Below are 72,089 nucleotides of genomic sequence, written 5' to 3'. Positions count from 1 at the left end.
AAGAGATATCAATTGGATCTTTCTCAAAATTATTATAAAAATCATAAAATTTGTTCATCTAAAAAAAGTTTCCTTCATTAGCAATAGTTGAATTTATCTTCTCTATCTTAGGCTTCCAAGGTTTCTAAGCTTTTCTTGCTGACTTCTTAGAAGTAGTTACCTTGTCTACATATTTTCCCTCTTTTTCTTGTTCTTCTTCTTCTTTACTAGACTCAACAATTGTCAACAATGTCTTTTCTCTCTTTCCTAGTCATGTGGCTTTTTGTTCGACCCTTTAGTTTTTGTATTCACAGCTTCCCCTAATCTTTTTGATTTCTTCTTTGGTTCACTTGGTTGAATATCTAACACTATTTCATAAGTGATGTTATGTTGCGAAGATGTCTTTGTAATAGACACTGATAAAGGTTGCACATTTAATATACCTTGTTTCATAGTCTACTTGACTACTTGTGACTCACTCTCAGTCATGCTGGCTTTTGATAAGGATTTCTTCATTATTGTTTCTATCTTCTTGTGAGATGCCTTCTCTTAGGATGCCTAATGAGCTGAATGGGTAATCTCATCATAAGTTCCAAATATGTATTTAGCTTGGTCCTTTTCTAATTTCAATAATGAATCAATGCATCCAACTATTGTTTCATCACTCAATTTATAACCTAAGGGATCAACAAAATGTTTCCCAAGGTTCTATTGCTGAAATATAAGTAAAATCTATATCAACCATAACACAAATATCTTCTTTAAATCTGTGTACAATTTCAGGTGCAATTCTAAATGTTTTCATAATCAAATTCCTACTATCCAATATTATATCTGTTGGATGTCTTCTACATACATATGTGATCTTCTCCATTTTACACCTCTTACTACTCATAATCTCTATGACTAAAAAATATGGAAATCTCTTAAGCACATTAAAAAAAAAATGATTGGTTAGTGACTGAAATCTAAACACACCATTCTTAGTCCTCTTGATCTTTTATAGGTTCTTAAGAAGTTGCATTCTTAGTATTTCACTAAGGATAACTTTTTCCTTCTCAACACATATCTTATAAGCTACATAGATGAATCTAGCTAACAATTCATCAAATTTTCAACTTGCACATATAGGGTAGACAATGATTCTACTCATGAATCTTACATCATCTTGTTTAATGGTGCTGATCACCATGGCCTTTCCATTATACACTACTTTTTGTAGCTCTAAACTTTCTTCTTAACCATTTTCTCACCTATAGGTACACTACCTTGTTTACAAAGACTAATTACCTCATGAATAAGGTCAAATGAAATATCAACTACATTTTCTACCATCCATAGTTTTCCATCATGTATTCTACTTAGTATGATATGTGTCCACTCATCTGTGTCCAATTCTTAGTAGAAATGATATTTGAATAGGTCTATTTCCTTCAAGTGTTCAAATCTATGTTTCATAGTCATATCAATTAAAGACTAGTTCCATATCCTTGTTCATATTTTTCACTCCCAATAGATTCAAAATTAGTGGTAAAATAAATTCCTACATCTTCTAAATGAACTACATTATTCAGAGTAATGGATAATGCTAAATTAGGGTTTCCTTCTACGGGTTTCATAGAAAAAACCTTCAATTTTAGTCTCTCCTCATTCTCAACATTATGAACTACTGACATATCCATACTTCTATCAAATATAAACCTTTTATCAAAATAAACTATGTGGAAAATGATTAAATTACTCTTTTTGAAAATAGGGTTTGCTTAAAAATTGCCTTGTCAAGTCACTTCTAAATGCTCTATGCTTCTAATGTAATCACAATGAAGTGGTAATCAATTCTATACTCCATTTTATTCCTTTAGCTTGAACTTGTATTAATTATATACATTGCAAACACAAAAAAAACTATTAATTACATTCGAAATCAAATATCTACTCAAGATCTTCTATCTAATCTTTAGATCCTACCTAAAGTTTACCATAGCTTCCTTTCATCATGACAATGCTCCACAAGACTTCACTCCATGAAATTTTTTGCAAAAACATAGTTTTCATCTTCTGCTACAAAATTAGTTTTCTCTGTAATAATAGTAACTCTTAGTCCTTCTTAACTAGTTTAGATAAGCTCCAAATTACAAGCAAGCTTTGATACAATCTAAACCTATCTGATACACCTTTTCCCAACTTTGCTACCTCTAATTCAATCTCTAGATAAAATTTCAGATTTTGGTGTTGTGAAAAAGCTTGATTCAATTTAATTGAATCAAACTCGATAACTAACTTCAATCTTCCTATCTCATCATCTTCTAACTTTTTTTTGAGATGTCTAATCCTTTTACAAATGCCTCATTGAGTTCTTCTCAAAGCTCATTGACTACATTTCTTTGTTCCTCATTCTCTTTATTAGTTTTGGAGTTCTTCTCATGGTTCCTTCTATCATTTCTGATGTTTCTTCCATCATTTCTTTTGTTTTCAAAGTTTCTTCCATTGTTCCTTCTATCTCTAAAGTTTTTATCCATTCTACAATTTTAGAACACCACCATAATGTCTAACACTAAGAATCTTTATTTATGAGGTTTCCTATGAGCATGTACATCATGTGTTGCCATAAATGGAAACAATTGCATATCTCTATTAGCCAATTGTCAAAAATCTCCTCCTTTGGCATTGATGGCAACAAAAGAGGGGCTAAGTGACAAAAACTCAACACAACAAAAATAAACAACACATTACATTACATCTATTACAATTTGTCCAACTTTACATATGCTTCCCCTTACAATATGTTTGACATTGTGTACTTACAATATTTTCCCTTTTGACAATTCAAAAGAACTTGAAGAAATAGGGATTATTGAGAGGGGGGGTAGGAGGGGTGAAAAAGTAATCTACAAACTTTACTCGCCAACTCAATATTATTTCTTACTTTAAACTATGCATAAAAAAGAAATAAAGTAATGTCAAATAGTAACAATAAAAATGCACAAAGATAACTCATAACACCATATTTTTTTAACTAGGGAAACCTTGGCCAAGGGAAAACCCTGATGGGGATGATACCCACTAGATAATATACCGATATATAAGTTCCTTGTTAGAGTATGGACCCTATTAGGAGTCAATGAGAAAATTCAGTATAAGGAGTCGCTATTAGGAGACTTTGAATCCCTATTAGGAGATTCCAATCCTGTTAGGAGTTGTGGTACAGTAAATGCAAGATTAGCCCACTACCCAAATATGTACTTCTAATTGCAAGAAGAGCTCACTGCCCAAACAAGTAATCAAACTTCTGGGATATATGTACTATATCTTCTTCCTTGGTTGATCTCTAATATTTAGCTCAATCTTGGATCACAAAATAGCTTGTACAAAACTTCACATATATCACTTTCACAAAATTCCGCATATAATTGCTCAAAATAACAATTACATGATAGCACTTACAACCACACTTCTCATATCAAGATGTCCTTTTCATAAATACCATGCCTTTACAAAAATTGTTTCTGGATTTGTGAAGACCACAATCCACTTTTCCAACTTAGAGTAAACATCTAGGATGTCAGCCCTAATTGGACTTCAGTAATTTTCTTGTAAATAAAATAATTATTTCCTTTAATTTCACTATCCTATATCGCTAAAACATGATTATCTCTATTCCATATAGTTTTTATTGACTTCTGAGGTTATACATATAATCACCAACATGTATACTATGTCCATCTAACTTCACTAGTCATAATATGATGTCAGCAACAAGTTATAAAGAAAACAATATATTGTTGTATACCAAATTCCATACTTAGACAATTTTCTGATTACTAAACACTAAGTATCTTTATTTTTGAGGTTTCTTGTGAGCATGTACATCATGTGTTTCCATAAATGACAAAAATTACATATCTCTATTAGCTAATTGTCAATAGTCTAATCCTTTTACAAATGCCTCATTGAGTTCTCGAAGTTCATTGACTGACTACATTTCTTTGTTCCTCATTGTCTTTGTTAGTTCTGGAGTTCTTCTCATGGTTCCTTCTATCATTTTTGATGTTTCTTCCATCATTTCTTCTATTTCCAAAGTTGCTTCCATTGTTCCTTCTATCTCTAAATTTTGTGTCCATTGTGCAATACTTTGTTGTATGTCCAAAGTTGTTGTGTAATTGACACATTGGATTTCTACTTCTAGGATTTTATTGATCATCAAGTGCATGACAATTCTGAGCTATGTGTCCAAAGTTGTTACACTTATAAAACACAATCTGTCTTCTTTCCTCATAAGGTCTTCCTCTTCTCAATTTTTTTTCATTAGATCCTCTTCTATCTACAAAGTTACTATTTCTAAACATTCTACTATTCCTTCTATCATTATCATATTTAGATTTCCTACAATCAATTGCTTTATGACCCATACCATGACAATTATGACAATAAAATTCCTTAACATGATTAAATGGCTTATTTGTACAATTTCTTTTCATATGACCTATTTCATTACATGAAAAACACTTACGTCTAAATTCATATCCAGTTTCCTTAAGAGGTTCCACTTGCTTTGATCCATCCAAAATCTCAACTTCCTTGTCTTCACCAACTTCTTTAGGTTTATCAGAAGATTGACTCGATTCAATCTTATCATCAGATTTATCTTTTTCTTTTAGCTCTAATCTAATCTTAGGTTTCTTTGTAGACATGTTAAATAGATAAACAAGACCAATCTTATCATAAGTAGGTCTCTGTATTGACATTGAATCATCAATATTTTCTCTACTATAATAAATGTTTTCAAGTTGTTTCTTGCACTAAGTTAATTCACCTTTCACAATAGTATTGTACTTATGAAGTTCTTCATGATCTTAATTCAATGTTTCAAATTCAGATGTCTTCTTTGCTAGACTTTCTCTAAGATCTGTATTCTTAGTTTCCAAATCAGATTCAACTTTTCTAGGAACATTCCTCAAAGTTAACTTTAGATTCATAATCTTTAATTCATGCTTCAAGATTTTTTACTCTCTCTTCATCTTTGAATAATCATCATCACTAGTTTCAAATTTAGTAGACTTGGGCTTAGATTTGAGATGTTCAAACTTTTCTTTCTATTTTCCAATGTATATGTTGGAGTCTTCAGATCTATCCTTTAGTTTATCTCTTTCTTTAGTAAGGAGATCAATTTGTTCCAGTGCCTCTTCAAGGTTCTTCATCAACTGTTCCATATCCATAGGGACCTTACTCAAGTTGTTAAGCCTCTTCTAAGTAACTATTTTGTGATACCAGTTGTTAGAAATAGGAATTACTGAGAGGTGGGGGGTGTGAATTAGTAATTTACAAACTTCAGTACCCAAATGGATATTATTTTTTGCTTTAAACTATGCATAGAAAAGTAATAAATTAATGTTGAACATTAATAGTAGCCATGTACAAAGATAACTCGTAACACCATATTTTGTTAAGTAGGGAAACACTAGCCAAGGGAAATCTTTGGTGGGGATGATACCCACTAGATAATGTACAAATATATAAGTTCTTTGTTAGAGGATGGACCCTATTAGGAGTCAATGAAAAAATTCAATATAGAGAGTCCTTGTTAGGAGACTTCAAATCCTTGTTAGGAGATTCCAACCATATTAGGAGTTGTAGTATAGTAGATGCAAGATGAGCCCACTACCCAAACATGCACTTCCAATTGCAAGAAGAGATCACTACCAAAACAAGTAATTAGACTTATGGAATATAGGTACTATAACTTCTTTCTTGTCTAATCTCTGATCTTGGATCACAAAATAGCTTTACAAAAATTTGTATATATCACTTTCATAGTAAGTTTGCATATCATAATACTCAGACAACTTACACTACAATTCACACTTTTAATTTGCAAGATGTCCCTTGCATAAATACCATGCCTTTACATAAATTTCTGCTAGGTCAACTAAGACCATAATACACTTTTCCAACTTGGAGTAAACATCTAGGATGTTGGCCCTAATTGGACAAGTAATTATTTTGTAAACAAAATAATTCCTTTCCTTTAATTTTGTTGTCCTATTTTACTGGTAAAAACCAAATATCTCTTTTTTATATAGTTTGTATTGACTTCCAAGGTTATAAATGTCCTCATCAATATGTATACAATCTCCATATAACTTTGCTAGTCATAATATGACATCAACGACAAGTTACAAAGAAACAATACGTTGTTGTATACCAAATTCATACTTTGACAATTTTTGAGTACCGAAATCTTAAGTATCTTTATTTTTGAGGTTTCCTACAAGAATGTACATCATGTGTTTCCATAAATGAAAGTAATTACATATCCTCATTATCCAATTGTCAATAGAGTTTTCATGCCCAAATAGGACATTCATGGTGACCAAGGTATTATGATTTGAGTTTCATTGTAGAATCAGTTAAAGGAGATTAGAGGAAAAGAAATACTGGATAGTAGAGAGACATCTGATCAGAAAGGATCAAGTACACATTAGTATAGAGGTGATCTGACATCAAGCAATAGAGTGCTAATCGTAGGATCATTGCTAAGACATTATAATAGGTGAATCAGTTCAATCTTTTAACAGAGTAGTTGTAATTGGTTGTATTGAAATCCTCTAACAAGGTGCTTACTTAATTGTGAGTTAAAGTCCTTTAATTAGGAATACTTCTAACACTATGTTGAAATCATTTAACAGGGTAAGACCTAACAGTCTTTGTAAGCTTTTAACATGGAAGAACTTTTATGGGGTAGATCATGTTTCATGATCAAACATTGTAACCTTCATTGGATACACTTTATTACTACAGTAGTGAAGATTTGTAGGTGTCATCCCCACCCCAATTTTACCTTATCATTGGAGGGTTTATAGGTAATCATATCTTATTTCATACATGTGTGAATGCTTGCTTTTTTACATACTTTATATGTATATGCTTTACATGGTATTTTAGTTTACTTGTTGAATTATGAGATGGATGTATGGTGAATGTTTTTATGGGTAAAGGTTTGAAGCATTGATTCACACCCCCCCCCCCCCCCCCCCCAAACCACAAAGTTTATCTTTCTTATTGTAATTCCAATAGAAATGACACCAAAGACACCACCATTCATTTGAGGGTTTGGCTCTAGTTCAAAATCCTACAACTAATAACCTCCTTTTGCATTCACTTTCTTTCAACCATTACTAAAAACAAAAATGAGCTTGGTTTCTTTTTTATTAGAGGGAATGTTTATTATAACCTCCTTTTGCATTCACTTGTGTTTAAAATCCTATAACTTATAACCTGCATTCAAAATGGCATGGGGTCAATGACATACCAGAGAAATGAGCTCGATCCCTCCTCCCATGCCCATGAGTGATTATTTTGTAGTGAAAATCAAACCTCTTGCTCAATTTTCTCTTTCTTTTTTGTTTATAATCCATGTTGGTCTAAATTTTGACCAAACAAACTCATGTTAGTCAAATTTTTGACCAACTCGGGATCTTAAAAACTAAAAAGTTAACATCAAATGGAAAATGGCATAAAGTCAAAAAATAAGGTAGAAAATTAACACCAAATCTACTAATTCCCAATAATAAATTTTGGGAGCAATCCCAACTAGGCTTGACATCCTATATGTGGAAATCTAGTTTTAGTGCATTAGGCATTGGAAAGATAGCCTAGTCATATAATCTGAGACTTGGGTGAATAGATTGAGTAATAAATAATTTATTGTAATTGTCCTAGCATGTTGGTGGTGTTATTGCATTTTGTGAAGTACACAAAAACTATAAATTGAAAAGAAACAAAACAAGATAAAAGGAAACATAAATACATGAATTTATTGTGGTTCACCACAAATTATGGCTACATCCACACTATAGGGGAAATTATTATTAATGTCAAATATTGGTTTTACATGACAATCTATAGCTTCATCTCTTCAAATAAAATATACCAAATAAGCCTCCAACGATAAATATCTATAGAGACACAAATGAGATGAAGAGTTTTTAAAATTGGAGGGAAAAGAATAATAAATTCATAAATAAAATACAAGGCTATTGGGCTTCACATATACACCCAACGAACCCCCACTTGAAGTCCAACTATTATAATGTATGAGGCTCCCCTAAATTCACATACTATTATTTATTTACAATGTGGATTTTACAATGCCAAGAGAAGCTTGGTAAAAATTGAACTTCTCTTGCGGAACAACCTTTTTTAAAAGCATCAGTTGGATTGTCCTTCATGTTGGTCTTCAAGACTTGAAGTTTTTCCTCCTCAAGTTTTCTTCAAATGAAATGATAACAAACTTCAATATATTTAGTTTTTCTATAAAATGTTACATTTTTTGCTAAGTCAATGTCACTTTTACTATCACAATACAAGGTTGATCCTTTTTTAGGACATTCAAAATAACCAAAAAAACATTGCAAGCAAATAAAATCTTTTGCCCCTTCAGTAAGAGAAATATATTCAACCTTGGTAGATGAAATTGAGACCACTTGTTGTAATTTTGATGCTCAATTGATTGCTTCTCTAGCAAATGCAAATACATAACTAGTAGTGGATCTTCAATTATCTAAATTTCTAGCCATATATGAATCGGTATAACCTCTTAGTGAAGTATCATTGCCACCAAAAGACAACACAAAATTAGAAATACCCTTTTAATATGCCTCAAGATCCACTTAACCACATCCTAGTGTTGTTTACCTAAATTTCTCATAAATTTTCTCACAAAATTTGCAAAGTAAGTCAATAAATCAATGTTGACAAAATTATAAGTTAACTTATTTCAGCCACCCAATTTCTCCCTTTCATGCATAACATCAAGGCCCTATTTCATCATATGACCTAGCCTTTGATGCTACAATTCTAAATTACTATTTGCAACTATCATGGCTGCCCCTACTTAACCAATATTTTAAAAAATATATAAACTCCCAAAATTGTCTCCTTTTGCAACTATCATGGATCCCTTTGTGACTTTCCATGAGTCAATTACAAAAGTGAGGAAACCTTGTGTATATAGTTCACTTACGAAATTATATTTCATTTTAACTTTGGAACATGGAACACATATTTTAATAGTCATTTAACACTTCCTTTAAAAGACAATAAAAGATCACCTTTGCCCACTATTTCACATGCTTTATTATCACCTAAATATACTTCACTAAACTTACCACGTTGATAATTCATGAAGTATTCTTTACATGGAGAGGCATGAAATGACACGCCAAAATCTAAAACCCAAGAGGTTGCAGTTGTTTTGGTTGTAGATGATATCAAGACACCATCATCTTTCTCATAGGCTATGGTGTCTTCACTTTCCCATACTCTTTCTTGTACTCTTCTATATCCTCTATAATCATTCTTCACATGGCCATTTTTGCCACAAAACCAACAATCTCTTCCTTTCCTTTCATTTGACTTTGATCACCTAGCTCATTTTGCTCTTCTATTATGGTTGTTCCTCCCCCTATTGTGGCTTCTTCCTCTATTATTTTTGTTGATCATCATCAAGGATTCATCGGATGAGGATTCTTTGTTTCTTTTCATATCCTCACTAAGTAGAGTGGCCACTACTTCATCATAGACCAACTTGCTCTTAGTATAATTTGAAGTGATAACCACTATAACTATGACATCCCAACTATCTAGTAAGGAGCATAACAAGATGATAGCTTTAGATTCATCATCTTGAGTCATACCAACCGAGGTTGTTTGACATAATAATGTGTTCAACTGATTGCTATGATTTGACATCGTAGTCCCTTCCTTCATTTTAGCTTATAGAGCTTCTTCATAATAAAGATGTTATTTGCAATGGATGTCATTTCATACATGCTTTTAAGTTTATCCCAAACTTCCTTTATTGTCTTTTCATTTGATACATTGAACACGATATTTTGAGATGATAATAGAAAGATTGTTTCCATTGCCTTTTCATCAATCTTTTCACAATCTTCATTTGATATTGCAATTAGCTTCTTGGTTTTTCCCTCAATTCCAAATGAGAGGTATTTCTTAACCAACAACAAAACATTTGTACTTCCACAAACTAAAGTTTTATCCTGAGAATTTTTGCACTCTCAATTCTTCCATGACTCTAGAATTTGCACCGAAATCGATCCCAATAGTTATGCCTAGCTCTGATACCAATTGTGAAGTATGTTTAAAGTGTGAAGTGAAAAGAAATAGAACAACATGATAAACGAAAACATAAACACATGAATTTATCATGGTTCACCACAAATTGTGGCTATATCCACACTATAGGAGAATTCTCTTATTAATGTCAAATTTTGGTTTTACATCATAGTTGTAGCTCCAACTCTTTGAATACAATATATCAAATAAGCCTCCAAAGATAAATATTAATAGAGACTTGAAAGAAATTAAGAGTCATTACAATTGGAGGGAAAACAATAATAAATTTAGGATTTAAAAATAAGGTTGTTGGACTTCACATTTACACCCAACACATTTTACAAGTTTTGTACAAAGTTGTAATTGATGCAAGTGTATTAAGTCTTCTAGCCTAATAAGGGGGTTATGAAGGAAGTGGGGTCAAATTAAAGAGTTAGAGTTTGATTTTGTGGTATTGTGTAAAGGACCAAAAATGGTATCTTCAAATGGCCTTGTTTTTGTTAGAGCCCTCTGGAGTAAAAAAATTGGTAATCAAATCTCCTATTAGGTCAACTTTATTGAGCAATTGGCCTAATTTGGGAATAGTAAAGAGATTGAGTGAAAAAAGGATACTTGATCCCTAAATCTTACATGGTTTGAACTTTTTTAACCCTAGGATATAGTATCTAGGAGATTGGAAACAAGGGTTAAAAGTTGGTATCCAAACCTCTAGACAATAACCAACCATTGAAAGGAGAAAATGGTGAATGTAGAAGTAAGGTATATGTGTAAGATCTACCTTGGATTGAGTTCATGAATTTTTAGAAAATAATGAAAGGGACTATGAACAAGGGAAACATCCTAACATGAAGATTAGAAGACCTAGTTGGTTGATGTTGGGCTAGTGAAGTTAAACAAGAAGGATAAAGGGCAATAGACCAACTATTCATTTCTCTCAACATACATTTACAAATCTAACATCATTATAGGAAGAAACTCCTTTTATACCAAGTTTTTGGATAATAAAAATAAATTTATTAGAGAACATAGTAGACATTTACCTCAATATGGATATGTGGTGTAACTGCACATGATCTTCATTCATAGAGACACCATAGATGTTGGTGGTAGTCGTAACCCTAATAACCTTGGGTGTTGATGTTGTCTCTATTACTAGGGCCATAGTTGATGGATCTACTATTATTTCTCTAGGTATCTTCGCCATTTCAAGTTCATTATATTAGTAAAGAAACTAGGTAGATCTTCCAAGTCTTAAAAGACTGATTAACAACAATATATATGCATATAACTTAAGGATTACATCAAAAATTGCACATACCTCTAGTCCTTATTTATGTCTAAGAACACAAAGAAAATTAGGAATGATAACCCAATAGCATTGTTTGTGTTTTCGTATTATAATAATGACAATAATAGATCAATTCAAAACATGACATCAAATCAACATACTTTTGTTGCTAATATTTTATAATCCAAGATATAAATGTGCAATTAGAATCTTTGTGTATGAGTAAATTTGTATTAAATATTTCCCCTGAGTGTTCTTATTTTCCATTTTCTCACAATGTGAATGATTGCAAGGGTGAAATGTCATATAATTGTGTGTTAACATAGTACCACTATGTGATTATGAGGGAAATTCCATATTCGATTTCTTTATTGAGATGAAGACTATCTTCTAGAGATTTTGGTATGATGATCCTCTTTCAGGATCCTTGCATGAATGCATTTTGGTATATTTTTCTAAAATTGCATGAGCATTAGAAATAGTTTTCTCTCATGTGTGTGTACATATATACACACACACATTTATATATACATATGCACACACACACACACACACACACACACACACACACACACACACACACATATGTATATATATACATGCATACATACATTAGAATCATTATATATATATATATATATATATATATATATATATTCCTTTGGATTGTGGTCTAATGCAATATTATTAGTAATCTTAAATAATTTACATAGTGGTTGAGAAAAGTGGTGACTCAAAATCACTGATGACTCTAGTTGATGCCTTGAATGTGTAAAGGAAAACATAAATTATTCATAGTGAACATTATAATATCTATATGATTCTAAGATAGGAAAAAGTGTCCATGTTGCATAGTGAAATTGAATTGCGTTTAGTTAAGAATAACAAACATATTAAGGAGATCTTTGGGCTTTTCTTAAATCTTATTGTATAACTATTGATAGACATAGACTTTCTTTTTTCTAGATGTACATTACATGCGTTGATATATTTTGGCTACATAAAATAAACGTATAATGGTACTGTGGTCTCTTTTCTATTCAGTTATCACCACTATGTTTTCCATATGTTTGAGATGGAATAAGAGTGTACAAAATGTATTGAATAGCAAAATAACTTATGTTTCTTTAATATGCATCTACGAACACCATATGTCTTATGAGATGAATATATGATATGCTTGGCTCTTGAAATACTTATCGCAATTATTTTCGCAACTTCAGTTTTTTGAAATGATATCACAACACTAGTGTTGAAAGTGGATTTCTCATTGCACAAATTCCATTACTCATATTGGATTTCTTGTTTAGAAAACCTCAAGCTACGTTGGGCATCTTTCATGTTAGAAAAGATTATAAGGAAATGTAACTACTTTGTGGTAGGGTGGAAATAACTCCTACAATTTTCTTGCCCTTGATGATTTGTGTGAAACAAGTGTCTAGAGCTCTTATCATGAAGGTCTTCATATTTACCATATTTTGATTATTTTGTAACCGATGAGTGGTCTATTGTAATGTTATTTACAAATTTATGTTAGTCTCTTAAGTTCTTATTATTATTGCACTTTGACGGATTGGTTGAAGCCTCTTGTTGGATGATGTTGTATTTGATAAGGTGGTTGAAACTATTAATGATTATGATGTACTATATCATGCTTATATACAAAAGATTTGTTCAATAGTTTTGGCCGACACCTTTGGCTTGTTATGAACTCATGTGTACCTCTTTTTGTATGGCAAGTTGGTCAAACAATGTACCTTTTTATATAGTTTTAATGGAATTTTTTTCTTTTCTTTTTGATGTTGTGATGCAACATTGGACTAAGTTGAGCGACTTGCTTGTCTTGCATGTTTCACTAATGTGACATTTTTTTATCAAAAGGTCAATCTTTACAAAAAGAATAAAAAGTCATAATTAGTGGAGGACAAAAAGCATGAAAAGTCATAATTAGTGGAGGACCTAAATATTGTGTCTTTAAAAATTAAAAAATTTTACTTTTAAAATTGAGGTATTTTCATGACTTTATGTATTTTGTAGAATCATGAGTTTTGTGATAGGAATGATTTGTTTTTCATTTAAGACATGAAAATGAGCTCCCTAAATGTGCTTTAAGAATATTGAGATATTTGGATTAGAAGTAATGATGTATAATGTAAAATACATCTAAAAGATTATGCACAAAATCATCATGCAATATCAAAACTAAATTATTAACTTCTAAAAAGAAAGTATTGTATAACAAAACTGAACAATTTGATGCAATATTTTTTAAAGAATGTTCCACTTCATAATAAATAAATATAATGTGAAATGTATTTGTTAGTGTAGTTTCTAGATTTGATTGTTTAAGTTTTTGTGTATCAACATTTTGGATCGCACACTATGATCTATCATTAGCATGAAAGAATGAAAACCAAAGGAGAAAGTGATAAACATGTTCTTAAATGATGCTTTCTTGATATAACATATCCTTGTTTGGTCATGGGAATTCTAGTCCAAGTTTTAAACTAGTCTATACTAGTTGAGTTGAATTCTTGTGGTTCCAATGCATTTAGAGAATGAGTCTTTGAATTTGACCAACCCTAATATATGTTTGATGACATCTATGTGCTTACCTCCTAGTTCATGAACCTCAAAAACCTACATGGTTAAGTGGTAGTTTTCTATTGTTGGTTTAGCAAGATAGTTTTCTGTTGTTGATTTAACAGCTTGAAATTGTAAAAAACAATTAATAGAAAGATTTGATATATCTTTACGATTTCAAATTATTATTTTATATTATCATTCACTATATACTATAATTTGTCTAACTTATATTTGAATATTAAAAAAGTGATCAAATTAAAATTGATTTTAATTTAAAAATATTTCCATGTACATATCAAAAATGTGACATAAATGTGGAAGCGACAATTATAAATCATTTGAATTGAAAGATAGCAATGCTAATATATTTACCTAAGTACATATAATTATAAACAAATTTAAAATATATAATTTGAATAGACTTCACATGATAGACTATCAGATTGAAATCGGTTGTATAACTCACTTTTGAGATTCCTGGTTTAAGACTGAATGCGTTAGAAAGCAAATTTTGCTGTCATATTTTATTATGATAGAGTGATCAAAAGTTATTTGTGATGCCCACATATGCACAGCTCATTTCATTCCAACTTGTGCACCGTTTCATGTTTCATCCTTTTGGCTTGCATTGCTAGAAAATCTATTCAAAGTTGCATTTTGCTGTAGAATTCATTAAAAGTATACTAGATATCAGAATTCCCTGAAACCGCATTCCCTCGAGGCATTTTGTTATTCAGATGCATTAAAATTTGGAAGCTTTCTGCGAATTCATATCTCAATTTAGGATCTTGTCAAATGGTTCATGTGCACTGTCAGTGCGCCTACTTTTTGTATGACGCATTCTGTCAAACAGTTCACGTGCATTCTGTATTCTGTCCGGGCATTTTGTCAAACAGCTCGCGTGCCCTCTGTTAGCCGCTTGTTTTTTCTCGGGAGTTTTCTGAAACAATTCACGTGCCAAAATATTATGAGCCAAAAAAATTATTTCCTTCATCCGCTATTCTTCGATGTCATTCATACCCTGTTGAAAAAGCAAGCAAGCCGAAGTTTTTTTATCTGTAACATTGCAGAAGGAATAAATGTCAGAAATCTTACACCTGCATAGCAGAAGATTGAATGAATGGAGGAGATAACCAACGCTTTAAGAAACCAAAGAAGAACATGTTAATCTACCTATTGCTATTTCTCTCTTTTATTGTGGATTTACATTAGGAAGATAGTCATCTTCCGTATTCTTATAGCATTTAAAAATAAATCTTTATATTGTTTCTTTAATTGTTCTTGTATTTATATTGTTTTTGTAAATTGTTCTTGTATTGGTTACAAATATCTTCATAGGCTGCACACTCTTTGATAAATTGCTTTTGTTTTAATGATTTATTTGCTCTAAAAATTACGATTTCTTTAGTACCACACCTATTTGGAAACGTTCCATCTACCAAATTCAAATTACAAGTGATGAGAGAGCAATATGAAATTTGACCTTTCCTTTAGTTACGGATCTTAAATACTCTTCGTTATCATAAAAAAGATTATCCATTTTTTCAAAAAAGAATTACAAAAAAGGGAGAATTGTATGAAAGCTCTAAGGCCCCGTTTGGTTGGGGAAGATAAATTTGTGCCATAACTAGGTTATCTTATAACCAGGTTTTTGAAAACCTGGTTTTGTGGTTTGGAAAGCCAATGGTCCGTTTGGTTGACATGGAAGATGAATATACCGTGGACCCCACAATATTATTTAAAAACCTGTCATAAAATTCAAAACCTGGTTTTAATTTCGAATTCCACCTTTTTGTTGGAAGAAACTTCTTCCAATTTTTGACTAAAATTGGAAGATGAAATTGAAAACCAGGTTATAATTTTAACCAACCAAACACCAAAGTTTTTTTGTAAAACCTGCTTTTACCCCTGATAACCCGATTTTGGCCCTCATCTTCCAGCAACCAAATGGGGCCTAAACCCTCTATAGATTTTCTACATTGCAATTTCTTTGAAAAAAATAAAAAAACTTTCCAAAATTTAACATACATTTTTTGTAGTCCTTGCCCTTAGTTCGCATTTTGCTTTCATTGCTGAACTATTTTAGGCTAGTTTCATGTTGATGATTATTATTAACATTATTCTGAGATTATCAAATATTGTTTCATATTCATTTGATATATGGTGAGATTACTTAGTACTCTACATTTCATGTATGCATGATGACTATTCAATGTCTTCGGTTATTGCTGATAATTAGTTAGATGGTTATTGTACGCGTGTTCTTATGGATACTTACCTCATATTTGCATGTGTATGGTGTGCATGTTTGTTTTCTTTATGTATGACGTTTCTGATGTGGTTAAGGAAGGGAGTCGTAGTCACCTGCTAGTCGGGATCTACACGACGCACCACTTTCTACCTTCCCTGTTTAGCGTAGAATATTGTGTTTGTACATGCATGAATTTTAGGCAGGTTGCATGTACCGGGTATCGACTTCTCTGAAATTGCCAAGATGAGCATACCCTATCGCATTATCTCAATGATAAGAGAGGGGAGATAAATTTTTGAGTCCAAATCCTAAACCCTTAAGTCATTTGTCCTAATTGACAATTAGGACAAGTATCTGAGTCGTGTACCCTCCGAATGCATCAAATGATGTTAATTTGTGATTATAACCCTTTCGTTGATTTTGTATGTGTTTTGTTATAATGGGTTTTCATATGTTGCTTTATGAGTCTTTGGTAAATTTTCTATTAATTAAGTCTAATTAAAAGATTAAATTAATGATTTAATTTAATGAAAAATTATTATGATATTTTAATATTTAATTATATTTAATTAATTGAGAAATTAATTAAATAAAAAGAATTAAATTTGAAGATAAAAGTTATAAGTTTAAATTTAGAACGTGATAATACTTATTTAATTTAATAATAATATATTTAGAGTTCATTTTTAAATAAATGCTAAATATTATTGTTATTTAAATTAATACATATTTTATCAATTAAGTTTCTAAAATAAATTTAAAAGTGAAAAAAGATATTAAATTATTAAAAGATTCAAGTTTGCATGATACGTGCATGAGATGAAAATAAAAGTTAATTTTAGAGTTAACTCTGGTGAGCAAGGAGTCCTCTCGGGTGAATGCACAATTAGTGCCCCGATTTGAGGAGAAAACTCCTTATTATCACTTGAGGGTTCATTTTCAAAACACGTGAATTTTGGAGATGAATTTTGGATGCGAATTTTAGAGAAGAATTTGAAAGCGAATTTTGGAAGCAAATCTTCTCACAATTCTCAGTTGATTGCGTGTTAGCATCAGGTTCAAGTAGGGTCTTGTGTTTTGACCACTAAATGATTTATGAAATTCAATATGTTCTGTCTACTTCGTGCTTGTAAGAAAATTGTTTTCTCAAATCTTGTTGCATGAATCTTGCCACCCTTCATTCTGGATTTTTTGCTATTTATTTTTCATCTGAAAATCTAGATTGAAAACTATTTAGGAAAAGCTCGTTCTACAACTAAAAGAAATTAAAATTAAATTGGGATTTGGGGTTTGAATTAAAATGGAATTGTGAAATTTAAATTTGGAAAGGGTTTTGATTTTGGAAATGAAAATCTTAGAATGAAAATTTTGATTGGTTCAACTTAATTTTCCTACTAGATTAAAATTGCAATCACTAATTTAAAAAATAAAAATAAAATAATAATAATTTATTTATTTGAAATATTATTATTGAAAATCTTAAATAAATAAAATAAAGTATTTGAATTATTCATGTTTGATGGGGGGTTGGATTTTGAGCAAAATCTTTAATTGGGGGGAACATTCTATAAAATTTCTAATTGAAAAAAAAAATTTAAGTAAAATTAAATTTTTAAAAAAATAATAATAGTTTAAAAATGCTCACCCCAAACTTACCTAGTACTTCTTTTAGCGAATTTTTTGATTTGCATGTACTTGCTAGTACCTATAGTACCTGTAGCAGGTGTTAATGCCGACAGACCTTACTAAGAAGGCCACACGGCTATATTATGCCAACCATAGACATATACGCATGCGATTATATTAAATCGCATTTTTTGTTTTGGAATGTATTAAAATTTGTTTTAATATTAATATTAATAATTTTAATAAAAGTTTAGATAATTATTAATAATTTTAATAAAAGTTTTAATATTAATTTTGGATATTATAAAATTTAATTCAGTTTAAGTATAATTTAATTAAAAGTTTAATACAAATTTAAAGTATTATTATTTAATAATTTCAAAAGTATAATATAAATATTATTAAATTAATCAATAATCAATGAACATAGATAAGGATTTTAATTAATAAGTTATATTAATTTAATATTAATGGTTTTAAATATAGTTAATTTTTAACTAGTAAAATTATTGATAATTTTATTAGTTATTAATAACTAAAAAATGTTGGGATATTAATATAAGCATTTAGTTTGATATTCATTAATTTTTTTAATTTTATTTTAAAATTAGTTTATTTAAATGTAATTGATGATGAAGAAAGTTAAACGAAAAATTGTAGATTTATTATTTAGATTGGAATCATGTACTTATCTTTAAAAAAATAACTTGTCTTTGGATCCTTTTAGAAAATCGATCTAAATCAACTAGGGGTAACTTGTGAATTATTTAAAATCAAACTAGGGTGATTGTGCAAATCATTTTAAATAAATTGGGTTAATGGTGCAGGTTAACTATAAAACTTATTGCTTGGAAACCTATAGATAAAATCTAGTAAACTAGAACCTTACCATTAACTCAACTATATGCTTTCAAATCAAATCCGAATTGTGAGACTATTTTCTATTGTCTATGGGTTATCTGTGTTTTGGGGTTTTTGGGGGATTTGTCCTAGCATTGACTAGTTTTAGGTTGCTACCAAAGGCTCAAGGGTTTTTGAATGTGATGTTATGATGATTTGGTCTCGATCTTTCTAAACCCAACCATGATGATGTGTTGATATGCTCTATGATGGATTTTTTCACTAGTTGTTATTGCTTTCCAGTTTCCTTGTGTGAAGCTGAGGTGTATGTATATGAGATACCTGACTTAACCATTTTCGAGTCTCGATCAGTTATATTTAATAACCATTTTCGAGTCATCGATTAGTTATATTTGATTTGTTTTCTAGTCGCTTTGAGAGGACTGAGATGTTTTGAGTGATTTGTTCTTGATGATGTCATGTTGTGACATGTTTTGACTTGACCATTTTGGAGTCTTTGATCAGTATTGTGATTTATTTTGGGATATTTTTTGGTCACTCATTGAGAACCATTAGATATTGTGATTTATCATTGATGCCTTCAGTTGCTGATAGAGAACTATTGTGATCATTATAGTTATCATTTGATGCTTATCAGTTTCTCGTGGAGAACTGATGTGATTAGTGTGGCTTATCTTTTGATGCTTTCCAGTCGCTTGTGTAGGGTTGAGGTGATTTTGTGATTTTTGATTTCATGAGTCTAGGGTAGGTTATCTATGTGTAGTTTCAGGAAGTGGCTTGCAATGGGGGACGGGGGCCCTAAAGAGCTCTGGGGATGACTCATTGTAAGTTGTTTTTAATAAGTGATAACATTTACATTAAATGGGGATTAAAATGAATCTAATAATATAATTGTATGTTCTCTCCCATGTCTTGAGTGCTAGTATAGACTGGGATTGGGTAGAGAGAATGCTTGCTTACGACCTTGCATTCCATGGTATGCCTCATTTGTACGAGAGGATACTAGTGGCCGCAAGATCACTAAGGACCTGAGATTCCTAAGGGATTGCTCAGGTAACTTCCAATGTGATTTGTGCGATGACACTTTACCACTTACATAGTAGGTTTCCTATGTGTCTTGTTGTGCCTCTGGGTCTAGATGTCGATCTATGTTGGAACCCTTGAGTTAGTATACTTTTAGGATTTCTTAGACTTAGATAGTATTTGTGTTTTATGATTTGATATCATGTTTGGGACTTGAGACTATCTCCTCAGTGCAGTGGGAGTGGACCATTTAGGTCCCACACAGTCAGGTGGTAGTGTTTTTTCACTCTTACCATTGAGATCCATTTGTAGTCACCATGGCTGGAGCTTTTTGGTATGCTTGTTTATCATGTTTAGATGATGTTGTATACTTATGCTTTATTCTAGCATGTTAGATTTCTTTATGCATATGTTGTAGCATGTTTAGGTGTGACATCCCTATTATGATAGTACCGATGATCTCTTTGGTGGCTTGGGATGTTACGCGTGGGGGATGGCTAGGGCCCACGATGGTCTAATGATGCTATTAACGGTTGGGAGGAACCACACACTTAGATTAGTTGTATTTCATGATGTTATATCTCTTATGATGGATGAATGTATCATGTATGTTATTAGATTTATTTATTTTATTGCACTTGTACCATGAATTAGATTAGGACGATGTATTTCTATTTCTATATATGTATATTCTTTTAGCCTTTCATACCTTGTGACATATACAGTGGATGATTGAGCATTCTAAATTTCATTTGCCAAGAGGCATTCAAAACAAATGTATAATATGGACTTTGGACTTTCTAATTATTCTTTCATGTGGTTGTGGTAGTTTTTAGACTTAGAATTAATTAAATTTAAATGTGACTCAACATCATGTGATCCTTTTGTTATTTAGCTTGTCCTCTACATATCATTAAGGTTTTGAATGACATCCAAGGACTCCCATCCATTGTTGCTTTCTTCATCAATTATCTTGTCTTAGTGGTCAAATATCACAAATAGGTGATATAGCAAGAGCAAGGTGCATGATTTGCTAATTGTAAACATATGGTTTGAAGCAAGTTGAGACCACCCCAATTGGAAATAGTTGAAAACTCCAAGATGTTCTTATAGGTGGTCTTGAAGCCAGACAATGAGAATTATACTCTCGATGGATGGATTGACTATGTCGCCAACAACCCCCACAAGGTAGAGAATGACCTTGGTTTAAGGTGGGAGCTAGAGGGACTTTAGAAAATGTGTGTGGGGTGTTATACTAATGATATAATAGAACTCAGAGGTTAATCACTTCTAGTGCAGCCTTGTTGGCTCACACTTGTATAGATGCATAATCATATTGGAACAAAACATTCCCTTGATGTAAAGAAAGAAAATAGGATTAAATTTCTTGGGCATTTTATCAAACAACCCATGTGCCCTTTATTAAGGCCTCTTTTTTTCTAAAGAATTTTGGTAAATGATTCACATGCCAAAAAATTATATCAACTGGAAAAAATCCATTATCACATTGTAGTAGGATTCATACCCTATTGAAGAATGAAATTGCTAGGCCAAGGAGTTAATGTATAACATAACAGAAGAAAGAAATGTTTGAACTCATGGAGTTAAGTTTCATGTCTACTATAGCAAGTACTTTAAAGATTATCCAAAATTTCTGAGAGGAAAATAAATGAAAATTCCCTCCTTTGTAAAGTTTTACATGCATTTTCTTTTTCCTTTTAAAGTGTGTTTTGAATATTTATAGTACAATCATTTTTTTTTACCAAAAAAATGTGGATACAAAATCACATCTCTAATTTAAATTTTGAAAGACTTTAAAAGAATAAAAATAAATAAGTTATTAAGTAGCAAGGGTAGGAATAATAACTAGAGGAGGAAGCTTCCATACATCACTGAGGTTCAGAACAATGTCAAAGGACCCCCACCCATCATTATCATCTTCATCCAAAAAAAATCAAGTGGTTGAGTGTCACAAGTATTCAATGTAGCAAGAGGAAGGTGAAAAAAATTATAGTGGTTAGGCCAACCAAAACCCTTTAGTTGGAAGCTTGCATTGAAGTAGAGAGTTGAAAAGTAGGGCATGAACACATTGTTTGGGACCAGTCCTAATCTCCAATATTTTCTCACAAGTTGTTGTGAAGCCTAGTAATGAGCATCATGTTCTTGATAGGTAGATTTAATATGTAGTTAGAACAAACCCCACAAGGTAGAGAATGGTCTTTGTTTGAGTTAGGAGTTAGAGGGACTTTAGTAAAATGGTTTGGGGCATTATGCTAATGATCCAAAAGCACTCCTAGGTCTACCACATCTCATGGATCCTTGGTGGCTTGCACTCAAATTTTCATAATCACATTGGAAAAAAAATCATTTCATTAAAGTGTTAAGCAACAAATTGAAATCAATTACATTTCTATTCTAGAAAATATATTCTCCACATGTTAAAATTATAAATTTAAACAAGAAAATCAATGCACTTCATGATATTAAAGTTCAATCATCCATGAGATTTCTAAACCCTACTTGGGTTACCAACTACATGTCATGTCTCCTTTTAAGAATAGGATTATACAATTAATAATTAATAATTAAATTAAATGTATAAAAAAATAAAATTTAGATAATTTTAACAAATGGACAACGTGAGGTACAAAAGAAAGGGAAGATAAATTCATTTGAGGGAAAACAAAAGGAATAAGAGAGAGAATAATAAATAAGCAAGGATTAAGGTAATAAGGGAAAAAAGGAAAATAGCAAAGTGGCTTTTTTAAAAAATGGAGGGTTATGACTCTTTCAAAATATAATGACTATGAAAAGGTGTGGTCATTGAAAAGGACATACATGGTGAAGAGGTTTGAAGGTTCTTCAAAGAAAAATATAATAGGTAAGAAGGATCAAATGGAATGCATGAAAGGGGGTAGATGAGATCCAGAGAAGATTTAGGGAAGAAGTGTAAGGAAGGATCTGAAATAAGAATTGAGAAGGAAAGAAAAAATAAGATATGTAGATCACAAAGAATATAATATGGAGATATTAAATCAAATATGTGTAGATTTGAAAAGTAGTAGAAATAGATTTGATAAGCGAGAGATAGGAAAATAGTAAGTAACGAGTGAAAGGGGCAGAAATTATCATCAAAATGATGTATCTTTTCATAATTAAAAGCTACGAACCTTTCATAATGACATTAAGAAATGAAAGAGTGTGAATCCTTAGACTCAAAAGATATTAAAGGGAATTATATGTTTGAATAAGTCCTAAAAATGGGAGATCAATGATGAGAGTAATATATTTTTCTTAAAGAAAAGGATGAAATTTTTTGGTGACTTAAAAAGAAAGGTGGCAACCCATTAACTTTTAAGTTATAGAAAGAAGATCATTTTCAAGAAAATATCAATTCATCATCACTCATCAATGCATAATCAATCAAGCAATCCAAGAATAATCAAAGGTTGAATCAAATAATCTATCGATTAGCAAAAGATCTATTCAACAAAAGAAATAAGCAAGAAATCAATGAATCAATTCATCATAAAAAAAAATCAATAATTTAAGCATCACCCTCTCAAATCCACATTCATTCCTTAAATCATTAAAAGAGAAGAAAACACATGAAGAAGAAAGGGAATATTATAATAATAGTATCTAAACCTACAATATTAGTGATGAATATTTTGAGACACATACTCTATAGAAGGAATTCTTTGACAAGTTCTCTTTATTGAATTATATATGTAGTTAAGTATTATGATATTAGTATGCCACATGTGATTACTTTATAATAATATATGTATATTTAATTTTCATACCTCTTATTATATACACATTTCATTATTGTACAGGATTATACTGATGTAAGATTTATTGTATAAAATACAATTTGGTATTTCTACCTATTTTAATAAACTATAATAGTTGAAAATAAGGTATTGAAAAAATTTGGAAATGATTATGAGGTCACCTTCTAAGAATGTCACCTCATGATATATGATGTGGTACAAGGAAGGTGTGTCCCCAAAGGAGATGACAAAGCCCCCAACAAATACAACAAAAGTAAACAAGATATAATTGCAAGAAATACTTCATTATCAATTATCTTCAATTAAATAAATGCTCCACATACATTCCTCTATTTCATAAGAAAACTTGCATGATATAATATCTGGACCAAAGTTCTCTATTCTACCTTCCTCTAAGCATCTTCATGAATGATACTACTTAATGCTTATTCCCTCTCTACCTACCATGTGTAATACTCTAAAATTGGCACCTTACCATTTGAAACCAATTTTGGTGCATTAGTTTCTCAACATCAATATCTTAATCAAAAAGTCATATTTTACTAGGCATTTCTAACCAATTGTATCTACTTGATCTTAGTATCAAATTGTAAAGAAATTCTAAAATTGTAATAATCACATATCTTATTTAATTCATACAAGTTTACTTAAATTGGTTAAATAAACCCTCTAATTGAATTAATTTAATTATAAGTCCTAGCACTTAAATTAAATAAATTCACTTCCTTTAGCTAATACACATGCCACAGAGAATTAAATATATTTTATTTTATTGAATACCCTCATCCGAATTGTTGAATTTTTAGCTAATTAGCATATTCAATTATGAGGTCACATTTAATTGAATAAATCAACTATTATCTTAAAATATTCTCTATAGTTCTAAATTGGAAATTGTGAGTTAACTTTGAATTAGAAAAGGAAACAAATTAGTTAACTCTCATCTTCTTCAAAACCAATCAATTAAAACCTTCAATTGTTGAAACTCTCCAGTTGAACTAATCTCTCCTCTAATCTAAACTATTTACCTACTTCAATTTCAACCATTGATTGGATTTGGGATTCTATAAAAGAGACCTTTTTCCTCTCACTTTGGAGGATGCAATTGATGAATAATGAAACTTTGTCATTTTGAGTACTCAAACATTCTTGCATTCAAAGATCTCATTGCTATCATTCTCTTTCATAGCTTTCATACTTATTTCTTAGATTGCAATGCATACATCTTAGTGTAATCTTTTCTTATTGTTCTTAGATTAATTTTCATAATCATCTAGGCTAATTCATCTATTTTACATAAAAAGCTATAAAAAATATTTTTATAATTTTGCATATGTTCTAGATTAATCTCGCATTAATTTTAGATTAAATCCTTCATATGAGTTGGTCTAGTTACTGAAATCTCGATTCTAAGAGCACATAGTAAAATCCCATCTAAATAGAAGGAAATAGATCACCTTGTACAAACTTCCCAGATGTACTTGACAAATAATGATCATGTTGAAGTGTGTGGTTAAATTAGAGGCCCATATTTTGCACACATATTTTGGTGAGACTTGGCACATCTATCATGCATTGGCCAAGATCCAACCTTGGTACCAACCCCTCTTTAGCTCATCGTTGAAGTGGGTGTATGCCCAATACTCTTGCAAGATGTCCTATGGCTAACTTAACTATCTCTAGACCTATGTTAAGGGGAACCTCTCAATTTTTTGGATAAATCATTTGATCAGTGACCATGAGACAAACATATAGCCCAATATGGTTGAGCATTGTCCCATGTCTTTGTCTCCCTCCAAGGTCTCCATCTCACTTCTATTAGGTCATGTAGTTGGACTCTCTAGTGATATTTCTTGCCCAACGCAGTCTAGTTCATGTCTTTTCAATCTAGTTGATGTCTTTTGGAGATCCCCACAAATAGGCCTAGTCATAGGAAAGTTCTCCCATGCTCACACCTGTAGTACAAATTCTCATGCAACCATGCTCCTTGCCTCTCTGTAGGTGATCTCATGCATCTCATGATACGTATGAGCCAACATACACTAGCCCCATCCAAAATGTGTTGGATGATCTATCATCCACTACAACATCCTACCCCACCCACTCTCCAATCCATACTTCCCTTTGTCTAGCATCAAATAGAATCCTAAGAAAGAACCCAATACTATTGCCAGCCTATGTATCTTCCTGTATCTGCAAATCAAGTCATCCCATGGTAGGGACCTACTTGGGATAATATCATCTTTGAATATCTTTTACAATGCCAACACTCTAGGTCTTACCTTTGTTTTATACTCAATGCAAGAACTATGGAAGGGGATCCTCATAATCTTGTAGATGTCCTTTGGTGTTATGGTCTCACCTAGAGGAAAGGTGGAAGTTGTTTGTATCACTATGGAAATGCTTCACCAATGTTGTCAATACTCCACAATTGACCTAAATGTTGGGGACCTCATAAAGATGTGCTAAACCCAAAGAATCATGATGCCCCACCTCAACAACATCTAACTATCTCAACAATCCTCCAATGGATGGGTAAGGTGATCGGAAAAAAAATTCTAGAAAATCAACCTATAACCAATTGAACAACATAGAATAATCACTTATCAATCAAAAACACTATTTAAAACACTAAAAAACAATCTAACACTTATCTACAAACATGCTACAACTACCTTTAAAGATGCTCACAAGAGGAAACATGAAAACGTTCTCCCTTATCATCAAAAAATGAATCCTTTGCTTTTGCATGATAAAATAACATTATGAAAATGGATGCTATGTCTTGTGTGAGACTTGACCATCTGTAAAATGAGGAAGAAGGTCCATTCAAACTTTCACACTAGTCGATGCAAATATTGACCTATTCTAGGGTTTGCAATGCCATCGATGGGTATGCATGATATGAGGCATAGTCCATTACAATGTGAGACTTTTCCTTCCCAAAAAAGTCTCACTTAAGGTTTCCTATAGGATCACATGAGTAAATGATCTCCTGCATGAGCCACCGACCTAACCAACTCTAAATTTGAAAAAATATATGAAAGACTTTTATCAAAATGCATAAAGATTGACTTAAAGGGGAAGTTTTTCAATCACTCACCAATCATCTATAGTTGGTCCGTCGGTTGTGACATCTAGAACACTCAAATTGATGCAAACAAATAGGGACCACCATGATGACTCAAAGCTCCTCTCCACAAAAGATAAAAGTTCAAATGATTTGAAAATGACCTTTTGGGGCCTTATATAGGGTTTGGCCAGATTTTGAAATGTGCTTTGATTGGCGTAAAAATCACCCCCTTGGCTAATTTGATAGTTTTGAATCCATTTTTGGATCAAAATCAAAAGTTGGCAATCATAAAAAGCTCAAAATAGTATTTTAAAACTTTGGGACTGATGCAATCAAATTCTTGTGGAGTTCTTCTTTTTGACATAATATTCATCTCAAAATATGACCACATCAAGATTCCTTCAAGATTTTCAACTTTTCATCAAAATTCAACTCTGGTCAACCAAGGTCAAGCTTGGTCAAGCTTGGTCAAAAAAACCTCAAAATCACTCTAATTCAACTCAAAGTCATCTACAAATTATTTTTATCTATTCTAGTCTATTCTACTTTATTTTGAATCTTTGATCACATCTTTATCTTAGATTCTACTGCTCTTCATCACTATTTGGATGTTTCATCTTTTGATTTTGCTCCTAAAGGGGTAGGATGATTACATCATTGCATCAATCAAATCTTTCTTCAAACCACTTTCAAATCAATATGATCAGAACTCAAAGTCCTCATTACTAGGGGTATCTCATCACTAGGGGCATGCCCAACACTCATCTCTCATTTCAGAACTAGATATACCACAACCTATCTCTGACAATCTCAAATCACTAGGGGCATCTAAGTTCCTTGTATCTTGCATCAATCTACTATTTTCTTATCTATTGATCAAGTGACTGATATTCTATTAGTTATCTTGAAACTCATTACTACCCACATCATAGCTCAATGGATAGGTATCTGGGCATTCTACCTAGACTCTTAAGTGTTAAGCCTTGTTCTGGGGATAATACTATGACTCATGATAGGTCTCATCATCTCTTTTATGGACGAGTATCTAGGTGTTTTATCTAGACTCTAGATGATTAAGCTTCATTATAGAGATAATCCTAAACTCTCTTTTGGTCACATTTCAATGGACAAGTATCTGGATGTTTTATCTAGACTCCTAAGGGTTGAGCCTCATTTTGGGGATAATTCTATGAATTATGACAATATTTGTTCTCTTGGACTAGTATCTACATGTTCTATCTAGGCTCTTGAGGGTTAAGCTTCATTCTGGGGATTATTCTAAAAATCTCATCAATCAATCTTTGTATCATCAAACTTGGAGCTAGTCTTTGTTCTAGTTCTATACTTCAAACTTTTGACTATTCTTTGAATCAATGCACTGCATCCACATTAATTCAAAGAGGGGAAAATGTAATACCCTAAAATTGGTACCTTTCCATCTTGAAGCAATTTTGGTGCATTAGTCTCTCAACATCAATTATTTGATCAAAAAAGCCCTATTTTACTAGGCATTTCTGACCAATTGTCTCTACTTGATCTCAACATCAAATTGCAAACAAATCCTCAAATTAAAATAATCACATATCTTATTTAATTCCTAAATATTGACTTAAATTGGCTAAATTAGCCCTCTAATTGAATTATAAATCCTAGCATTTTAATTAAATATTTTCATCCCCTTTCTAAAGCTAATACACATGACACGAGGAGTTATATATATTTGATTTTATTAAATTAACCTCATCCTAATTATTGAATTCAAGTATTCAATTAATTAGAATATTCTATTATGAGGTCACATTTAATTAAATAAATCAAATATTCTCTCCAATTCTAAATTAAAAATCGTGAGTTAGCTTTTAATCAGAAAAGGAAACAGATTAGTTAACTCCTCATCCTCTCCAAAAGCAATCAGTTAACTCCATCAATCATGGAAACTCTCTAGTTGAACTGAACTCTCCTCTAATCTGAACCATTCATCTACTTCGATCTCAAATATCAATTGGTTGTGTGATTCTATAAAAGAGACCTTCTACCTCTCATTTTGGATGATGCATTTTATGAGTAATGAAACTCTATCATTTTGAGTACTCAAACATTCTTGCATTCAAAGATCTCATTGCTATCATTTTCTTTTGTATCTTTCATACTCATTTCTTAGATTACAATGCATACATCCTAGTGTAATCTTTTCTTAGTTTTCTTAGATTAATTTGCATAATCATCTAGACTAATTCATCTATTTTGCATAGAAAACCAAAAAATATAGTATAATCTTGCCTATGTTCTAGATTAATCTAACATTCATTCTAGATTAAATCCTTCCTTCTAGTTGTTCTGGTTAATTATTGAACTCTTGATTTGGAGAGCACATAGTAAAACCCCATCTAGATAGAAGGAAACAAATTGTGTTGAAGTGTGTGGTTAAATTAGAGGCCCATATTTAGTACATATACCAAGACTCCAAGACATTACATTTATAGCCATTAGGATGCATAGGTAAACTTGAGTTCACAATTTTGAATAATAACAAACATTTATTACATTATTGGATTAACCCATAATAAATTGATGACTAAATACGTAATACACATGAGAAAAGATTATGTGGCCTTAGGTATGTGTCCACAAATTAACCATCTTCTTAGAACCAAGAGTTTGCAATCAAACTCTTAAATATAGAACTGTGCCAAATTAGAAACCAAACATTGGATGAAGAGAAGCATAGGAAAACAACCCTAAGAAGATGAAGCATAAATTTTGTTAGTTGTTACAGAGGATTATATGTACTTATGGTAATGATCCATTATATGTACACCATATGAAGCTAATCTCATGGAATCTAGAAATAGTAAATAACTATTTTCCAATACAAACTATCACATAGATAGCTGTTAACTAGAAAACTATGTTTTTTGGGTGATTAAAGATTTTTGACAACCCAAAAATCCTCCTCCATTAGACACCAAAGGTGAAAAAAAAATGTTCCATGAGGACTTATGAACATCTGAAAATTTTAGAAATAAACAAAAATGGCATGTCATAAAAAAGTAGGAATAGGAGTAGGAATAGGCGATATCAAAAATTTGAATTCTGCATTGAGCAGTTCTATCCAAGATGGTGCAGAGAAGGGTTCAGGTGCTTTCTAGGAGAAGGATGACTAGGGGAAAAGTTCCCTCTAGGAATGAGGGCCCATAGGAATCAAGGTAGGCCTGAGGCAAGGAGACCTTGAATTCTGGTCAAATTATGTCAGGCTCGCAGTCTACTCATAATGTCATAGACATGGGTTTGAATGGATGATGGTCTTCTCTCTTTGGTATCAAGCCTATAGGTGAGTCTTCCTTCCCAAAGATAAAATAAATATCAAAAAAAGAAAATGGGAAATATGCTATTGAAATCCCTAATGAGCTTGTATATCACAATATTGCATCAATGGTATCTTCCCTAGTTGGGAAGTTTATAGGCCCAAGGTTGAATATTGACATTGTAAGGACCTTGTAAGAAAAAAATAGGACCTAAAAGTACATGTGGAGATAGTGGTGATGGATAAGGGTTTCACCTCCTCTAAGTTCTCTTTCCTTGAGGATCTCACTAGGATTCTATGAACTGGATTATGGTCTTTTGGACATTTGACTCTAGCCTTGCAGAAATGGACTTCAAAGTTGGATCTAAATGACTCTTTCTTTGTTCAAGCTCCTTCTTGGGTTCATCTTCCTAAACTTACTATGGAGTTTTGGTATGAGGATGTTTTTGATGGAATAGCTAAATCTTTTGGGGAGCTCCTATCCATTGACCCTATCATGATGTTAAGGAGTTAGATAATATATGCTAGGATATGCATAAGGGTCAATGAGGGAAGAGATATGTTGGAGGTTGTGTATCTCCACTCAAAATTGGGTACCCATATTCAGAAGTTAGGTTTTGAAAGTGTCCCTTTTGCTTGCTTTCATTATATAAAGGTAGGCCATCTTGCAAAGCTTTTTCCAAAGCTCTAGGAGGAAAAATCCAAGAAACAATTTTAGGATAAAGTAAGGTCAAGGGAACAAAAAAGGAAAAAATCAACAACTCCATAAAGGGAGAAAAAGTTTGGAGACAAAAGGAAGAAAAATAACCATGAAGAAGCTCCAGAGAAGCAGTAGGAGGGAATGGTGGTTGCCCAGCCTTTGGTTGTTGTTGTGGCTGTAGGAGCAGAGTTGGTTGGAACTAAAACTAAGGTAGACAAATCACAAAAGAGAGTGGTTGAGAAATAGAGATTGGATTCTAAACCTAAGGATTTAGGTAACAAGTTGAAAGTTTTTCCTACTAGGGTAATCTCCTAGGGGATCTCTTATTAGTGATAGCAAGTATAGTCCCAGAGACTAAAGGAGAAATATCAAATATCCCAAATTCCTAGGATCTAGAAGGGAGTGTAGAGGTTGTCCAATCATGTGGGCCTATTCTCATGGAAGCTAGTAGTCTTAGTCATGGGATAGCCTCTCTTAGGAAGATCTCTAGAGTGGTGGAAATTGTTAGATGCTCTTTGCCAAGTCAATTAACTAGAATGGAGGCCCTATTTGAAAATTGTGTTGATGAATGATAGGGGGAATGGACTCTATCAGAAAGAAAAGAAAGATCTGAGAACCTTTATCAATCTCCCCAGCTATGACAAGAAGTAGAGTGAAAGTTGATGTTGGAGAAAAACCTAAGACTCATTGGAGAAATTACCATAGTCAGAATAGGAAAGAGGAGACTAGAAGGAACCTAGTAGATGGAAGCCAAAAGACCATCTAAGAGGCTTTCTTTGCAAAAAAGAAATGAAGGTCATATCCTAGAAAATTCATGGGCTAAATGGATCCCATAAACAAGAGGTAATAAGAAATATGTTAAGGGACCATAGGCCAAATTTCATGCTAATTCAAGAAACCAAAATGAGAAAGGAGTTGGTGGAGAGTATCTCGTCTAGTAGGAATTTGGAGGGCTATGCTATGAATTCAAATGGGGCTTTGGGAGGTTTGCTTAGTCTCTACAATTCTAATCTCTTCAAGTCTTATGTTTTATTTGATGAAGGTAATATTATACTCATTCAAGTTGTTAGTATCAAAAGTAATGAATTTTGGTATCTTTTAAATGTGTGCACTTCCAATACTAAGAATGGTAGGAGGAAATTTTGGGTTAAAATTAAGAATGTTTTATCAAGATTCCAAGTGGGAATAAATATTATCATGGGGGACTTCAACACCCCCTTAAGGGTTGATGAAAAATAGGGGGATTGGTTCTAGATTTAAAAAGTAGGTAGTGTAGACACCTAAAATCCTTTAGAAAATAAAGTATTTTTATTTTCTGAAAAGTCCCTGATGACATCATCATTTATTAATTAATTAATTATTTAATTAATTTATTTATTTTTATGCCATTAAATCCCTTTATCTTAATTAAAAATATTTAATTAAGGAATCCCTCCCAAAAATGTTTAAATCTTATTTAAACATTATTTCCTTATTTATTAATTATTTAATTAATAAATTGACCAAAAATTCCAAAATAAATTATTAATTTATTTTTTGCCCAAAACTTGGTCAATTTCCTTAAGACCACTAACCTCTTCCAAAATCTTCTAATCCTTCTTTAATTTCAATTAAAGGCTAATCCCATCATTTTCTACCCCTAATCCCAACTCAAAATATTTAACTAAGGTTAAATATTAATTCTAATATTTATTAAAAATGTTTTAATAAATATCTCCTCAAACCAAACCTATGAGATAAATAAACTTTATTTATCCTAACCCTAAGCCTATCCCTAAACCCCCTTTTTAGCCTAATCCACCCCATCCACCCATACTAACCAAGCTTAGGCACTAACTCACCCACCCTCATTAAATACCATCCACTTGCATATCTCTAACAAGCTTAATCTAATCCTAAATCACCTCTAATCCCCCCCTAACCTTGTCACATTCCCTAAGCAAGCTTAAGACTTTCCTAAGCCAAGCAAAGTCAACAACCTCAACTCCCTCCAAAATATCCTAACCACCCAACCATGAATGCTCTTACAAGGCCATAAAGACTCTTACAAGCCCATTCATTGCTCTTACAAGCCATTTAAAAAGGATTTTTATGAAGATATTATCCCTTGAGCCTCCTTTGTTGACTCATCCTTGCCCTTTCCTCCATCCACTCACCTTGTGACATGTGTCACTCCCTGATTGGTTGTAAGGAAGCCCAATCCATGTGCTCTCCTCTCATGCAATCAAAGCCCTCCATGAGCTTTTCCCCATCCTTGCATCTTAGCCCTCAAAACCTCAAGCCCTTAGCCTATAAATTGGATCCCCTCCTAAGCCATTTCATCACAATCCTTGAGCTAAAGTTATAATGTTAGTTTGAGAAACAAAGCCTTTAACCATACCCTTATAATGCCAAATTGAGAGCTCACAAAGCTACCAATTTGCCATTTTCCATCTTCATTGAAGCATAGTTTGAGAACCTTGAGCACACATCCTAAATCCCACATCCACATAATAGACTCATCCCCAAATCAAGAGAACAAAATCATTGAGAGAGCCCCTTAATGGCTCACATTCTCATTTGAGTGGCTTCTCTTTGTCTATCTTATATGTTATGTTGATTTAGTTAATGATAATGCTTTTGTCCTCATTAGATTAGTGTTTATTTGCATACTAAAGTAGCATATATAGGTGGGACCTTTCTAACTTTATCAATGAAATGGCATTGCTGGATGCAGATCTTCAAGGAGGTCTCTTCACTTGGTCTAATAGGAGAGTGGGTAGAGAATGCATCCAAGTTCAGCTAGACATGCCTCTTATTTATTTAGACTAGATGAATTATAACTATTGCAATCTATCTTTAATGGCCCAGATAGGATTAGATCACTCTCCTATTTCTCTCACTTTGGATTTCATTGCTATCAAATATTTGAGAGAATGTGGACTTCCCACCCAGATATTTTTCTATGTATCTCAAAGTGGTGGAACATTCACATAGAGGGAATTGCCATGTTCAAGCTGGTAAAGAAGCTGAAAAACATAAAGTTAAATATTGTAAAGTGGAATAAGTCAGATTTTGGTAACATAGTTCACTCCAAAGCATAGATATCAGAGGATTTTAGTATTATTCAAGATGTCATTTAGAAGGAGGGGTATAATGTAGAGAGGATGGAGGAAGAAAAAAGTATTCTAATGAAGCTCCACAATATAATTGGTCAAGAGGAGGCTGACTAGAAATAGAGATCAAGGGCTCTCTGGGTAAAGGAGGGGGACCGAAATACTAGGTCTTCCATACCACTACTCTGAAACATAGAGTATATAATAGAATCAATCATATTAAGTAGGGGTAAGTTGTCCTTAAAGAGGAAAATAAAATAGCTATTGAGGCTATTTCTTTCTTCTCTAATCTTCGTTCAAAAGATCCTAATCTTGTGGATCAAGATCAGCTGGAAATCATTTCAAACATCCTGAATCTGATCCAACCAAAGGAGAATGCTAGGATAGAGGCTATCCCCTCCCCTTAGGAATTTAAGAAAGCTATCTTTTCCCTTGTAGATGATAGGTATCTAGGCCCTGATGGTTTCCCAACCTTTTTCTTTCAAATTTTCTAGAATGTGGTCCATCAGGATGTTAGTAAAGTGATTCAAGAGTTCTTTGGAGCCAAGAGTCTTCTCAAGGAGGTTAGTGCCACTTTCCTAGTGCTCATTCCAAAAGTGGTAGGGGTAGATTCTTTGAACCAATTTAGACCTATCAGCCCTTGTAACTCACTCTACAAGATTATTTCTAAAGTGTTGGCCTCTATGATTATCAAGGTCCCCCCATCCAACATTTCTCCTTAGCACTCTAGTTTTTTCATGAAGAGACAAATCCTGGACTCTATTATAACTATCCATGAAGTTATCCACTCTTTGGAAAAGGGAAAGAGAGAAAGCTTCCTCCTCAAGCTAGACCTATCTAAGGCCTATGATTGGGTGGATTGGACCTTTCTTTTCAAAGTTCTAAGAGCCTTTGCCTTTAACTTTAGGGTCATCAAACTTATAAACTAGTTGGTGACAATTACCTCCCTAGTTGTTTTATTCAATGCTTCCCCCTTTTCTTTCTTTAGACCTCTAGAGAGTTCAGGCAAGGAGACCCTATCTTGCCCATTCTCTTCATTATTTTGGCTGAATATCTTGGAAGAGTGATTTCAGCCAACATAATTTTAAGTGCTCTATCTAGAATCAAACCTTCTTTTAGTCCCCTAGTCTTTTCTCATACAATTTTTTTTGATGACACTATTATGGCGAGGGGGGAAGCCATGGTTGGTGAAGCCAAGGTGGTGAAAAATATCTTGAGCTCATACTCTTGGGGCTTGGGGAAGCTAATCAACTAGAATAAGAGCTTTATTTTCTTCATTAACACTCTAGTTGAGAGACAGAGGAAGATTATTGGTATCCTGGGTTATGATTTGGGAAGCCTTTCTTCTATCTATTTGGGTCTCCCCATGGGCCTCAAACCCTATGAATCTTTCTAGAATAGCCTTATTGATAAGTTTAATAAGAAATTGGCAGGTTGGAAAGGAGTTACTCTTAACGAAGCTTGCAAGATTTAGTTGATTCAATTGGTCAAATCCACTCTTTAGAATCTCCCAACTTATGCTTTGAGTCTCTTTTGGATTCCCATCGAGTATGTTGATCATTAGGAGAAGATCCAAAGGAATTTTCCTTGGGATAGATTGGAAAAACCACTAGAGGTTTTCCCTAGTGGCATGGGACAATATGTGCCTCCCAAAATAAAATGGGGGGTTGGGAATTAGAAAAATGAGACCTTTCAATAAAGATCTCCAAGAAAAATAGATTTGGAGAATCTTCTCTAGCAAAGGAGACTAGAGGGACATCATGGAAGACAAATACCTTTAGAGACCGTTAATAGGAAACTTTCTCTTTAGAGGGACAATTCCTAATGGATCTAACATATGGAATGGCATTCTAAGAGCTAGATAGACAACCAATAGTAAGGAAAAATGGAGTGTTTTAAATGGGAAGGACACCCTATTTTGGTAGGATAACTAGATGATCTACAGGCCTTTTCTAAACATATCTGAGTATAAAACATGGGCTTGTATATGTATCTAGAGGTATGGAAGATATGTGAGTGATTATAAACAAGGCTAGCATTGGAGGGACCTTTCTCTAATATCTAGGGACCTTAAACCTATGATGACTATTCTCCACTTTATGGTTTTGAATGATGATTAGGACTAGATTGTTTGGGAGAACACTTCTAATGGCATCTACTCGGTGGCTTCAGGGTACCAAGAAATGATGAGGAAGGGTTCTAGAATGGATTGGGTAAAGTCCTAATTCCATGGCCTTGTCCCTAAAATCAACATTTTCTTTTGGCTTTTACTCCAAAATAGGATCCTAACAATAGACAATCTAAGTAAAAGGGGTCTCCAAATTACAAATAGGTTTGTCTTTTGTAGGAACTAGACTGAGTCAATGGATCAATTTTTTATCCATTGCTCCTTCACAAGAGAGGTATGGTCTTTTTTCATTCAAACTTTTGGGATGAGATCATGCACTCCTATCTTGACAATTGAATTATTCAAGTAGTGGGAAGACTCTTGGAAGGGATCAAGGCTCCAAGCAATAAGAAAATGGGATTTGCCACAATTTGGTTGGGGAATATGGAAGGAACATAAAAATTGCATCTTTAGGGATAACATTCTTCCCACCAAAAAATTGTGTCTGGTAAAATTCAAAATTCCCTTTTGGAAAATTGTATGTTTTATAAACACTCTAACTCATTTGTAGGAGAAATGGGAAGGAGTAATGATATTCAAAAAAGTAGAAAGGAATGTCACTAGCCTTTATCCCCAAAGGGATGGCACAAAGCCAATATTGATGGAGCAGCTAAAGGTGACCCAAGAGCTATAGGCAATGGAGGGGTAACTAGAAATTACCATTGGTATGGTGTAGCAGTAGTTACTTTCCCTTTGGGACAAAAAACTAATCACTATGCAAAGGTTTGTGTTTCCATACAAACTACTAAACTAGAAAAGGAGGTATAGGTAAAAAGCCTATGGCTCAAGGGGGACTCAAATAATATTGTAAAATGCCTAAGGGAAAACACCCCTCATTGTGGAGTATTAAAAATATGATAGAAGAAACTAAAAAAAATTTACTTACCTTTGAAAGGCTTATGTATCACATATTTACTATGAGGCTAATATGGTTGCTAACTGGATGGCCAATAAAGTGGTGAGAAGGAACATGTCAAACAGGTGGCAAAATGGAGAGGGGATTCTGGCAGTCACAAAAAGTTTAATAGAGATTGAGAGAATCCAAGGGAGGATGGGGAACTTAAAGTATAATAATGAAAGCTAATTTTTTCAATCCTATATTAAAAGAAATGAAAGCTTGGCATAGACAAAAATAGAGTTTTCATAATTGGGAGGCTTTTTGGCATGTTTCTTGGATGATTGGTAATTGTTATTACAATTTCTTTTCTAAGGAGAAAAGTATGTATAGTCTTTGTGAGAAAAACCAATTTTTAACTCCTCACACCTGGAGAACACTAAGTTTTTGTTATAATTTCTATAGCAAAATGGTGGGGGAAAGACATCAAAGAGAGCCAAAGGGTGAAGCGGAGAAGTGGAAGAGGGGATTTAAGGTATGGGAGAAAAGGAGGGAACATGGCATCATGAGCTTCATAGAGAAACTTCATGGCTTAATCTAATGGTCAAGTCTTGGAAAGATGGGAAGGTGAAGCTCGATGACATTAAACTTCAGGTCAATGAAGGAGTTATAACAAAGTCATTGATTCTCCCAATCAAGGTATGAAATTCTTTAGAGATAAGAAAGTATCCCTAAATACTATGAAATATTTTTTTGAGGATGCCAAGGAGATAAAGGAATTAGTGAAGACTAGTCTATACTATGAACCTACATCAATAAAAAAAACTTTAGAGGTTTTTCCCAAGGGAAATTATCTCTTACATAATGCTGGACACCAGATATGATAGAATCTGTACCCACCATTTTGTCATCCTAAACCACTTTAGCCATGGGACCAAAATATCCATCCCCTTCTACCTTTTCTTTCATACAAATAATAGTACCATGGGTTTTAAGAAGAAAGTGTATGCTAGTTGGCCTTCCATAAGGGTCTGTTGTTACTTATTTATGAGCACATCAAGACTCAAACCTAAGGAAGAGCTATAGCCTATATGGTAGAGTCCTCAGAGGATATAGGAAGCTCTTACCTTCCTTTTAATATGAAGGATAGTGTAGGGCTTCACTCAGATGACAAAAAGGAGGTGGCCAAAATTATGAAGGACATGGGTGGGAAAAAGAAGAAGAATATTGGGAAAAGCCCAAAGGGAAGGAATATAAAGCTTGAGGTGAATTTAGTGGAGGATTACAATGAAGAAGAATAGGGGATGGAAATGGATGAGGATGGAAAATTTAAAGAGGTGGGTGCCAATAAGGCTTAGGAAAGAAAAAAGGATGACAACCTAGCCAAAAGGATGAGGGATGAAGATAAGGAAGCTAAGAAATTAGATGGAAAGGGAAAGGAGATTAATCTCAAAGCTCAGGAGGAGAGTAAAGAGGAATATGGTTTGGAAAGAACTACTTGTACTCTGGGTGCAAAGGGCAGGAAAATTGCATGGAGGAGCTTTGAAACATGCACTGCAAAAATGGGTCTAGTGAGAGAACATATCCATCTCAAGGTCTTGGAGGGAATGGATAGTAGAATATAGTTGGAGAAACTCATCGACTTGAAATTGGTAATTCTTAGCAATAATGCAAGGGAAATGGGGTTGAACCTCCTTAAAAATTCCCACAATAGTATGATGGATAATTTTAGGTCTATTAAGTGGATTTCCCATGAAATAGAAGAGATAAATATCAGGATGCAGGGGCAGGAAAGGATGGAAGGAGTGGATAGGATCATCAAAGTAAGCAAGTTGGAAGCAAGGGTTATAGAGATGGAAAAAAGAGTGGAAAGGATGGAGAGACCTCTCCATAGCTCCACTAACTAGAGCCTCAACATTATCAAAGGATTAAATGAAAATATAAATTAGCTACACTCAATGATGGAGGAAAGTAATAGGGGGAAGGAGAAGAAGGATAAAGAGGAAACTAGGGTCACAGAAGATGACTACCTACAAGAAGATAGCCCAAACAATAGAAGGAGATTGGACAAGAGGAAGAGGGAAAAAGGGGGTCTCTAAAAGATATTTATTTGAAGACTATTGTGACCAAGGTCGAGGGTGAGTTGGAGCTCAAGGTAGTGGAGTTGGTCAAAGATATGGTGCCTTGATTGGTGCTCCTAGTTTTGTGTTTGTCTCCTGGCTTTTGGTGGTCTTTGTAAGCCTATTTTTCTTTGTAGCTAATTTTTATATTTTTTTTAGTTCTAGAGGCTTGGTTTGGCCTATTGTTTTATATTGTTATGTAGCTAGCATTGGACTTAAATTAGTATTGTTTTGTCAACTAGTGGATTTTAGGCACCCCCTTAAAAACCTATTTTACTTAATCAAAAACATCTAAAAATTTTAGAACATAAATCTCTTGTTCATTCTTAATCCACAAATCTTTTTCATCAATCAACATAGGAGTGTATTCAAACTTACTATTGCAACCAACTCCACCATCTAAAATCTTAGCTTTGCTAATGCAACTACTAGAATCAAATGAATCTTACCTACTACATGCCTTCATCTGATTAGAAATTTTCTTTCTTTTACCTCTATTCTTAATCACAAATCAAGTAACTTTGAGTTAGACTATCTAGAAACCCTACATGTTCTAATTTTTTTGAACTGAAAGTCCTAAAAATACTTGAGTTCTTTTCTTTGATAACTTCTATTAGAATGGAGTTACCCTTGCACAAAAATTCCAATCTATTAATGCCTAATACAACCACTCAACTTATTATACACAAGAGGTTGTTAAGTCCTTATCACAAATCTTGAGGGGAACAATGAAATTTGTTTCAACAATCTCCCCCTCAACATTACCTAAGGTTCTAAGGATTCAAACATGTGACCAAGCTCTAATATGACTTGTTAGAATGGGGTTGTCATCACACCAAAATACTAATATGTTAATACTTGATATGAACACTAAACTTATATTACATAGGAGGTGGTTAAGCCCTTATCATGAATCCTAAAGAGAGCATTGAACACATTTCCAATAACTTCTTCATCCATGAAAGAAATAAAAAAAATTCTCTTACCATCCTTTTCAACTATAACAATATTGTTTCTACAGTCATATATAGCTGTTCTATAAAATTTCCAAGGTCTTCCAAGTAAAATATAGAAAGCACTTATGTCTACTACATCACATAAAATTTAATCCTTAAAAGGTCTAATAATGAAATTAACAAGACATTATTCTTTAATCGACACCCATTGAACATCTTGAAACCATCTAATGTCATAAGGAGTGGGATGTTTTAACCTTTGCAAATGAAGTTTCCCAACCATTTCTTGAGAAAACAATATTATTAGTACTACCTCCATCCATAATAACTTTACAACATTTATGTCTAGACATAGAAATAATTGGAATATGTTCCTTCTTTGTGCTAGTTCAACATCATTCTTATCAAACATGATTCTTCTCATGAAAAGATATTCTCCAACTTATAGTGAAGCCAAATCAACATCAAAAGATTCTACTTTTTGTTCTTCTTATACTACAAATTTCTATTTGTCAACTCTCACATTACGACATTGAAAAGCTTAGTGCCAATCCTTACCACATTCAAAAAAAGTACCTTTGGAAATTAACTTATTTTCAAAAATAAGTTGCTTACCTCTATCAATTTTAGTAACTTTCTTAGCTTCCTTTCTTCCTAAATTTTCTTCTTCTTTCAATGCATATTGGTAAGCATCTTCAACTAAACTAAGTTTCAACATGGTCAATTCATCCTAAACTTTAAATTTAATACCATTATCATACCTGGCAACCTTTTACTTAGACAAATTACAATATCCAAATTGGATTTGTATTTTGTAAATTTTTTTGGTATAAACTTTCATAGACATATATTTCTACTTCAAGGTCTGCAATTTCTTAAACAATTTGAGTTTATAGACTTCAAGGATGAACTTAACCTTGAATATAGAATCCATGGGTTTCCATCTAGTAATCTTGGTTTCATCGTTATCTTTTGTATATTTTTGCAATTCCTTCCACCATAAGGCAACATGACCACTCAACTTAGTTTGAGCTAGCCTAACTCTTTATGGATCTACAATATTTTCAAGCTCAAAATAATATAAAAAAATTTATTAATTTAATCTATCAATTCCTTGGGATCTATAGAACCAAAATAATTTGAAACTTCCATTCTATGACTCTTACCCACTTGTTCCATAGCTTTAATCTTTCTTCTTCTATAGGGACCTTTACTTCGAGAAATTCAAGATCTTTAGCAACTTCAACATATTATTCTTCAATTTCAAGGTTTCTTCTCAAGCCATTCAAGACATTTTGAACCTTGTTCCTCATTTCAGTTTTGAATTCTTCAAATATACTCTCTAGCCTTCTAGGGTTCATTCTTCTAGGTGGCATACCAACTACAATAAGGTGTAACTAACTCAAACTTTAGTGATCTATGCACCTACAAGGATCAATAGGTTTGTAATAGGATTCCACAAAATTTGAACAAGTCCTTTATAGTTATGAGCCAAAAATTTAATCTACCACCTCACAATCAAGGATACAAGTCTTTGTAGGATTTCCAAGCTTAACCAAGATCAGGTCAACAAATATAAGGTTTCCTTAGTTTTTGACAAGTAACTAAAAAGATCAACCTCTCGCTCTTTAGATCAAACAAACTTCATCTCTAATACCATTTAGATGTAGTACAAGGTAGGTGTGACCCAAAAGGAGATGTCCAAGCCTTTAACAAGTGCAACATAGTAGAAGTACACAAGATATAATTGCAAAAAATACTTTATTATCAACTGGTCTTCAACTACATAATTTCTCCACATGTATTCCCCTAATTCAAAAGATAGCTTGCATGATAAAAATATTTTATATGCTAGGTTGTATAGCCTTCTTGTTTGCACCCAACGTATTCTACAATTACAAACCAAATTTTGATATCCAAGCTTCCTCTAAGTATCTTCTTGAATCACACTACTTCATGCTTCTTCCCTCTATACCTACCAAGACTCCAAGATATTACACATATAGCCATTAGGACACATAGGTCGGATTGAGTTCACAATCTCTAATAATAGAAAATGGGTATTGCATTATAGGACTAACTCATAATAAATCAATGATTAAGTAAATAATACTCAAGATAATATTTTGTAGCCTTAGGTATTAGTCTACATAGTAACCTATTTCTTAGGTCCAATAGTGCATAAGCTAAATCTTTCATGACCCAAAAATATTTTTACTTTCAGCTTGTATCTTTTTAGTTTAAGGGTTTTCTATTTTAATCTGGACTAATAGACCGGGGGTTACTAATTTTGGGAACTTGCTATTTTTTGTAATTTTTTCATACAAGCTCAAGATGTTCTAATTTTCTATAGGAAGGTCCATTTCAAAATTATAAGCCTATCGTAAAAAGCTCATGGCTCCAGCTTCAATATCAGAGAAGTTATTGTAGATTTTTGTTGGAAAATTTTGTAGAAAAATCTTTGAACTCTATTTTGAAGGCTTTAGAGGCTTCAGAATGGGGTCAAACCCTAGTTGAGTGGGCTTTTGCGTCTCAAGAATTATAGTGCAAGATCCTCCCTTTCTAAAAAGTGGTTATAATAGTGACTTAGAGCTATGGTTTGTGAGTTATGGTCTCTGGAAGTTAGGTTACCTTACTCACAGTCATAAAATAAAGTTTGTAAATTTTTTGAGCTAACTCTAATGTAATAAATGTAATTTATGTGATTTGGGGTTTCTTAGCCTCAATGGTTTATTTCTAGAACCTTCTTGGATGACATAAAATTTCCTATTTAAGAAAGGCCCATATGATTGTTTAGGATAGTTCTGGGGAGCTCTAGGTGATAGTTCACAGCATTGTCTTGTAGATTATTTTAATGAAGGCACCCATGTGGGTTATCATATTGTAATTGTGGATTCTATAATTCCAAATTTGTGATGATAATAAGAAGCCCCTATTTTTTTCTTGCAATTGCTTTTGTTTCTTTGTTTTTGTTATGTGTTTATGGTATTAAGGGGAGCACCCTTCATTAATAGAAAACAAGTGTTTTGAAATAAAAATTGTTAGATAAGTAATAGTAAAACAATAAAAAACTACTATACTTTTTGGGTGATGCCTACATCAGTATATGATAAATTAATCTCATGTGGCCAAAAGGGGTAGAAAGGGACTACCTTTGAAATTAGGGAAGGACCATATGAGCACCCCATATTGAATGTTCCTCATATCCTCTATCATGGCAAGTAAATACATAGAGATTCCCAATCATTGGAGGTAAGAAAAAAGTAACTATTAGAATGTGTAACAAATTTGATTCTTCTTTTTATCATTAATGGTTGCCATTGATATCAAAATATTTGATGCATATGTGTGGTTCATTCATGATTTGGTTACTTTTTAAAGTGTATGCCAAACACAATTATTTGTAAAAAGATCCTTATCCACATTATTCCTAGTCCCATTTAGTGTTCAACATAGAGTGGAATGTTTTTTTGGGTTTGATCTATTTGGAGCACATTCATTGTGTTTTGGTCCTAGAAGTTATCATGTAGCATATAGATGATATCCATTTCTAATGGAAGACTTAGAGATGGTATATCATGATTACATGTGTGAGGTATATTATATTCACCTATTGATCCATGCTTCATTTACCACCACGAGAATACTTCAATATAGCCTATTTCAAATTAGTTTGGATGGACTAGGTGGTTGCATCAAGCAATTTAAGAAGAGAAACGATCTTGATTATTGTTATAATTCTTATAGACAAACAATATGTGAAGTGATTATTAACATAAAAAGAAAAGATATTTGTGTTGAATTTTATGTAATTTGATGTAGTTAGCAACATATTTTTATATAATTCATATTTTATAGAGTATCAATAACAATGGTTTCAATCATGGATTCAATATAATTTCTTATACTCTACTTGTAAGCCTTATTGTATTAGTATTGATCCTACTTATGTCAACTTTTAGCCTCTTCCATATGTTAGGGTAGTTAGCCTAACTAACAATGAGACAACCTATAGTGAGTAAAAAACTATGAGCCCCTTTGTAAAGAGCATCTTAATATATGTTCATTTTATGAGAATTATTTTTCCATTTTCTTTACTAGTTTGATTTACCATGTATACTCTAGTGTTATGTGTGTGTCATGTTCATTCTTTTATGTTGATTTATGTAGTACCTCTAAATGACCTCACTTCTTAAGATGGAACTACTATCAATGACGAGAATTAGAAAGAAAGGTATGAAATTTTTAGAGCTTTATCAAAATTATAGTTAGCTAAGATTATTCCATTGAAGACTTATTATGAAGTATGGGAAAATTGAAAGATATATTTGAAGGCAATGAAAAAGATAAGTTATTTAACAAGCTAACTACTTAATTTTATTATGAGAAAATAAGAATGAAAGAAAGTGAAGATAGTAGAAGCTACATTTAGATAGTTGACAATGCATTAAATGAAGTTAGGAATCAAGGAAATAATATTAGTAATGAAGATGTCATGAAAAATATCTTGATTTCATTATCAAATAGCTACAGTAAGAAGATCTCAACTATAGAAGAAGCTTATGATCCACAAATGTTGACCAAATAATAGTTATTTAGTACCCTAAAAAAATTTGAGCTAAAGAAATCCATAAATGAGAAGATTAGATTTTAGAAAATGTTTAAATAAATAAACAAATAAAGGCTAATATTGAAGGTGAAGATAAATTAGATGAGATAGATGCAAAATTTGCAAGGGAGCTAAAGATGTTGGTATCTCTAATTTTTGTTGTCTATTAGTGTCAAACACTTGGTCATAAATAAGGTAGACTCAGTCCATCATCACTACAACCATGCTACTCTATATAAGTTGAGTCATGTAAAGAATTGTAAATAACCATGTATATGTTGAGCTCTTTAGGAGATTAGGAAGTCTTTGGTCACTGATTATTTTTAGTATAAATCAAGTACATTCAATGCTAAGCACACAAGAGCACATAGATGTCGAGTTATACAAAAGGATCCAAGTCAACTAAGGCCAAGTAACAATAGGAGAATCAATTATGACTGAGCATCAGAGACAATATGTGTCGAGTAACACAAAGTGAACACAAATGTATAGAATGGTACAAACTTTGAGGTAAACTATTTTTGAGCTGACATATAAATAACATTTAATGATCATAGGATTTGTTACAGAGGCTATTATGTATTTTGACATGGATTATCATTCCATATAAGGGATGAACAACAAATCAAATGAAGAGGAAAAAGAGAATCATATAGAATACTCTACATATGCCTTTAAATAGGTAGATTCAAACCTTATTTTCATATATAGAGTGATTTATCATAGAAAAGAGTGCAAATTGTGTGAAAGAAGTGAAGGAGTTAAGCTTTGGATGTTGCAAGAGAAAGTTGTGTAGAAAATAAAGTTTGCAACCTAATTAATAAGTGAAGGACAAAGAAAAGCTATATCAAATAAGAGATTAGATTAGAGATTGGAAGGAGGAGATCCATAATTAGCATTGTAAGTGTAGACCAAAGGATCAGATACTAAATTATCTTTTACATATTGAATCAAGGAAAATATCTTAATAGAATGGTTTTAATAGGCCTTTGTAACTCTCCTAATAGATTCCTTACTTGATTGTAAGTGTTAAATACTTTAATCAAGGTATACCTAACAATCTTAGATAGCTTTTAACAGAGCAAGCCCCTCACATGATAGATCATTAGAAGTGATCAAAATTATAGTCCTAATAACTAACTCTATTACTGCAGTAGTGAAGATTTGTAGGTGTCATCTACACCCCATTTTTTCCTTCACCTTGGAGGGATTTTGGGTTACTAAAATCTTTTGTGTCACGTGCTTACATTTCAAAGATGTGATACTTAGCTAGATTTATTTGAACATTTGGTTTCTCAAGTTATTTTATGCACAAGCTAGATATGAGTTGGTTGATATGGTTAATGCAGTAAAGTTGTTTTGAAGGATAAATTTTTTGAAGATCCTAATTCACCCACCCCCCCACCCCCTCCCCCCACTCCCCCAGTATCCTCTCAGTATCTCAATTCCCCAATAAAGTTCCAATAATTGGTATTTGAGTATTGGTTCTCTTGAAGGAAGTCTAAAAGCTTACGATTTCATATCTTGGAGATAGAGGGTAAATTGGGAAAGTATTGAAAATCAAGTGATTGACATCAAGCTCATACTACAACAAGAAAGGAACTGAGGAAATCTATGAGAAAGAGGAAAGATATGGCCATTCAGCTGAATGAATCTTTGTATTAAGAAGCTGATACACAAGGATTTATTAGCACTAGAAATTCCAATGAAAGTGATTCAATCATTGTAGATCTATTGCAGAAGAATAGTAACCAAAATGAAGAAGTTAGAGGATTGAAAAAAGAATATGAAATACAATCAGTAAGGCTATGTGAACTGATGAAACAAAAGAATAAATTTGAAGAAGATAAAGTTGTGGCTAAAGAAGACAAAGGAAAAATGGCTATTAGACTTGAAGAAATTTTGTATGATGTGCAAAAGCTTACAAACACATAGCTAGACATGATGAATCAACTAATGCTTACAAATCAAGAACTAAATAGGAAGCAGATAGAGATAGAAAATCTAAGATCATAGAGTGACCTACTAAGGAATGAGTTAATATATGATAAAAAAAACTTTTGGAAAGAATGAACAAGCCTAGTAAAGCATTAGGATACTTTGAAGAACTAATGGGATTGCCTAGGTCATTTAGAAGCACTTCTAGAATAGGACATATAAAGAAACATTCATCTACTAAAATAGGAGAATCATCCAAAAGTGGAGAGCTAAGGAATGAAAAAATCAAAAGGTAAACCTACATGCTATTATTATGGTAAACTTGGACATACTGCAAACATAAAGGTATGCAAAACTCTAAACCTAAGTTTATTGGTAATTTTTTATACTACAAGAAGAAAGGATATGAAGTATATGAATGTAGATCAAAGATGAGGAATATACATACTATGCCTAGATTTGAGGGATATTTCTACAATTGTCAAAAAAATTGACAAACCTAATTGGACAAACAAAAGGTAGGTCAATGCACCTAATAAAGTTTGTTCTAATTTTTATAAAGTTGGACATGTGAATAAGAATTGCAGGACCCAAGGACTAGTACCAAACAATGAACACATGAAGGGTAAAGGGAAACTAGATTTTGAAAAAAAAAATATAGAGATGAATCAAACCTAGAAGAAAAAGGTCAAAGATAAAAGTAGTGAAACAAATAAAGTCAAGATCATGCAATCCAATAGAAAAGGTGATTAGAACACCTCAAACTGATCAAAAGGTATGTAAGGAACTGTATACTTTATGATTTATCTTACATCAATTCCTTACATAAAATGTGCAAAATTCTATATCTGCATGAGAAAAGATGCATCTATAAAAATAATAGTGCAAAAGAATCATTTACATTTTGGGTGTCAAGCATAAGTAAAATTGTATATATTGACCAAGTATTGCAATATGGCCTAAGTACCTCAATGTCAAACTGAAGTATAGGTCAAGTTAGATGGAATTGACTAAGTTATATAATGAATACCAACTTTGAAAGGTTAATGATGATTGAGACAACTAGATTTCATGTTATAGAGAACACACCATTTTGGAGACCCCAACTTGAATGAATAAAGGTATATATCAAGAATTTGAAGACATTTCATACACCTTTCATTTAGATTTTGAGAGAATGGAGTAATTTGAGAAATTTTCAAAGTGTTTTTAAGGTGATTAAAAGTATAATAGAAGTTAAAGTGTGAACCAATGTTGATTTTTAGTTGTGTTGACAAGTTTAGAAAGAAAAGATTTCAAAACCCTAACACAAGAAAATAGCATGTTCATTATCATCAATGACAAAGAATTAAAGAGAAGTAAGAAATGTTCAATTTGTGAGGAGTGCCACTTGTCCTCCACCTAAGTATCATGATATTCCTAAAATTTCCATGAAAGGAGATTTAATGGGTGTATTATAATCGATAGTACCTAAAGCCATTATGATTCACAATGTACAAAGTAATTACATGTGTAAAATTTGTGAAGTTGGAAACTATGATAGTCATGTGGCTTATTAAAAATTATGTTATGAAGGTTTATTGAAGGATGAGTTTAAAATCATTTAAATGAAAGAGTTAGCTCATTCCCTAGATTTTTTGAGAAATTTCAAGATTGAATGGATTAAGGTAGTTTTGAGCCAAATTCATGACATGGAACTATGGCTAGAAAATGGACCAATCAAAATTACAAAGAAAATGATTCATGATATTACTAGGTATACAAAATTTGACAAGAAGAAGATAATGTGTTGTCAAAGTGGAGAAGAAATTGAGGAAAATAAAAAAGTTGAGTGGAATGGATGTGGCTTGTCTATTTTAACGATCATAGATCTATTAATTGAGTTTGCGGTAAGATTGATCTCTCACAAATTTTATTAGTCAAGCTGACCAAATTTGTACTTTGTATGGAATTCAATTAGGCATGGAAGATCATGATGAAGGATCATGAATATGATCTTTTTGAGTCTCAACAACAACTAGCAGAGAACCTAGTATCAATAAAAAAAGAAAAGAATTCAATGTGTAAGTTTGGATCATTTATTATGTGTATTTTTTTTTACACTCGGAGTTATTTTCTAGCTATTGGAAATATTGTATGTGAATAAGGAAAACCTATTAAAAGGTAGATTAGTGAATACATAATAAATTTGGGAGAGCATTTTGAGAATGTTCTACATGGATATTTTGAAGAATTCAAACAAGAAATAAGAAAAAGAATGAGGATCCTAGCATCATTAATTAAGAAGCATTATAAGAAGAGAAAGAAGATGATTTAAGACCTAGAAGAGAAGCTAGGAATAGAATCCAAAGGTAAAGAACCTTTAATGATTACTCAAGGACTTGGAGAAGACCAAGGAAATGACAGTAGTGAAGAGGAAGATGAAGAAAGTACTAAGAAATAGGAAAAATCTCTAGCACTAGTCAACCCACCAATGAAGAAGGCCAAAAAAGTTGAGCCTAAGGTAAGGAAGGTTTTTAAGACGGTAACATCCAAGCCCCCCTCTCCTCCTATAGCATAGAGACTTAGAACTAGGGTAGTGGTAGCAAGCAGTGTTGAACCACCATTAAAGAAGGAAGTGGTAAATATTACTAAGCTAAGCCAAGGTTCAAGTGGCACAAGTGTAGCTAAGAGGAAAATGCCAGCCACCAGAGAGCAGCCAAAATAGAGAATGTTAATAAAGAAAAAAAATTGAATAGGATGATGCAAAGAGGATTGAGTTTGATGAACCTACTCACTCCTAAGTCATTGTACATACAAAATCTAAGAATATTGATGATGTTTGTAACACTATCAAAAAATCTATAAGCCTATCAAGTTTTAAATATGTTAAGTATGGAACACTAAGTTATGCTAACAAGCCTAAGGTAGAAGAAACCATGTTTAAGATGATGACTAAGAAAAATCTAGCACCGATAAAAATAGAGAACAAAATTCCTAGTGATTTGTAGTATAGTAGAATTGATGCCAAATGATAACAAGAAACTATAATTGAGAGGCAAATAAGAGTAGGTATATTAGCCAAAATAATTCCTGAGTTATCAAACAAGGAAAAGACAAATTTTTTGGAAAATTATAGGAACTGATTTGTTCCTAAATATAAATCATTCATGATTTTGTAAAATAAAATTGAGGTTGTTGTAAAAAAATATTAGTTTTTGTGGGAAAGTATTTTTGGATTGACTATAGGAGAAGATAAACAAGAGAAAGAAGTTGGCATTGAAACCATTAATAATGATTACAATGGTAAAGAAGATTTAGGTGTGCCAAGCCCACAAGGAAACATATATATTACTCATGGCACCATACCTAACACTCATGTATTACAAAAAAATAAATGGATATCCCGAGATAGGAGAAGCACAAGTCCAAATTGTTGATTTCATTGAAAAAATAAAGAAAATTGAGCAACAACTACAATAGGCTTCTCAAACCAAAACACTAGTAATAGAAGTTCAGGAACCAAAACCACATGTCTCAAGACCTCTAGATGAAGGATATAAGGAGGCTATATAGAAAGAAGAGGAGGAAGATCAAGAGAATTTAGTTTCTCAAGTAGTGTTGAGTGTTGCTATTGTTGTTCCTAGCACTAAAATACAAGCAAGGCCGAGTAGTGACACCCACTCACCTACTCCAACTCAAGTAGTGTCAAGTAGAAGCACTCCAAAGAAAGGGAAAGGAAAGAATAAAAAGGAAAGTTATCTTGGTAATATTTTTACCTTTGACGAAGTGATAGAAATGCCAAAATGGTATCTAGAAAATCTATTTGAACAAACTATCATCTTTTGAGATATCTTAGGAAGAAAGAAAAGGGAAGAATAGCTTAGGTGAGAAAAAAACAAAAAAAAGTATTGCATGATATCAAAGACATATTTTTTGATGCCTTTGATATTGAGAACATTGGTGAACAAGCCCCTATCATATCTCAATTAGTGCAAATCATTCAAAAATTTCATACTGATGACATTGAGGCAAATGAAAAACTTATTGCCTAATTAAAAAAGATGTTTGAAAAGAAATTATTGGAAAAAATTTCTAGTATCATTGCAGTAAGAAAATTAGAATCGCAGGTACTAGTAAAAAATCTCAAAGAACTTGTGAAGGTACAAGATTTGTACAATATTCCTTGTGATGTGCCAAGATTTACCAATGAATTTTGGGAAAACATCTAGAAGATTTAGAGTGACATGAATTTATCAAGAGGATCTATCTCTCAATTAGTTGGATCAGGCTCAATGTGTTACAACAAATTGTTGTTTTCACAAGGAAGATTGGCTGAGCTACACATAGAGGATAGTAGAATATGAGCCAAATTGGTCTCCATACAATCCATGTTGATACCCCACTTGGAGGTAATACAATGAGAGGTAGTTTCAAAAAAGGATCTAGTTCAAAGGGATCATAATCTTTCAATTGGTAACAGCTTAATTGGTTTATAAATGAATTTGGAGATAAAGATTCAAGTTTTAGGATCAATAAAAACCACAAGGGGTCATGCACTTGCCATTTTTATTCAAACCCTTAAACCATTAATTGATAAATATGGTTTGATTTTATCTACACAACCCCACCAAAATTTCCCTAGTAGTAGACATAAGTGTCCAAAACAAGGGGGAATTATTTATAAGAGGGATTTATTAGAGAAGTCAGAAAATGTATGGAAAGATTTATCAGACTACTTTGAGTTCTAAACTATGTATTGTATACTATACTATAAAGAAAATTTTGGAAGTTCTATAAGAACTGAGTCATAGGCTTAGGGGGAGTACTCTTATTCTTTTATTGTAAAGATGTAATCATGACAAAGTATTTATCCATTATTGTCAAAGTGAGAGATTATTGGTTTCTCTAAGTTTTTTTGTCTATTAGTGTAAAACATCTAGTCATATTTAAGGTAGAGTCAGTCCATCATCACTGTGACTAAGCTACTCTAAATAGGTTGAGTCATGTAAATACTTGTAAATAGTCATGTATATGTTGAGATCTATAGGCGGTAAGAAAGTCTTTAGTCACCAAGTATTTTTAGTATAAGTTGAGTACAGTTAATGTTGAGTAGACAAGAGAAATAAATGTTGAGTTATATAGAAGGAGTCGAGTTAATTAAGGTTGAGTATTAGAAGGAAGAAAAATTATGACCAACCATCAAAGATAGTATGTGTTGAGTAACATAGAGTGAAAAAATGTTTGGAATGGTACAAACTTGGAGGTAAACCATTTTTGATCTGACATATAAATAAATTTTAATGATTGTAGAGTTTTTTACAGAGGTTTTTACGCATTTTGATATGGATAATTGATCACTATGAGAGATGAAAAAAAAATTAGATGAAGAGGCAAAAGAGAAGCATCTAGAAGAATCTATAGATATGTTTAAATAGGCAGATCCAAACCCTATTTTCATATAGGAAGTGAGTTATCATAGAAGAGAGTGTGAATTGTGCAAAGGAAGAAAATGAGTTAAGTTTTGGATATTGCAAGAGAACGTTGTGAAGGAAAAAAAGTTAGTGACCTAATGAAGTAGTGAAAGAGAAAATATATATCAAATAAGAGATCAAATCAAAGATTGGAAGGACAAGATCCATAATCAGCATTGTAAGTGCAAACCAAAGGACTAAGTAGTGAATCAGTTTTGAAAGATTGAATCAGGGAAAATCTCTTAGCATATTGGCTTTAATAGACCTTTGTAGATATCCTAATAGAGTCCTTACTTCACTATAAATGTTAAATCCTTTAATCAAGGTAGACCTAATAGTCTTATATATCTTTTAATAGAGTAGAACCACCATAGGGTAGACCATCAAAAGTGATCAAAATTGTAGTCCTTATAGGCTAACGTAGTGAAGATTTGTGGGTGTCATCCCCACCCTAGTTTTACCTTCACGTTGAAGGGTTTCTAGGTTAACATAATCTTCTATGTTATACATTTACATTTTATTGATGTGATAATTAGCTAGATTTATTTCATCATTTGATTTTTTAAGTTATGTTATGTACAAGCTAGATATGAGATGATTAATATGGTGAATGTAGTAAAGTTGTTTTGAAGGATAAAAGTTTTATAGATCATGATTCACCACCCCCCCCCCCACCCACCCCGCCCCCCCCCCCCCAGTACCTTATTTTTCTAATAAAATTTCAACAAAAGAAAAGTACTATAAAATATGAATGTATTCTACCCCTTAAATTATTTCTATGTAGAAATATTGGTCATTTCACTACTAAATTTCTAGATAAAGGTCTTGGGTAGAAATTTAAAATGTTCAATAAGAAAGATTGATACATTAATGAAGATGCTAGTATAATAGATGAAGAGTCATAAATAGAAGATTTCTTAATTTATGTTGAAGAAGAAGATGAAAAAGTGGGATTTTGTATTTCTACTATATGCCTACAATTTGGTGATGATATTGAAAAAAAAAAACATGTTTAATGAAACTAGAATGAGTGGTTAATTGATAGTGTATCTTATAATCATATAATTGGTGTTAGAAAAAAATGTGTAACAAATGAAAAATATGAAGATGGTCTTGTTAGGCTTGGCAATGATAAGGTAGCATACATTATTGGTAGATTTTATATTATAGATGGGACAAAAAATATTGGAAATTTTAACTCTGTGAAGAGTTTGTGTCATGATATTTTGAGTGATAGATAGATGTGTGAGAATGGTTGTAATGTTTTTTTCTTCAAGAATAAAGGATTTGATATTAAAAAGAGATCTAGAATAGTGATTGAAAATGGAAAAAGAACATAAAGAAACATGTACCGAATTGAAGGACTCATATTAGGAGAGAAGGATTCTTATTATCTTAGATGGATAATATCTAGATTTGGAACCAAAGGACATTTCACATTAATTTTGATTATTTGATAAGAATAAGTTCATCATGTAAAGTTAGAGACTTGCCAGGATTATGTAAACTAGACAATAATATATGCAAAAGATGACAAGAATGAAAACAAAAGAAATGATCATTTAAGGAAAAGGAACATATACCTTAGATATAGTACACATTGATCTATGTGGTTCTGATAGAGAAATAAAACTACAAGGTGATGGATATTATATGGATTTTGTTGATGATTATTCAAGACTATCTTGGGTTGCATTTATGATAGATAAATTAGAAGCATTTGAATAGTTCAAGATATTCAAGGCTAGAGTTGACAATAAATGTGGTATAAATATCAAATATGTGATACATAATAAATGAGAAGAATTAATTTTTAATTATTTTGAAAGTGCTTGTGAGAAACATTATATCAAATAATAGTTTTGATAAGAAAAATAGGTTTTATAGGGATCTTGAAACCCGAGAGTTAAAACATATCAAAAGGCTGATAATAAATAGTTAAAGCCTAGCCAAAAAATGAAGGCCAACCAAAGGGCCAATATAATAGATAGAAAAAAAGCCAAATAAAAAAAAACCTACAACAATCTAACAGTCCAAAAGATAGGAAAAGAAAAACCAAGTTTAATCCTTTGTCTTTCTCTCAAGCTCCTACATCATTTCTGTTGCTTCATAGGATTTGCTAATCTCCTTAGCCATCTGCCCCTGCTTCTTCTGACCATCTTGATCCATGCTACTGAAGGTAATGTTAGTAATCACATCCTCTTCCATTCTGGCTCTTTCTCTATCCTTTTCCTCATTTTTGTCTAGAAGACCTCTGGCTTTCAACATTTGAGTAAGGGATGAGATATTATCATTGATAGAAGTCAAAATGGATATCATCTGATTTGCTAAATTATGATTGTAGTTTTCCAAATTCTAGATTCTCTTTTTAGCCAAATTGAGTCAATCCCCCTATTCATTCAAATTTACACAATCTAGCATCTTCCTTTTGTTTTCCAACTAGCCTAATTTTTCTTTGAACTCCTCAAATTCATGGTAAAGCCATTTGATTGACTTGAAGTTGTCAATCATACTATTTCTAGCATTATTAAGCAAATTCATGCTAGTTTCCCTTGCATTATCTATAATAGCCACCATTGCTAGATTAATGAGATCCTCTAACAAGAGCTTACCCTATTTTCCTTCTAAAATTTGAGGGTTCATAGCCTCTTTGACAATACCCAGTTTTGGAAGTTCTTACATTAAAATTTATCTAGGCCATGCACCTATCCTTAATTACCACCTCTCCTCCCTTACCATCTTTCTTCTCCTTATCCAATTCCTGAGGATGAATAGGGGAAAGAGAAATGGCAAAGAGCTTTGGAGTAGAATCCAAAATCCCCTTTGCATCCTTCTGTTTAGACCTCCTCTATTTTTTAGCCACCCGCTCCTCTTTCTTAGTTTCTACCTCCTCATCATCCTCTTCATCAATTTTCATATCATCCCCTTCCTCATTGTAGTCTTCATCTCTCTGGCCTGAAGCTTTAGACCCATGTCCTCTAGGGCTCTTCCTGCTTGGGATTTTAATTGATAAGGGTGATTTCTTCTCTAAATCCTTGGCCTTCTTTCTAGGTGAAATGCTATCTTCACCCTCTGAACTAATACTTTGGACATCCTTTGTATCAGATGAGAAGCTAGAACTTCCCATCTCTATAGATGCATCTATGCCTTGCAGGGGGTTTTTCTTATGGTCTAAGCCTTGAAATGCTCATAAATTAGAAGTAATAACCCCTCATGTAGGGCTTGATTTGTAGAGGGTTTCTTCTTATGTGTAGAAATACCCTTACACATTGAAGTATATAAATAAAAAGGGAACAAAATCTTGACACCATAGCAAAAGTGATTGAGTAAAACAAGATGGTGTATTCTTACTCTATCAAATATAGTGTCTAAAGAAATATACTCTATAATAGTCTATAAAACATACCTCCATAACTTCTTGATTGAATCATATTCATATTAAGTTTCACACTTTACCATTTCATTTCTCTCCTTAGTATTATTTGCAAAATCCTTCACAATGTTCGCTGACACCTTCTTATCTCTGTAAAACTTCAACCCCTCTATCAAAATTTTAGTTACAAGAGCAATGAATTCCTTAGTGACCTAAAACTCATCCACTTTAACCCTCCTATCCTTCCATGAATCAACCATACTATTAGTGATCGTAGGATTGAAACCATGAATTTTAGCAATATAATTTGCTATACCACCTATTGCCCCACTTTTCACCCTATAACTATTTTGCAAAACTGGAATTTCTTTTGTCTCAATTAAGCCTAAGTATGTTTGGGTCTAGTTTTAATTCCTCTTAGGTGAAAATAATCTCCATCAATTTTTTTTATCTTTCCTTTATCCCACATTTCATGGTTGGGTGGTTTTCCTTAATGTTGTGAGTTTACGGGTAGCTTAGTACCTAATTTGATGGGGAATCCTGCAACATGCAAAAGTTATTCATAAAGCTGGGCTTGTCCATGGCTTACCATGTTTTCAATGAAAGAGGGAAGCTTGTGGAAAATTGAGCATCACCTTCTCCTTAGTGGGTTTTCTACCCATTAAGGTGATTTCTTGTAAAGAGCAATAAATTAGGCTCACAGATCGATGCAAGAAGATGATGAGCTATCTTATTAAAAATCCCTATTTTCATTACAATATTCTACCTTGGGAAACATTTAAGATTCATCATAGTGCTCAGAATCATCTTAGGCAGAAAACTCAAAACTAACTTCTCCTCGACAGGCTTTTGACCCATGAAGTTCATTTTCTGCCAAAGGCAATTGTAAAGGAAAGAAATTAGAAAGTGAGCCCCTTTTTTACTTTTGCAGTCCTTTTAAGTCTTTTTAAAGCCAAAGGAAATATTAAATCAAAGGATAAATTTTAAAGGAAATCTTGGGCAAAAAAAGAGAATCATCTTCTCCTCGATGGGTTTTCAACCCATGAGGATGATTTTCTGCATTCAAGAGAAAATCAACTTTGTAATTGGATTGGGCCCACAAATTACACACAAAACATCTTAAGATGATAATAGAAACAATCTAAACATTATGCGAAAGGTATACTGAGTAGAATTCAATTAGGCGGATATTTCCTTATGGGGTACTCTATTCATACTTCTTTGAAACTTAATGGGAAACGAAAAAGTAAGTATGAAAGAAAGAAAAGTTACCATTGGGAAAATGGAAATAGTGAAAAGACACCAAAATATATGTTAGAGAACTTGCATTTACTATTTCAATGGATTTATCCTTTAATTCATTCATGTGGCATGAATCCTAAAGGTCAACAGATGAATTGAGACTCCTATATAGATGGAAACATAATAGTTATTCAAACTACCACTTTTTCATGAATTGTTATTCTATTAAATTACACGATGCTTTCAAATAGTCTATATTTGTGAATTCAATATCTTGTTCTTCATCTAGGTTCAAAATTTCGATTTACTTTATTCTTAGATAGAATGAGAACTAGGTTTTTGAGTTTTGATGGGCTAAATGGAATCAAGTTCACATTGTAGAATTTCATGGATACTTCACTCCATTTTTTATGATAAGCAAGATTTCTAAAGGATGCTGAAGTTAGAGCTAATCCATCCCATAATTGAGAAGCTTTGAGGAAGTGGACTAGTAGAGGTAATTGGTTTTCCAGTAGTAGTCCAAGCTCGAAAATTGATTTATGAATGCATAAATCACTACAATCTAGATACTAGACAAATTGTGTTACCTAATCATACAATATTAATCTCCATTTATAGGCAAATTGTGGTGAATTCCTTTAAGTTCTAAAATGGTTGGATTTTTTAGACTTGACAGTAGGAGGAGTAGTCTCTAAGTTCTCTACAAAGAAGATGGTGTGGAGGAAGGAAATTATGCAATCCTAGTTTCAAAAGCTATAGAGTGCAAAGAGTAAGATCCCCAAAAGTCTATCTGGTACTAATCTCAAACGTGAGATTGTAGAAATTTTGGTTCTCTTGCATAGACTAAAAGGTGAGGTGGAAGCTCTAAATTTCATTGAACAACATTTCTTTTTGGTAAAACTTATTTGTTTAGATACACAATATATTGATTGGGCTCATGAGGTAAGTGAAAATCTTTCCAATGCTCTCAGTGTCGCGAAGTTCTACAACACTTTCTATATGTCTTCCTTTTTTATTTACATGCTAGCATCTCTATAGTTATGGCCGGGCCTTCTAAGAATAGAAAAATTTCCCAATTATGTGAAGTGTTATGAGTTCTATCCATGTTTGCAATTGAAAAATAGTTATGTAGAGTATGTCAAAGTTAATGACACATTCACAATGAGAATTTGTAGGGAACTCCAAGGATACCCAGAGAGGAGATTTAGTTTGGAGGTAATGATAGCTATTAGTCAGTTTACAAGCTATTTTATCTAGTTCTCATCTTTCTCATATTTATGTCTTATAGCCTTTGATAGATTCCCCTTGAAGCTACCCAGGTATCTAAGTGACATGATCATGTTCATAGAGTGCATGAGGTAGGTGGTCTAGGTGAATGTGCTAAGAAAAAGCTTGAAGAAGAAGGGATATGAGTTCCCTATGAAAGTAGGAGCTTTCAATTGTGAGTCCTAATCTGATGCAAAGAATATGCTCAAAGTGTTCGACATGAAAAATAAATTGGAGATGTATGAGGTCTTGAGACCTATTTTTTATCTGAATGGATATGCTAGTGAGGTGTTGTAGATTGGAAGTGTGATCAAACACATTACCACGGTTGAAGATTATTGGGTGGATTTAAAGATGAATTTGAAAGTCAAGATCGTGATTTCACCATGCTCATAGTGGAGCAAATAAAAATATATAATATCAATCTTAATGTTGAAGGATTGGAGGATGATGGGAAATATATGTATAGTAATACATATCTAACTAAGTTAAGAAACACTCCTATCAATTAAGAGCTTTATGAGGATGTTGAGGAAGATTTAGACACTGTACTAGCCCAAATCATCAAAAGAATTAGGAAATGGGTTGAGTGGACAGCCAAAAGAAGCTGGAGTAAAGGCTTCTTTAGCAACTACAACTCCCTCTTCCTCCCAGAGCACTACACCAATCATAATACTGGCTATCACTCAAGGACTAGCTCAACCTTTAGGAGGAGGTGACCAAACTCTGGACAAGAGCATCCCTATAGCTAAGACTTGTCATGATGGATCCCTCCTAGTTATTGGAACCCAAACTGATGTTGAGGAGAAGAAGATGGAAGAGCCAAAGGATAGTGTTGTTACGTTAATTCCCTCTCCTCATGTTACACTAGTCCCCTCTCCTCATGTCACCCTAGTTCCCTTACGTCATCATAGCCAAGTTTTTCTAATAAGTGCTACACTTCTGCAACCAAGTGGCTCCCTGGTATAGATAGTAGATTTGGGAGATGGAAAGAGCAGCAATAGTGAATCTACTAAATTTTATGAGGAAATGAAGAGAACCCCAGAGGTGGAGAAAGGCCAAAGCTCTTCCAAGCTCATTTCTCAAGCCCCGAAGAATCCCTTCTTTTCAACTATGATGACAATCACTCCAGTCAAGAAGAAGATGTTTAGCATAGACTCACTTGGGATAGCCTCCAAGGTGATAGGCACTAATTTCTAGTTAGAGGATACTCTAGAGAGAAAGAGAAAAAGGAAATATGAAAGTGCCCCTACAAAGGATACCATATCCCTTACAGTTCATTCTAGATTTGAATTAACCAAGTTGAAGAAGCATAAAACCTTATCTATACTTGAGCAAGATCTAGAAATAGGGAACCCAACAATGGAGATAGCCAAGCCCAACAAAGAAGGAAGAATTGAAGATATGACTATTCATGATTTTACCATACACTCAGTGAACCTTGGAGAGGCCAAACATGACACCAAGGTTGGCTTGTGGAAGTCAACCAATGAAGTAATTATGGGACAATTGGAAACCTAAAGTTATCAAAAGTTAGGATGAAGGCTAAGATAGAAGAGTTGAACAGATTCACCAAACAATTGATCACTCCATTAGCAACTATCTTTGGAGTATCAGTAACAAGAAATCCTACTTCTCCCAAAGTTCAAGCCCTTATCTCTCACTTTCAAGAAGATAGGAACTTTGGCCAAATTGGTAAAGATTGGACTAGGAAGCTCAAATTAGAGGGAGTCTCTATTATAGAACAAATTGGCAATGTTATCTTAAGATTAGAAATAGAGAAGGATAACATCTTAGCAAATATCAATAATTTGGCTGAAGAAAGAGCAAAGAGAAATGATTGTATCTCTCTTCTAAAGATGATTAATCAAATGAAGGAAAAGGAAGTTGTTGAAGCAAAAATCTTGCTAAAGGGAGATGAACCTATGTTTGAATGGCTTCAAAGCATGCAGTTCAAGTTATAAATGATCTTATTAGTAGAAAAAGGACTTAAGGAAACATAGGATAAAGTGAAGAAGACCCAAGACAGAGGATTTGAACTCATGAGGGGACTACATATAGATTCATAGACTAGTGACCAAGGGAAAGAACTCATTGAGATAAATGTCATGAGGGAGAATTTCTCCAATTTCTTAGATAGTTTGACTAATGTATCTTCTAGTAATCAAAATAGAGTTTTAGAACTCCATAAATTTAGCAGATGCATACACATGGCCACGGAGGAATTGCCAAATCAATTGAATGCTATGAAGGAGTTTGCTAGGGAGCATTCTAAGTGGCTCTTGAGATACACCAACATACATGTGCCTAAGAATGAAAAGGTAATCCCAATCATAGTTTCTACAAAGGCCTATGAAAAAAAGTAGAAAAGGGGAAGAAGACAAAGTGATTCACATTCCACCCCCTTTTCACTTTCTTATGTAATTATCGCAATATGAAAAACTACTTTCTTGCCATTTGTCATTCTTTGAGGAGATGAACCAATTGAAATTCTATTGTAATGGTCATCTCAAAATCCTATATGTATGAAATCAAAAGATTAATAAAAGGTCAAAAAAAATTTGTGTGAAGTACTTGATGTTATAGAGTTGATTGAATAGTATTTTGTATCAACTATTTTCTATTCCATTTCTATTAGTTGTTAGTTATATGTTTTCTCTTCTATCCTAATTGAAGCAAGGAAAGAACAAAGTTTAATTCCCCTATTTTGAAGTAGTTAATGGATGTGATAGGTAATGTCATTACATGTTCAAAGAGGATTCTTTTAAACATTTTCTCTCTTTTAGTTAACTTCTTCTTCACTATAGTTCAGATTCTAGTTAATTCAGTTTAATATTAGTTGTTATGCTAATTTAAGTCATTAAGCTTTGTGAGTTCATAAGATGTGTGGGTTTATGAACTTAATCAATTTTTTAGAAATTTTTTTCTACCTGAGTTAGATCCTATTTATGTCTAGCTTGGTTTTACCTCTTCTATTCTTGATTCAAGAACACACACCCATATTATTTTTAGAAATAAAACATAATTCACTACAAATCCACCATAGGGAGTTTTACCTATTAATTCAGAGAAAAGCTAGTCTATCTAGAAGTGACTTTATAACTGCTTTTAATTAGATATTGTTCATAATTTGGGCATTCAAGAGTCATAATAAAAAAAGAACAAATCTATTCACCAACACCACCCTTCTCTAACTTTTCCTAGACTTTAGTCCTTTGCTTCCATTTATCTGCTTCACCAACAAGTTCATTCCTACTTCTTTCCCCCATTTCTATATTCTCAACACTGACTATTCTCATAAACTCTAACCTCTAAAAACCCTAATGGTGACCTCTCTGATAATCACTGATTTGTCTTTGTTTTCTTCAAAAATGGTAAAGGAAAAGAAAAAATTGACCCAAGAAATGTGTCAATTTGACACTAATAACCTCATTTGACTACATTTTTTGTAAATGCCATAATTACAAATACTCAAAACCCAACTCTCATTAATAACCACTATAACAATTAGATATCCATTGTACCTCCCTAGATTTTCTCTAGCTCAATTAGGCTTTTCACTTCTTTCGGGATATTTTTGCACAAATTCCAAATCATCCCCTTTTCTTGCCTAACTGCTTCATTGGTGAACTAGTTTGCCACAAAATTTGTCTCCTTGTATTCATGGGTGATGTGGACACTTTCAAAATTGCCAAGAAAGGAGTGGGTCTCTTCAATAATATTAGCTATGGACCATGATGGTTGGGTGACCCCTTTAATACACCTTATGATGTTATTTGAATCCCCCTCCAACCATAATTTTTTAACTCCCATGTCCAAAGCTAATTTCACCATGTGGTATGCAGTAATGGCTTATGCATAATGGTTTATCTAATAACAAAATTATGGGAAAAAGCTGCCACCCCTCCACCATAGCTATTTCTAAATATACCTCCACAACCTAAAGGTCCAAGGTTTCCTTTAGCCATCCATTTGGTTTATGCCATCCCTCAAGAGGGAGTAGCCATTTCACCTCCTATATTTTAGTCCTCCTATCCTTATGTTTCTCCTTCTTATTACCACCATTTTCAATATCTCCCCCCTTTCTAACTTAGTAATTTTCCTTCATGTTTCGCTATATCTTTTCTGCCAGAACAAAAGCAGGTTCCTCTCTATCTCTAAAGATTCTATTGTTTCTTTCCTTCTAGACTCCCCAATAGAAATGAGGCAAAGACTAGGTACTTAAATCCTACAAATTTGTGCCTTTAAACATACTATTCCATTGACAAAAGAAATCCAGTACATTACCTGGCTTGCACCAACTTACCCCAAGGTTCTTGGTTAAGCTGTCACAAACCTCCCTTGAATAATGACAATGAAAAAACATATGATTAGCTGATTCCATTTGATTTTTACAGTGTATACATCTATTAGGAATATAATGTCCTCTTTTTATTAAACTATCTTGGGTAAGAATTTTGTTTTGTAAAGCCAGCGAGAAAAAATATTAATCTTTGGGGTAAGACTAGGTAACCAAGCTTTAGCCCAATGGGCCTTCTTATTCAAGCTCTAAAGAGAGTTTATCATAATGCAACTGAGTAACAACCATTAGGGTTGTCTCCCCATATTAATTCATCCCTCTTGTTACTTAGAATCATAGAGTTCAACATTATCATAACTAGCTTGAGGTCATCTAAAATGAAAGATAGGTCTCTCCAACCTTGGTCTGTTCTATAATCACTAAATTTCAAACCAAATTGCCTAATACAAATATTTGACCAGTTTTTAGAGATAGAATTATTTATAAGGGGGCCTTGAATCAACCAATTTTCATGCTAGAATAGAATGTTAGCACCATTACCCACTTTCCACTTAATCTTAGCTTTGGCCAGGTCCCTTGCTTTAAGGATTCCATTCTAAATGACATACCCATTTAGGATGTCTTCATTATTGAGAAAGAATTGAATAGTAGGTCTTCTAACATACTTATTAATAAAAATATCTCTCCATTCCCTTGTACTATTAAAGATGCACCAAATCTATTTAGCTAGAAGAGCCTTATTAAGATGCTTAAATTTCCTAATTCCTAGGCCCCCGTAGCACTTAAGAAGACAAACATTATCCCAAGCCACAAGGGGATAGCTTTTCTGACCCTTAAGGCAAAACCAAAGAAAATCTCTTTAGATCTTTTCCATTTTGTCAACAAACTTAATCGGTATCCCAAATAGACTTAGGGCATACATTGATAGATTTTGAAGAGTGAATTTAACCAAAAGACATTTTCCTGCTTGACTAAGAGAAGCCCCTTTCCACCCCACCAACTTCTTGCTAAACCTATCAAGAATCCCATTCTAGAAAGAATTAGGAGGCTTAGTACCCATAGGGAGACCAAGATAAGTAGAAGGGAGCTTTCCCACTCCACACCCAAGAATCTTCATAATTTTCCTTTATCTTTCCTCTGGAGTATTAATGAAGAAAACATAGTTTTTCTTCCCAATCAATAAGCTTCCTTGATCCTTTGATATACATATCTAGAATATTCTTCATCACTTTTTCCTCCTTAAAAGATGCCTTCTGTCCCATAATAGTATCATCCATAAACTACTGACGAGAAAAAGAGGCACTCCTTGAATAAAAGTTGATCCCTCTTAGTATCCCTTCTTGTTTATTCTTCTCAATCAACCTTCCATAAAAAAATTAACCCTTGTTTGTAAGCACTACAGGAAAGAAGCCCCACTATTTCACCAAGGGTCAATGGAAAACATTCTCTATTAAGATTCACAGTAGAGAATGGCCCTATGGGGACTTGAACCTTGTTTGTAGGCCCTATAGGTAAGAAGCCCCACCATTTCACCAAAGGGACAAGCCCTATATCAAATAATAGTTTGTAGTTGTTAGAAAATACCAATAGAATGGTGTAGTAGAGAGAATGAATCTAATTATGCAAGTAGAACCAAGGACAATGATCAGTAAAGAAATCTTCCTAAGACTTTGCTAGAGAGAAGCAATTCACATAGCTATAGGAGACTTAACAAAGTTCTTTACTTAAAGAAATATGGAAATAAATCATATCACTTATGGTATGGGAGGGTATCTAGAGTGTGGTAATTCAATAGTTTTGTATAGAAATGTTACATTTGGAGAGATGAACACATTTTAGGAGAGTTTTACAATAGGGTTGATGAAGGTATATACCTGGGATACTCTAGAAAGAGAAAAATGTATTTGTGTTACACAAAAAACTAAATAAGATTTTATAAAATATGAAGGTGAAGATGTATGAAGATGTTCATAAAACTAAATGCTAAATATTAAGTTATTTAAGAACCTAAGTACTAAATGTGATTATGAGAATATAAGAATGAGAGAAGGTGAAGATATTAGAAGCTACTTTTAGATTGTTGACAATGCATTAAATGAATTCAAGAATCAAGTGTTGATCTCAGATTGGTTTTGACAAGTGAGTGTCAACACACTTAAGTTATTTACTTAGTTAATGTCAAACTAGTAATGCAAGATGAGCACAACATATAAACATTAGACCATGCTAATTTATAATGAGTATTGAGTCACTCATGTGTCGAGTCACTCAAGTGCCAAGTAGATAGACCATTCTGAGTGATTTAAGAGCTAAGTAAATAGTGGATGTTGAGCAACGCAGGTGTTGAGTCACAACATAGAGAATAGTGCATGCCGAGCATGAGAGACTTCATATGCCGAGTGACACAATTTTGACATATTTGTTTGTAATGGCATAAACAACTATGTAAACCATTTTTGATCCAACTTAAAGGTAAATTATGATATTTTGGAAATAAGGAAAAAACTATAGTTGGATTCCCTATGCGATTACATGAAGCCAATTAGAAAATGAGAAGGATTAAGCAGAAAAATGGATGAATCTCAGTTGTAGATTCATGCCTAATCCTAAGTCACTAAGTCTTCTTAAGGAGAACATAAACCTCAAACTCTTAGTAGTGAGAGAAGTTGAAGGAGAGAAGAAGAGAACTTTGCATGAGTGAAGAGACCATTCAAGGTGACTTAGAAGTTATGAAGAGAGAGTGAATTGTGGAATTAGTTAGATTAAAATAGAGGATAGAGAAAAGGATACATCATTGAGACATCTGATCAAGAAGGATCAAGAAGACATTATATAGATGTGATCTGTTATTAGGCAATCAAGTGCCAACCATAGGATCTATGCTAAGACATTCTAACAGGTTATTTCAATCAAATCTCTTAACATAGTAGTATTAAAAGGCTATATGAAATCCTTTAATAGGGTGCTTAATTAGTTGTAAGTTGAAGTCCTCTAACAAGGCACAATTCTAACAGGGTGTTAAAATCATCTTAAAATGTAAGACCTAATAGTCTTTGTAAACCTTTAACAGGGTAGACCTTTCATAGGGTAGATCATGATTCATGTTCAAAACATTGTAACCTTCATTGGATACACTTTATTGCTATTGTAGTGAAGATTTGTGAGTGTCATCCCCACTCTATTTTTACCTTCTCACTTGGAGGGTTTCTGGGTAATCATATCAGGTGTCATGTGTGTGAATGCTTATATGTTATTTTAGTTTACTCATTGAATGCATGAGATGGATGTGTGGTGAAAGTTTAATGGGTCCAAGTTTAAACTAATGTTTCACCCCCCCTAGAAGTTTACCTTTCCTGTTGTAATTCCAACAATTGGTATTAGAGATTTTTTCTCTAAAAGAGAAGCTTTGCAACTTTGAGGAAAGATCTTGAAATGGAAGTCTACAAGTTGGGAAATACCATTGAGAACTAGGAGATTGAAATACATCTCATACTACATCAATTGAATCAAGAAAGAGAAGACCTAAAGAATTCCTTGAAGAGAAGGAAAGAAATTGTTATTGTGGAGAATGACACACAAAACAAAGAGATAGACACTACTAAGCTATTTGTAGATGTAGACTCCAATGAATTTGATGCAGCAGTTGTAGATCTAATGGAAAAGAATAGAGTCCAAGCTAAGGAAATTAGAAATCTCAAATTAGAGCAAGAATCACAAGCCATACTACTATGTGAAGTGGTTGAACAAAAGAAGAAAGCTATAGAAGACAAAGCCATGATTGAAGAAGACAAAATAATTCTAGCCAACATAATAGAAGAAAACTCAATAGAGCTAACCAAGATTTCCAACATACAATTGGATACTCTAAGTCAAATGATGAATGCCAACTATGAACTAAATTTCAAAGGCATTGAGATAACCACATTAAAGCTGTAGAATGAACAATAGCAAAATGACCCAAAGAGAGAAAAGGAATTTTTTGAAAGTTTCAACAAGCTAAATCAAACCATCAAGTACTTTGAGCAATTATTGAGATCCCTTTGATCCAATAATGACACATTTAGATTGGGATATACAAACACTGAAGAAGGAGAATCATCCAAAAATTTAGAAGAAAGGATCAACAAAGGTGAGAACTCCAAACCTACTTTTCATAATTTTGGTATGAAAGGAAATACTACTAATGTGTCCAAAAGAAAGACTGCAAATTAGAATGTCAAGCCTAAGAACATGATTCATTGTCATAAGTACAACAAATAAGGTCATTAGGTACATGAATGAAAAAATAGGACCGTGCATACACAAAGATTTGAAGGATATTGTTACAACTATTAGAAGTATAGACATAGAGTTCTTGAATGCAAATCGAAACCCATGTTGTCATCAAACAAGTAAACAAAGGTAAGGAACAATGGAAACTCTTATAACTATGATTATAATACAAGATATAGCTATCACTATTGTCAAAAATATGGATATGTTCCTGAGAATTGTATTAGGACACACTTCAGAGGAAATTACCAAAGGTGGTTGAGCCAAACCACATGTTCTAGCTATTTGAAGACTAGTCACATTAGTAGATATTGTCCAACTAGGATAAAGGCACCAAGTTGTGAATTTGATAAAGGCAAAGGAAAAGTAGATGTTGAACACATTGTAGATGCTCAACAATGGTTCACATCTATGGTTTCATCAAAATGAAGCTCCATTTGGCATATAACACATATTTTGAAAGAAAAAGGCTTCACCTCATTCTAACTGGTCCTCATCTCATCTCTTAGGTCTTCTTTCACATCTTTCAATACAACAAATCATCTCCATCATGCATTATTGCATTCATACATCATCCCACACTATCTGTCAACCTTCTAGGGATTTCCACCTAGTCTAACCTTACTTTGACCTTTGTTTAACCAATTTTGACAAAATGTAAATTTTTTTGACTGAATTCACTCATGTTCTAACATATTTCCATCATTTTGGGCACTCACATAAAGTTTTAGGTCATTCTAAGTCCAGTTAGGCTATTTTTGGCCCCCAAAGCCTTCTAGGGCACATTTTGCACTCTCTAAGCACACTTGAGCTTCCCAAGTGTGCCATGGATGCACTTGGTACTATCATGGTTCACTTGGGATTACCAAGTGTGCATTGGGTGCACTTGGGGTATTAGGATGTCCAAAAATGCTTCTAGAGCTCCTATGTTGGACTCTAGAGGCCATAACTTTTTCATTTCAACTCTGATTTTTGAACCATAAATTGCATTGGAATAATATAATCATTGTGAACAATTTGAGCTATCATTTTCATTATTTTTTCACTATCTTGAGTGGTAAACCTTAAAAATACTCTCAGGCCACTAGATCGACATCACCTCTTCATACTAATTCATCCCATTTCCTCATTCCACTAACTCTAATCTTTGGCCAACCTAATTGTATCTCAATAGTGTCTATCATCATTCATATCCTCTTTCACATCATTTTTGAACCATTTCAACATCATCAAAAATCATATCAAATCAACTCGCAATCATATCAAATCAACTCAGGACCATTTCATGTCAACTCAAAATCACCCCAAATCAACCTGAAATCAATCAAAATTAGTCCTAATCATCACAAAACATATCAAACATCCCAAATCAATCATCATTTATCTGATCCTAGGCATTTTTATAGCTTTCAGTGCCTTGGAAACCTACCAATCTATCAAATCTTATCAATCTGGCCTTAGTATTGTCATGGCTCTCAATGCTGGGTCAAACTATCATTCATCTCATCTAATATTTAACATTGTCAAGGCTCTCAGTGTCAGATCATGACATCATAAAATCACTTTAATAATATTGATTGTGTTTGTTGATATCATTATGATCAACCTTATCAATCAATTTCAATCTTGTAGCATTTACGATATTGGTTAAATGTTACGTATCTTTAATTCATATCATGTGTCCTTGGCATGTTATCAATTTTGATCAACCAATAAATTTGACCATGGCTTTGGTCTACCTATCATCATCTTATCTTCATCAAAGGATACTATCGCACTTGTTAAATCAATTTTGGCCAATCATTTACTAATTTTCTCTATAGGAGTAAATCACCCATAATTTAATCCTATCATTCTTACTAATTATTCTTCCTAATTGTCATCCTCCTCAATCAATTGATAATTTATTAATTAATTGGTTCAACATTCGCAAACCTTGGAAATTCACAATTTCCTAAGTCATATTTTCCACCATTAATTCCATTTTCAATAATTTCTATTTGTGTGGAATAATGGATTTTTAATTCAAATATTCCACACAATATTGATATCATTACGACACATGGGTGTGAAACCTCGTGGATTCTCCTTTGACACTTGGCTAAGATATTTCATAATCTAAGATTCTTATTCCCTTATGCATGTCCATATTTGTCTTTAAGTGGGCTTGAGGTGTCATATGATGCATCATAGATTCTCAACCATATTTAGCCTTGTTTGGCTTCCAAGTGTCATAGAATCCTACACTTGGCATCTTGTGTCATATGTGTCATAGATTCTCAAAGGAATCTTGTACTAAGTTGCATATCTAAGGGTGAAAAATCCAATGCTCTCACCTTGTGTGTTGATTATAAAATGAGCATTCTTTCTCCCATTTCTGATCCTAATTCTTGAGTTCTTGGGTCCCTAGTTTTCTCATCTTTTGCACTCTTGCTCTCACATTCAAATCACAAATTCCAGTATTCTCATAGCATCACCATCATCATATACTTTTCTTCAAATTTTTGTGCACTATAGGAAATTTTGGAGCTACATCATTTGGAGAAGAAAGAAGGAAATGGGAGCTACAAATGAAAGAGGAGGTTTCTAACCTTGTGTTGCTTTCTTTATTAGTTTGGCTTTCATGGTAGACTAGTGGGTGCTAGCATATATTGATTGGGTTTCTGATTTTCTCATAGTATGTTATGCATTAGCTCATTTTTTAGGTCCTAAATTTTGGTTAACTTGACATGAACACACTTATCTAACTTGGTTTTTCTTGTTTTGTGCTTGTAGGTGCAAGGAAGGAGCTCATTTTGAAGGGTATAACTACTATTTGCACTTCCTTATCACAACTAGATTAATTAAGGGGCCTAGTAATATGATATTATGCTCTCATTTAGACATTCTATTAGTTTTTTGTCCTAGAGTGTACTCTTCTCTGTTAGGGCACAATTGGGACCCCTAGGAGGCAATTTTAGGAGTCTAGGAGCCACCAAAACCCATTTATGTTGTTCCTAAGTCACCAACTATTCTTAGAACTTACCAATTGGGCCCTTCTGGGCCCCAACTACATCATGGGTGTAGTCTACACTATGTAAGTACACTTGGTAGTATAGGTGTCAAAATTTTTAGTTTTTGGGTCTTGATTAGGCACCATTTCCCCACAACTTGCCTCTAACTTCCCAACTATGCCTAGAAACTACCAAGTGAACCTTACTAGGCCCCAACTATGTCATGGGCATAGTATACACTATCTAAGCACACTTGGGGGTGTTTTGAACCATTTTGGCCTTCTGGGGAGCAGTTTTCTCTGTCAGAGCACACCTAGTTCACAGAAAACTCACACATAACATAGAATCTGCATCTAAGGTTTCTATCACTTTGTAGGACATAGGTTAGATGATTTTGTGTTACTAATAGTCTAGTTGCAGCATGTGGTGATCTTTGGATGAAGACTAACCATTGAAAACTACTAATTTTTGTTTGCAAGATGTTGTTGAAGACCATTGTGTGTTTGTCAAAACCATATGTGTGGATTTCCTAGATTAGATAACACTTTGTTTAGTGCTTAAAATAAAAAATTTATTTTCTATTTGGCATGTCTATGGTGTTTAAATCCCTAGAAGTTACATGAATGTATCCTCTCCCCTCATTATTCATGGATCTTGGGTGTAAGAGAAATCCATGTAACTTCTATAGGAGGCCTACCTTGGACCAAGATACTCGATATTCGGTATGCCAAGGGATGACCTCAGAGTAGTAATAGGCCAAAATCCAATTCAATTTTCTAGTTGTTATATAAAACTTGATTACAATGAAATCCATGTCGGTGGTATTGTTGAGTGATAGCTCTCCTTCAGTAGCCTTGTGGTGCATCAAACCCCACTTCTCAGGGCTGGGAGACCTTCTGAGGAAGTTTATCATTCACTTGGTAAATGAAATGCCCTTATTAAAACTAATGTTTTAGTGGCCAAAATCCTTTCTGTCCACTAGCTCAAGGGGTCACCCATGCCCGTGAAGACATCCTACATTCTTGTAGTCCTTAGTAGAGGCAACAGTCCCTTGGGAAGTCAGGCCCCTTAGGAAGCTGATCTTGGTAGCCCCAAGAAGTGAGTGCACTATAAGGGGGAGCCTATGATTCCAAGATCCTAGGTTGTCTACTCTAGATAAGAACAACTAAATTTTGATTCAAGTAGGAATTCAGTGGATATAGTCTTAAATCCTAGGTTGTGGTGTGACTATTCACTTTTAACAATAGCTATTCTTATCTTTATGTGTAATGCATGTGTGTAAAACATAATCAAGATAAAAACCAACATTCAAATTTACACCTTGGAAATTGTTAAAACCTTGGCAAATCATTACACATTGTTAAAATGCTACAAAATTTGTCAAAACTTTACAAACTTTGGTCCAATACATTCAACACTTGGAAAAAATGGCAACTTGTGATCTTAAATGTGCTTGGCAAAACATAGATTTCATCCTTGCATAGAATTCACTTACATTCACCCTAGTTTGCTTCATTTTTCACCTTTTAGTCCTCATTTAGTATCCCTCATTTTCACATTGCAATCATTAGAGTTTAACTTGCATCCTTTGCATTTTGCCCTCAAAATTAGCACTTTACATTACATCTTTGCATACCCAACCCTCATCTTGCCCACTTTAACCATCATTTTGAGTGTCATAAGCATGATTTCGAACCTCCATTTTGGTCTTAGCATTGTCCTTTATTGTTTAGCTCTCTGTGACATCAATCTGGAAAACATAACACCCAAAATTGCCTTTGTTTCAACCCAGTTTACCAACTGCACCCTGAAACTACCAATTGTGTCCACACTGGCCCCAACTCCACCATAGGTGTAATTGGTATTGTCTAATTGTACTTGGTGGTCTAAGGACCCAGTTTTGGATTCTAGATAACATTTTGAGGCTTCAACAATGTCCTTAGGTACCTGGGTAGGTCCCCTAGCATTAGCATGCCCTGATTTGAATTTTTCATCTCCCAACCTTCATGGTCTTTACTTAGGACATCATTCCTTAGGTCATAAGTCCTTTTCTACACCTCCTAACCCATCATAACATCAACCCCAACATCTTAACTTCTTAGCATATCAATTTGGCAACCACACTACTCAGAATCAACACACCTTTAACCCAACTTTACAACTGTGCCTAGAAACTACCACCTATGCCCAAACTGGCCCTAGCTAAACCATAGGCATATTTGGCACCATTGGAGCACACTTGACACTATTAGGGTGCACTTGGGCACTTGCATGATCATTTTGAGCCTCCAAATTGCATTTTGGGACCCTAAAACTGCATCTAGGAGCCTTTGTACCTCCCCATTCTACAATTGACCCAAAATCTCATTTTACACCTTAGTATCTTTTCATATTACATATCCAACCAGAATAATCACCATTTCAAGTCCCCTAAACATCATTTTGAACACCAAAACCTTTGAATTTAGTCAAAAATCTGAACTAAAGTATGAACCCTAGAGTATTACATTGTGTCAATGGATAATGGATCTTGACTATGGTCATTTTATCATTTTCTTTGGTCAAATTCTACCTATTTCAAGGTATATTTGGCTTTATCATTTTAATCTTAACACTTTTTGCCTTTTTTTTGGTCAAGATCCAAAGTCTATTATCATAATGTTAAACTCTTGAGTTAATACCTTGTACCGATTTTACCTAAGTTTAAAAGACTTTCCATATACCCTTGTCATTGCATTATCATATTCCTAGTGTCCCTAAATGTCATTTTGACTTACCCTAGTGGCATATCCCTTTCATTTTGCATTGTTCAAATCCTAGCATCATTTTCACTATCAAACCCTACCAA

Source organism: Cupressus sempervirens, chromosome 4 (assembly GCF_028749045.1).
Source record: "Cupressus sempervirens isolate cs-2001-9-10 chromosome 4, ASM2874904v1, whole genome shotgun sequence".
Classification (NCBI taxonomy): domain Eukaryota; kingdom Viridiplantae; phylum Streptophyta; class Pinopsida; order Cupressales; family Cupressaceae; genus Cupressus; species Cupressus sempervirens.
The sequence above is the reverse complement of the archived record's forward strand: the minus strand, read 5'-3'. Positions refer to the sequence as shown.